At 44.4% G+C, this 71,094-nt stretch overlaps 5 protein-coding genes across 8 annotated transcripts; 2 read left to right on the top strand and 3 right to left on the bottom strand.

Annotated features, from left to right (window-relative positions):
• Positions 1-24,063: 24,063 nt before the first annotated feature.
• Positions 24,064-29,093, top strand: hpca (hippocalcin; the record flags this gene model as incomplete). Its single annotated transcript, XM_079175470.1, has 4 exons — positions 24,064-24,187; positions 25,226-25,507; positions 27,803-27,908; positions 28,996-29,093. The coding sequence occupies exons 1-4, from the start codon at positions 24,092-24,094 to the stop codon at positions 29,091-29,093; spliced, it is 582 nt and encodes a 193-aa protein (XP_079031596.1). The 5' UTR covers positions 24,064-24,091.
• Positions 29,094-32,265: 3,172 nt separating this feature from the next.
• On the bottom strand, positions 32,266-40,098 carry LOC306708178 (uncharacterized protein). The gene is made up of 6 exons (XM_079175915.1): positions 39,981-40,098; positions 38,363-38,559; positions 37,576-37,635; positions 35,615-35,806; positions 34,199-34,345; positions 32,266-34,090 (listed from the first exon to the last, which is right to left on the bottom strand). The coding sequence occupies exons 1-6, from the start codon at positions 39,991-39,993 to the stop codon at positions 33,527-33,529; spliced, it is 1,173 nt and encodes a 390-aa protein (XP_079032041.1). The 5' UTR covers positions 39,994-40,098; the 3' UTR covers positions 32,266-33,526.
• Positions 40,099-41,239: 1,141 nt separating this feature from the next.
• LOC306708687 (gap junction beta-3 protein-like) lies at positions 41,240-41,962 on the bottom strand (the record flags this gene model as incomplete). The annotated part of the gene is made up of 1 exon (XM_079176598.1): positions 41,240-41,962. The coding sequence occupies one exon, from the start codon at positions 41,960-41,962 to the stop codon at positions 41,240-41,242; it is 723 nt and encodes a 240-aa protein (XP_079032724.1).
• A 1,955-nt stretch (positions 41,963-43,917) lies between these two features.
• On the bottom strand, positions 43,918-45,035 carry LOC306708476 (gap junction beta-4 protein-like; the record flags this gene model as incomplete). Its single annotated transcript, XM_079176318.1, is given in 4 exon segments — positions 43,918-44,224; positions 44,327-44,871; positions 44,877-44,888; positions 44,892-45,035. Coding segments are annotated over 4 exon segments (1,008 nt in total).
• Positions 45,036-46,683: 1,648 nt separating this feature from the next.
• Positions 46,684-57,690, top strand: LOC306707882 (homeobox-containing protein 1). Of its 4 annotated transcripts, none has more exons than XM_079175526.1 (11): positions 46,684-46,859; positions 47,794-47,908; positions 49,009-49,444; positions 49,716-49,801; positions 50,776-50,886; positions 52,078-52,266; positions 52,805-52,961; positions 54,734-54,816; positions 55,342-55,437; positions 55,576-55,670; positions 55,840-57,690. In XM_079175526.1, exons 2-11 carry the CDS (start codon positions 47,824-47,826, stop codon positions 55,990-55,992), a joined length of 1,491 nt encoding a protein of 496 aa, XP_079031652.1. In that variant the 5' UTR covers positions 46,684-46,859; positions 47,794-47,823; the 3' UTR covers positions 55,993-57,690. The 4 variants fall into 4 exon arrangements, with proteins under 4 accessions (XP_079031652.1, XP_079031650.1, XP_079031651.1 ...); XM_079175524.1 differs by having other exon boundaries at positions 55,576-55,694; XM_079175525.1 differs by having other exon boundaries at positions 55,576-55,698; positions 55,844-57,690.
• Positions 57,691-71,094: the final 13,404 nt, after the last annotated feature.

Genomic DNA, 71,094 nt, shown 5'->3' with positions numbered 1-71,094 from the left:
TATTTCAGAGTGCATTGCTTGTTTGTGACCTTTGTGCAATCTTCATCTCCATCACAAAGAACAGAAATGTGGCGCAGAAGATTATATCAGTATACACTCAGCACGGTGCGCCATCAGTCTATGTTGTGACACGCACACATCTATCTGTTTTTAGCGGAAGAGAGAGAGAGAGAGAGAGAGAGAGAGAGAGAGAGAGAGAGAGAGAGAGAGAGAGAGAGAGAGAGAGAGAGAGAGAGAGAGAGAGAGAATGGAGGAAAGTAGGAGGGCTGTGCGCAACGTCGGTGCCAATAGGCGCAGCGCTGTCTAATTAAAACCCTACCACGTAATCCCGACGAAAGCTCCCCCCCTCCCTCCCGGTTTAAATCCACTCCAGCAGCGCTCACCACCTGAACACACCGTCCGCCGCTGCTATCCCGTCCCGACCCCTGGAGGAGAGGAAAACTACAGCAGCAGCAGCAGCAGCAGCTCCGCACCGCAGCACCACCACTGCTGCCTCTCGCCTGCACGGTAACATGGTTTGCAGGGCTCGGCTGCTGTAGCCAAGGGGCCACTTTGTCTGTCACTCAGTCCGCGTGGATGTGCGTGAGTGTGCGGTAACAAGCAGCAGAAGCAGCAGTAGTATAGCAGACGGAGTTCCCGCGCGGCTGTGCATCAGGAGCACCGGAGGAAAAGGCGTCCGGAGCCGAGCCGAGCATCCCTGCACCGCTGCCTGCCCGTCCTGCACACCGGCCCCGCTGAACCGGAGCAGGGACACCCTCCTCCCCGCAACAGACACAACCTCGGCTTTATCGGGTAAGGAAGAGGGGCGACTTTCGTATACACCGCAGATGTTTAGCCCTCTCTTAATAAAAGATGTAATGTTTTCTGTAACGCCATCGCTGGTGTCGTGAATTCGGCTCGTGGAAAAGCGACACAGGCGCTTTTGTTCGGTTATTTCGGCTGTGTGTGGCGACAAGAACCCGCCGAGTATAAAGCATAGCCGATGTGACCTGAACACATTCCCGTATACCCCCTGCAGCTTGTCTGCTTGCAATGAGACAGATGTTGTTGTTGCTTTCCCCCCTTTGTGCGTCCCACTCAGGTTGATCATCTTCTTCTATCGATTTAATCACACACAAAATACAATGAAAGGACTAAAATACCTACGTTGCACAAGCCAATAGGATGAGCGCGTTATCGGCCATGCGATTTTTTTATGAATGATCTGAACACGGGACACGAGGCAAGCATGGATGCGCATGGTGCTGCTCTGGATCCTCCAGCTCTCCTCTGTGTCACAGTCATGAGGCGCTTTCATCTCCCTGAGAGAGGCAGCCTGGAAGAAAACAGGGAAAAAGAAAGAGATGAATTGCACCCTCGTATTTGCTTCCTTATTCCACCCATAGTCATAGTTATAAACTACAATATTCCCTTTGAGACCGCAGAGTATGTGTAGTGAATTACACTCACTATGTCGCAGTAGTTTCATATAGCAACATTATAGAGCAATATTCCAAACAGGCTGCTGCAGTAAGTTTACAGACATTTCTATAAAATATCTTCTTATATTTCTCAGTAGCTGCTAATGCTATCTTTGCTGATTCCTTCTCTATAGAAGGATTACTATAATATGAGCTGAGTGAAAAGTTACGTTCTCTGTTGCTATAATGCAGCTTGTGCTCTGCTCCATTAGCCCACGTCCTCTTATAGCTGCAATCTCTGCATCTCATGCATCTTGTAAGACGTGATTTAGAATTGTATCTACACTGGAAATCACCTGTTATTGACAGTGTTGTGTAGTCAAAATCAATAAAATAAGAGGCAGCCGGGGTGTATATACCATGACATCTTCAATACACATCTGTCACCAGGTGTTTGGGACCTCTTCTCTCCTTTTTCCTGAGAGAACAAGCATGTTTATGGCCTGATTCAGGCCCTGCTTTGCTACACTGATGCATTCGCCTCTTTTATTTCCCTCTATGTCACCCGGCTGCTTCAGATTTAACTGGTTCCTGTCTTGTGCGGAGAGCGAGCTGACCCGACCCTTGCAGGAATATTCATAGGAGTCACATGAGTGTCAGTCTTAGGGTCGAGAAGGCACCACGGTCGCTCATTGGTTGTCATTTTAGGGGTGGCTAATGATGGAAAGAATGATGAGAGGTCCGGGCGATGTGGCCGTCATGAGGTGTGACCCCGGGGTTAATGGGAACGTGGGACGCGGGCGGCCGTGCGGCCTCGAACAAATTGAATCATATTTCGGGATCCTGGCCGAAGGAAGCCTGCTCGACTCAATTTGCTCCGGTTGCTGCTGATGTTTTGGTTGGGAGGAGGCCGCGTTTAGCCTCCATGTGCTAATGCTAGTTGTTACATAAGAAGATAAATGTGTGCTGGAGCACTACTCTCTCTCTCGCCTGCACACACACACACACACACACAATCATAACTTTTAGCCCTGAGGCGTTAAGCTCCGAGCAAAGGTGTGTTTCATTGAGATTGGTGGTTTTTATTTTCATCTCTTACTCTCTCCAGTGGCTCTGCTGACATGCACTTCTTTTCACAGGCGTTCACAGTATCAGTCTAGTGTTTCTCATATAGGTGACCTTGCTCTTATAGGACGCCGCCAGATTTTCTTGCCGAGATGCCCCCGACCACATGTCTGCATGGAATTCATAAGTACACGGCCTGAAAGTCACTTTGAATTACGGTTTCTGTCCTGCCACGTGAGCACAGGTCACCTGGTGGATCATGGGATAGAAGCACAAAGGCTCAGCCTCTTGGAGCTCGCTCTCCGTCTTCCAGAGAGACAAGTAAAACCTCTGAATGCTCCCGATGCTCGGAGACCTCGGTGGAGCCGGAGAGGCCTCCAGGCGTTGGGTCGGGGTTAATACCCCCCCAGCCTGCTGTTTGTACATCTTCTGGCAGCATGAGGAAGGCCAGTGGAATTCTTTCAGGACAACACTGAGGGCTTTATGGAAGAAAATAAATAGAGCATATTCATGAAGTGAATAACAAAGCGACGGACATAAACTGGCTCTGTGGTCTGGTAGACAGCAGTTTGAATATGAAGAACAACCTACATTTGCAATTTTCTGACATGCGACCTCTTCTAGTTGGGAAGTCCTCGACCACAGACACTCTTAGTCGACTGATCTGCTCTGTGGTTCCTCCACAAAGAATCACACAAAAGCACCACTTTCAATGTTGCATTTACCAGAGATCATAAGAGTCTATGAAATGAGTCACTGAGCATAAAAACAACTAAAGAAATATCTTAGATTAGCAAACTAATCGACTGTCATAATCAAAGAGGCAGCCCTAGTTGTGCCAAATATGACGGTGGTGGACGTAGCATGATGACAACAGAGACTGTGGTACGTGTCCCGTCTGACCGACATTCAACTTTGTGTTTGTTGTTTTTAAGCCAGAAGACATTCAAGTGTTACGTATTTAATACAAAAATACGTTTAATCTGAAAACATTCTGATTTATTTATTTGTATTTACATTTAAAAACTAATCTTTATACCTGGACTGTGTGGGTTTGGTTGGATACGATTTTCGGTTGTGACATCACCGTGTTCCTAATGAGCCCCACCGACTTCAAACTAGTGAGAAAGTATCAGAAGCCTCTGTTCACCCTCGAGCTTAGTTTCTGGAATAACCCAAAAAGAGAAAAATCCCCAAAAAGAGAGAAATCCCTTTTGCCTTTTTGTCGAGGGAACCAGCGCCAATCTTAACTTCCAGAGTTGTCCTACAAAAACACGTCATCCCTGCAGCACTCTATTTCTTCAGCCAGAGGCAAAATAGTCCTGATGACATCACTATGGCGTCATCGGGGTTGTTTCTCCGACTTATCAACGCTCCTCTAGGAGTCACAGAAAAAAACATCATACAGCTGTTTTCACTGGCTGAGGAGCACTCTTCATGCTGCTTTAATGGACTACAGCACCTATAATTAATGTGCCGTAGTGGCATATTACATCTTTCTCAAGGAACAAGAAAGAATCAGATACATTTTGAAAGGAAGAACCAAGCTTTTGTAAGCCCTCTCGCTATGCGGCTGTGCTTTCATATACGTAGGGGAAGTGGGGATGTGGGCCTGCGTGGGTCGACATGAGGTCTGTGTTGCCGGCCCCATAATCTGCCCCGATCCTGCAGAGGGAGAGGCGTCTCCTGTCCGTCACATCCAGTCTGATAAAGCCTGCGATAAGGCCGAGAGAGAGAGAGAGAGAGAGAGAGAGAGAGAGAGAGAGAGAGAGCAGCTGCTCTGCTGGAGGTGGACCTGAACTAAAGATGTTACAGATCAATCCCAATGAGACGCTCCATGTGGTTTAGAGCACAGCCGGTGGTGGGTTGGGTCCTTGTTAGAGCATCCTCACTGTATGAATCAACCTGCACGATGGCGGTTGCTGCTGCTCCCCCTTTTGTGAATGGACGGCAGTTGTTTGCTTTTATCTCCATATGTGGTTTGTGTGAACAAACCAGTTGTGGAGCTTCAGCAACATGATTGTTCAAATCCCCCATTGCATGGAGGTCTAGCTGCTCTGTCGCCAGTGAATCCGATCTCAAGACACTGGGCTGGAGTAATGTGAAGGAACTGGTATGTGATTCCTCCTTTTGTCTTCTGACAAAAGCATAAAAAAAAACAAATGCAACAGGAAAGAGCAGCGGGTTGAAACTATTTAGTAGCTAACAAGAAAATAAGTTTTGAGTGGAGATTTTGTCCAAACAACAGTAATTCTGCTACTTCACCTCCTGTTCGCTCCTCTCCTCTAGCCATTAGGAGGCTGAGAGGGCAGCCAATTACTCCCACGAGCTCGGCATGTGGTTTAGCTAATGAAGTCAGCGGGCAGAAAAAGTGTGTGAACCAGTGTGTGTGTGTGTGTGTGTGTGTCCTTTAGCATAAAAGGGTCAACGGCTCTCCGCTGATAAGGTGTGGTGTGAGAACACACTCCACCGATACCTCTGTCGAGATCATATCTCAAAGCAGCCTCTTCCTCTCTCTTTGCATCAGGCTACATCCACACTCATACATTTCTGTTTTAAAATGAAGACGATCTCCGTCCACACTTACACGACTGCAAACGAATATCACATGACTATTCACGTGCACTGGGCATGCGGGTGCTGGTTTACTTTAATAATAAAAAGATTGAGGTTGATACTTAAGATTCTTCTCTATGAGCTTCCTCTTTAGACTCACACAAGTTGTGTTTTCAAAGTTACTTACAATGTCTCTCTCATCACATTTACTTTAAAATAAACACAAATCAAAGTTTACTAGATTATGGGTCAATACATTTGGTCAACACACGTCTTTCACTTGTTTTCTCGTTTTCGTTGTCTGTTCTCACTCGTAGCTCTGCCGGTGGCTGAAGATTTGTGCTTTTGTTCCTTTACAGTTTCTTTGTTAACTTCACAATAGTTCGGCAGAACAAAAAGCATTAATAAGAAAAGGAAAGTCCTCCGTTTTGTGTCAATTGCCGCAAACCGTTACTGCAGACGTCCGCTCCGTAGGGCTGATAACGCCGCTGGACACGCCACTCGCTAATCGCTAACAGCTAACAGCTGCTTCCTCCACATGTCGGCAGTAGTAGAATTATGAAATGCAGAGTTTAACTGCACAACAGATGCTAGAATAGACAAGCAAGGCCGTTAAAGCCTGTAATCTGTTATCTGGGTTGAAAAGAATCAGTGGTAGAGCTGGCTGTGATGGGGGACGTGACGAATCAGGGAAGTAAACGCCGTGACTGCGAAGACCCAATCAAGTAGCGAACGTCTACGTCATCGTTTCAAAAGTTATGCGGCTCGTCCTGTCCACACTACGAGGTAACCCCGGAGTGTCCAAAGTTATCTGGCCTCCGGAGCATTTTTAAACCTCCAGATTAGTGTGGACGCTCAGTGTAGCACAGCAAAAGATGTGCGTTTTAAAAAGGAATCGTAGTCGGGTGGATGTAGCCTCTGTCTACCCTCCTCTTCTTCAACCGATCATTTCCTTCTTGACATTATATTTCTCACCCAATTAGATCTCATCCTGTCCCTCATCAATTTTCCTCTCATCTTCTTTCAGTACATTTGTTTTCTTCTCTGTCAAAAGGCTAAAGTCTAAAGGGAGTAAGAGTTGAATTAGTCCCTTTAGACTAAGAAGCTGTACAGAAGGCATAGCAAGAATGTTTTCTGTTCTCGTGGCTCTCACATGACTTTCCTCAGTGGTTTCTCTCGCTTACGCTTTTCAAAGAAGACTAAGTTGTAGTCCGGGGTGACCCGCAGCAGCAGTTCTCTTTGCTATCTCCACCAGGGGGATCATGTGATCGGTCGCTTCTGTGAGTCCACACGGCCAATCTCACATTCTGCTTCAGCAAACTGCATAATATGTCGGGTGGTCAGTAATGGCTGCATGCTCTGGTGGTTGTGGTGCCTCACACTTTCTCACTTTCTTGGCTGGTGTATGGTGATGTAGCTAACAGCTAATTCAGCTAAACTGAGAAATACTAACAGGTGCAGGCTGGTGAGCCATGACCTCCATGTTTGGAATGCAGAATAAAAAGAGGAGTATGGTGAGTTCTGATATGTCTGACACTGATTTGGCAAGAGGCGTTATGTAAGTTTTTATTTGAGGTTTGATGCACTGGTGAACTCCCAGCGAACCAAGAGCGCTGATTGATGAAGCTGCAGATTGATGAAGCTGCTGATTGATGAAGCTGAAGATTGATGAAGCTGCTGATTGATGAAGCTGCAGATTGATGAAGCTGCAGATTGATGAAGCTGCAGATTGATGAAGCTGCAGATTGATGAAGCTGCAGATTGATGAAGCTGCAGATTGATGAAGCTAACATGTCACATAAAAGCACTAATTACAAACTTAAAAACATACAAACTTTCACATAAAAGAAACAGATTTAAAACAAACAAATTGCTAATAAAATTAGTGTCGTTCAGTAACATGACAAGTACATTCAGTGTTTGAATAGTCCCTCGTCCAGAGTACAAAAACTTAAAAGCACTTTCACCAAAAACTGTGTGGGTTTGAAGAGAGACGTACATCATTTGTCCGCATGATCGCAGTCCTCTACATCAGTAGAGAACATAGATAACACAGGAATAGACTTAATACAAAGACCAATATGTTTCTACGTTTGCAGATTCAGAGTCATGTCCCAGGATCCGGTGGTGTGAACAGTCGTTCCTCCAACTCTGCATATCTCAGACCAAAGCTCGGGTCATCTCAGGACTCCCAGCAGCTTCTTAACACTTGAGTTTAATTTGCTTCCATCAGATTGGAGGTTTTACCTTCCAAGAGGCGACACAAACAGAGCCGAGGTATTTTCTTCCATCAGTTATTGGCTTTTTAAACTAAATGTGACGTGGCCTGTTACTGCAGTAGCTGTGGATGTGTATTGATCGGTACCTCGTGGTTTCTGGCTTTTTCTTCTTCTGCTGCTTTTCTCTGATGGTTTTTGTTGACAATGACGACAGCGACTTGTGTATGTATGTATTCCATTGATTGCTTGATTTGCCGTTCCTTTTGTTTCATTATTGACTGCTCTCTGTTAGCCAAATTGCCCCCGTGGGACATAAAAGCTCTGCTCTACTCTCTGAGCAAAATGTGAGGAATTTTATGGAAGAATAACCACCAGCTGAGTCTCCACCTCAGCCACATAAATATAAACAGAGTAGCTGCTGTTGTGCCTGTATTTTTTTTTTTATATGAGAGTAGAGCAGTATTGACACAGTGAGAGGAGCGAAAGAAAATGTTCCCGGTGAAAAATTACACCCTGTTTCATACCATGACAGCATCAATTAAGCTCAGCGTTTTCCCCCTCGCCAGCTTCTCGCTGGGCTCTCTGGGCAATAACACAGGGCCAATCAGAAATAGAAAAAATCGATGTGGCGCCGGCTGGCTTGGATGCATTTACAAGCAGCCGTAATGACTGCAGACTCCTTGCTCCAGCTGCTGGTGCAATCACATTGCAACCTTTATCTGTGGAGCTGCGAGCAGAAGAGCCGTGTTATTCCGTAGAGCAGGTTCAATTAAATGTGGCGTCCGCCTCTCAGGGCACCGAGTGATACTCTTATAATGTGAACCGCTAAAATGCTCATGTTTGTGTCTTTCCTCTCATACTACACTTACTTTTTTCACATTATGTTTTAATCAGGATATTTGCACCAAATTGGGGCTCTAGTGTTTGGTTATTGGCTGGACAGGTGGAACACGCCGGGTGTTATTAACCTTTGAGCAGCGTTCGTGTTGGTGATCAGTAGTGATGTCGTAGTCTCACAGGACCAGACGTGCCGATGTGACTTCCTAATGAGAATTAAGGGACTGGAAACAAGTAGTTAGCATCTGTGGTGGCAAATGGTAGTGTTGGAACAGGTAGTTCAATCTGTGACAATATAAAAATACTCAATAATGCATTGAAATGGTACATAAAGTTGTTAACAAACACACACACAGTTGTACTGTATGACATGTTTCTGACCCAAACACACATCCTTAAGTGTGGAAAACGTTTCCTTGAGGTTTGACATTTACTTTGAATAGTTTAGGTTCTGTCTTCATGCTTACACATTACCTAGAGAGAGGGGGGGGGGCAGAGGGAGAATAAGAGAGAGATGGAGATAAAAAGAGGTAGAAGGTGAGAGAGAGAGAGAGAGCTACAGCTGTATGGAAAATATAGTAACGTAAGGATTATTGATTGTTTATACAGAATAGTTCTTATGGCGTGTGTTGTTACAGCAATGTAGACATTTAGCTGGAAGTTCTATGTATATCATGAGTGTTCCCTTAATTAAATTTGCCACGTTTGCACCAAACAGCAGAAAGACCAAGTCAGAGATCAGCCGGTGACAATCCTGGAGCCGTTAGTGGCGAAAGAGACGGATATTTCCCTCAAGAGTCGTTCTTTAATTCACCAGGTGGCCGCGAGACACGACTCCCAACTGTTTGATGATGCTGCTCCGTAACTGCTGGATGTGTAAATAAGCAACTGTTTGTATTTGTGTTCAATTAAATTGCTTCAGTTTGTTATTTTCCTGCGGAGGAAGAGAAGCTGCAGCCCTGGTGATGGCTAATGGGGATCCATTTAAATGAATAATGAATAACACCTCATGATGCACAATAACACAGAAATAATGCTTTACCTGAGTGAAATATAATAACTTGTTTTATAGATTTATAAATCCATCACGGGAACATGTGTGCATCATGTTATACTCCTTTTGATAGAACTTCCCCCAGAATGTAATTGTGGAAACATTAATTTTTGCCGTTCTAAAATAAGGAGCAAAAGAAGTCACACAGGTGTAGTAAGTCACACCAGCAGCAGTTGTAATCTACGGCTCCGTGTTCAAACAACGAGAGGCTGGGAGCGAGGATGCACATGAGGAGTCTGCAAGCGAAGACGAGGAGCGGTCCGAACATGTGACCTTTCCGTCGGAGAGCCCGGAGCGAGCCCCGCACGCCGGAACTGTACGAGTGGCGGCACTGCATTGTGGGACATCTCCCATCACGCAGCTCGTGGGCCTCTATCGCTGCGACACGATCGCTCGTGAAGGGCGAATTCTCGCTGAGTCGGCCGTTTCCCTTCCTGCTGTTATTTTTAGACACTTTCTCTCTCTTTTTCTCATCACTCGCAAAGGAGATATGAAAGTGAGGCAGATACAATGTGGCCGGGCGTTGTGGCGCACTCGTCCAGTCACCCTCCTCTCGGCGAAGCATGAGATTTAGGTTGTTTCCGAAGCACATCACAGGCTGCGTACCTCTGCCTTTATTTGGGAATCGAGGGCGCCTTTTGGGTCACATAGTATGTTCAAGACATTGCGTTTCCTTTGAAACAAATCTTCCGGAAATAGAGAGAAGTCAGAGTTAGATTATGATTGTGAGAATGCAATCCTCTTTATGTAAGTATATTATAGAGCAATGTCCTTTTGCCTTTTATTAATGCGACGGCTCTTTGGCCAGAGCTCTTCCTGTTTCTCTAACCACTTCTACTATATACACGTCAGAGCCCCAATCGACATAATCGTAACACACCGAGGGGATTTGTCGATCTTCCCAGGACATGTTTGCATTATGCAAAGATAAAAGATAACAGGATTTCATATTCAGAGCAGCAAAAGGCATGCTATGAACAGTAAATATCTTTTATTTGTTGCCGGTGTGAGGATGAAGCAATATGGCAAAACACCCACAGTTCACTTTGCACAATCTCTAAACACGAGCACCGCCAAAAGTGGTTTATAGATTCATTCAGGAAGGGTTTTTGTATGAGTCACACGTTTCGAAGGAAGTGTTATAACCACGTGTTGGATGCGAGGTGGAACGTCAGCCAAGGAGCGAATGGTGGTGGTGGTGATGGTGTGGGGGGGGGGGGGATGCTGGTGTTTCCCACTGGGTGATTAGAAAAGGTCAGTACAGAGGATGTGTGCAGGGGAGGGGGGTGTGAAAAGGAGAAGAAGGGTGTTGAAAATGAAGTGTAAAGATAGAGAAGGGAGGACAAAAAAAAAACGTGAGCCAGAGGGGTCGCAATCTTGTCGTCAGTGTGTGTGTGTGCCAGCGAACAGCTGGAAGAGTCTGACGCTCCGGCCTCTCCCGTCTGCCTTTCACACCCCCGACTCTCCGGAGCGCCACGTGATCGGAACTTTCCCCTTGTCCCTTCCCTGCTACAATGATAACATTCACTGAGATATTGTCAAAATGCAGTTACACTGACCAAGTGTCAAGAGAAATGATTTGATCTGCGTGATGAAATATCTGACGTACATCACTGACGTGTTGCTCAGAGGGGACGCTCGTCCTGGACTCGGCTACATCGTAGCAAGTTTTGATTGTTCTTTCATGTCAGCTGATATTGGCAATGTTTGATGCTGTCCGGAGACTAAGACACGTGTTTCTGTGATTGAATACGACAATAGCATGGAACGGTTGATCAGTTATGTGAGTTCAATGTTCGCTACAACAGAATTATTCAGCAAAGCTGTTTCCATATCCCGTTTCGTGCATCGACTCAAGCCAGCCTAAAAGCTAATGTGATACCTAAATAAACAGAAACGCTGCTAGTGCAGCATCACAAGCTGTAGCAGAAACTCCCAAATATTATAGTTTCAGTTTTTGTGGATTTATATTTCAACTGTTGGTGTGACTTTGTTTCATTTTTATTTACATATGTAATTACATGAAGTTTTGAATGCTAAGCTAGTTATTTAGCCTGCCATTATTAGCCTAATGTTTGGTATGTTGAGGTATATTGTGTTCCATTTGTGAACTTTTCTTCGTTTGCTTTTTGAAGTGTCAATAACGCTCCACATTACTTTTTTTATTCCTCAATCCAAACGTCAACCCAACGTTAGTCGGGTGACTCAGTTAGACTGCAAAGACTCAGTAACCACCGATCTCTATGGAAGAAACACTTTGTGTGGCAAAACCAGATTTTATTTTGTGATTCATAAATCAGTTAACAGTGTCCGTAAGTTTGAACTCACAGACAGTCGGTATTTGCTGGTGAATTATTTAAAATCAAATCATAAAAAATGTACTTCAGCTCAGCCATGAGAAGCTCAAACACCAGCGATGCTGCTTGTCTATCTTTATTTCATTCCTCATCACAGAACCATCCTTGACCTGAATGAGCAAGATCATTGCCTCCAGCGACAAAGAAAGGAAGTTGATGCTGGGAGAGTAATTGCCATCTTCATCCTGGGAAGTGTGTGCTCCTGCAGTGTGTGTGTGTGTGTGTGTGTTTTTTATGACTGCAGGAGGGTGCGAGCGACTCCCGCACGTGGCCGTGAGTGCGTCTTTGGAGCTCTTGCTGCAACGTGCTGCTGCTGCAGGATGTGAGCAAAAATATCCTCCGGTGCCTCAAAAGCCCTTCACCATGGAGGCCTCTCTCAGTGAAGGATGTCCCCTTAGAGCCCTTGGAAAGCTTTAAAAAATGGGCGCAGTAACCCTTTAAACACTCACCTCTCAGGCAACGTGATACTGTTGGCAGGTTGAAAGGAGAGAGGTTTGATTCAGTGTCCTATTTAACTCGCCCCGTACACTATCATTTACACCCGGAACAACAACTAAACCTGACCGCAAGCTTTACAGACAAATCTGCTGAACGGACGTTCTCTCCAGATGCATGCAGGTTTGTACTCACATCCACTTTTTGAACGGCTTGCGTTGGAGTTCATGTGCATGCATGTTAGAACCTCATTAAACCGGAGCAGTAGAAGGATTAGAGGCTCTTATTCTCCATTGTGTCTACTGGGTTTTGACCAGAAAACTAAACCAGGACATCATGACGAACCCACTTTTGGGTAGTTTAGTGACAAGGATAACGGCCAGAGGGCCGGGGTTCTAGCGGGTCCTTGTTGCACAGTTTGCGCTGGCAGGAGCAGGACGGGAAGATCTAGAGCAGCGATACCAGGGGAGCTCAGGCAGCAGCAAGCTAGGCACAAAGCAGTTAGCAAAGATCAGGGGCTGTTAAGAAACGACAAACTGACATTGGCAACATTTTTGGAGGGGGAGAAGGAGGGAGAAAAATAAAAAGGAGAGGCTAGAAGAGAGGTATAGGGAAGACGAGTGTTGTATGTCAGCATATCGATTGCAGCTCAGGATAGAAGTATATCAGGATTCTCCTTCACCTCAGCGCCAGGAATAGAGCTTGTGACCCCTGAGGGGAATCCAGGGATGCAATGGATTTGTTTAGGGGTCAGTTTGGCAATGTCATCGATGGGAAACTTGATATTTCATTTTGGTCTGAGAATAGACTTAATGCTTATTTCTCATACCAACAAATGTCCCCGTTGACTTTCTTAGGAAAACAGAAAACCAATCTGATTTTCTTGTTAAAGCCCCTAAAAACTAGGATTTAAAGTGTTAGTAGCCTCAAAAAACAGTGGTATATATATATATATATATATATATATATATATATATATATATATATATAACTGAACTGAATGAACAAGGTGAAGTTGTTGAATGAATTTGCAAATAGTCGTTAATGATTCGTGAAGATTTGGCGGGAAAAAGACCGATCATTAAATTCAGTGGTGGTGAATACCGGTTTGGACTGAATGAACTTGTTCCAATCAGCACATTGATTCATAATGTCCACCTCTACGGCATGTACAGTATGTGCTTTTGAATGCCGTATCATTGGTAAGAACTGCTACACTAATCTGTTTATAATCCTGAGCTCATCCACAGGATTACGCTGATGGCTGTACGGATGCTTTGGTGATAATTATTGGACATGTTTCATCGCCATACCTTAAAAGAAGTCACTGTTTTGTTGAATGAAAGTCTTTTCGAGACCCCTCTTTCCTCAATGTGCACTTCTTGATCTAGTTGAAGGCCTTAGAATCAGCTCAGAAATCCGTGCACGTCTTACTCGAGTGCACAGATTCTTTTACATTAGTTGTACGAGAGCGTGAATATCTGTCATAGCTTCCTGACAAAGGGTTGGATTATCTTAAGAGGAGAGAACAGTACTGACGTCTTAAAGTGCGTCTAAAAATACCACGGTGCCCTGGAGGAACTGGAACCTGGCTTCAGCTGCTGAGGTCAAGTTGTCTCCAAGAGGAAGACGAGCCACCTTGTGGCCGCACCCCCCCCCCCCCCCCTCATGGGAGCGCGGCTACAGCTGATATAATAAGCTGTCTGGTGTGGAGGGCCACGACTCGCCCGTCAGCAGCCGAGCCTCCCGTCGTCGGTTGGAGGCTTTGGCAGACACTATGGATTTTCATATGTTATTATGCTTGGGCCACCGTGCTAGAATTACTCTCTAAAGGTCACAGCGCTGCACGGAGCGGTCTCGGATATGTTTTCTTTGATCCTTCTGTTTATCTGCTCTCTTTCTTCTTCGTCTCTCCGTCCATTTTCCGCCCATATGCTCTCTCTTAAGAGTCACATGTTGTCTCATCACCAACTGCTATAGCTTGACTCCCTTTGATGCGCCAATTGTGCAGAAACTCGGCTCGCCGTCTCCCTCTAACCCTGCCCTTCCCACACACACACACACACACGAGCATTGCGCGCTACAGTCGGGAAGCTAGCTCGAGCTCTCTCTCCCTGCTGCCGCTGTGAATGAAGGGACAGATGCCGCGCTGACCTGAGCCGTATGGTGCTGAAAACAAGCTATGAGCAACAGCTTTGAGTGCTCACAGCGGCCAGAATAAATGCCTGATTTACTGTTGTAACTTATAAAGCCGCGGTGTCTTTGCCATTTACCGAAATAAACAGAAAAACTAAGGCTGTAATCATGGCCGCCCACACTTTTCTCTCTGTGATTGTCGCCTCGCTCAATGACTTGCACACTTTTCTGCAGGGGGGAAATTACTGGCTTGTTTATGAAGTTTGGGCCGGTTTTTAAAAAAGATTGTTCCCAAACAAGCTGTCATTATCCTCCTTATGGCTTATCCTCTTTAATGATTGTAACAATGAATAAAGTCCCACCTTGCTTTGCAGGAACAATGTTGTTCATTTCATTGTCCTCTGTCTCCAGGTGATGAGGTGCTTCACTTTTACAATGTGATCTGAAGGATTTAACTTCTATATATTAGTTTTAACCTGTTTTCTCTGATGAATCAGTTTGACATCCTGCATACATCCTTCAAACACACATTATCGACCACTTCTGTCTGCTTCTCTCTTACATTGCTTTTCTGTTTTCCTAAAAACTAGATCATATTTCTTTGCGGGGGGTGCAGCTAGTGACCGCGTGGCTCCGTGGTCGCCGTGACAGCTTGACGGAGTAGCAGCAGGGGGCGGGGCTTAGCGAAGGGTCAATTGCTTTCGTCTGTCACTCAGCAGGACACATTTCATCCGTATGCGTTCACAATGTGCTATTATTACATACAAAATGTCCAGTATAATTTAGCTTTTATATGCAGTAGTGTGTCATGCATGTAGAAAGGGAATACTGAAGCAGCCACGTGGCAGAACTGGTCAGCGAATGCGTGCGCGGCTACACGGTGAATTGTGTGATCTCGACTGTGAAGATGAGCTTTCTATTGTAAATATTTCATGAGTACTGGCAGCAAGGAGGCTTGAAAAATATTATATAAATATTACAAAAATGAATATTTTCTCTTTCCTTGTTTGTATCAGCTGGCTTATGTCTCTACCCTGAAAGGAAACGGGAAAGAATATGTGTGCATACATTCCCGTACGCTGACACGTCTGTATGCTTTTATTTTCTTTCTGATTAAAAATTAAACAGCAAGAGAGGACTTTGTGGTCGACGTCCGGATATCAGTAGAAGAAGACACTCGGGGAAAATGGCTGTATGCTTTGAATGATTGGAAAGCTGTGAAATTCTTCCATATTCATTCCCTGTTGAACAACAAGGAGACTTCTTATTCAACAGGAACAGGAATGAATACATTTTTGTGATGAGACTGTCCAGTGACGCCTTTTTCTCCGTAGAGCTGTGGGAAGAGGTTTGCCTGCATGACTTAAGAGCCCGTAAATAGTCCCAGATTTCATAACAGAGTATTGATCTTTGCTTGCTTGGAGCCCAAGTAATGGATACGTGGAGGCACTCTAGCTTTGCTGGAAGTTTTCAGTCACGTAAACCAGTTTGTTACTTCTGGATGGAGGACACTATTTCGTGTCATTGTGACCCAGATGGAAATAGCGTTGCCCTCTGATGGACGTGTTGTAAATGAGGTCAGCCTCCTCCCAGATGGAGGTCTGAGTTCCTGAAAAGAAGTCTGCCGCTGTTGTTCTGCAGGGCCAGACAGAAGTGTGTGCTAAAGCTCAATCAGACAATCCGGCGGCATGTCGACGGCACCATCAACACACGACGTTGAGAAATGTAATTTTTATTAGTAATTCATACGACGTTTAAAAAGTTCCCTTCGCATTTGTTGGTGAAAACGCAATCAGCAGATGGCGTTAGTTGACTCCCGGTGTCACCTGTCGTGTAAGGGGACATTTCGGAAGCCTGATGTCTGGCCGGTGGGTGGAAGCGCCGACGACCTTCTGCCAACGGTGCTGAGTCCGCTTTTCTTGAGCGCTCGCTGCTGCTTGGGAGACGGATTTTGATCTACTTCCTTATTTTCACTCCATAAATCCTTCTTCCATAAAACCAACTCATGTGGGCACACGTTCTCATTCACAGCGCGTCAAAAGGCGCCTTTGTAGCGCCACTCGGCATACGATGCAGACACTCCGTGCTTTCAGCCGACTCCAATGTGAACCCATCTGCGTCCTTAGATGCTCGGAGAAAAGGCTGCGGGAGTGTATTCGTGTGGTATAAAGACTGAAAAAAACTCACCCGAGGCAGGAGGGAGGGTCGAACAAGCACAGGACTTTCCACCAGAGAGCGGTGTTTGAGACTCAGATTATACTCGGGATGTTTGGGAAGTTTTTCATTGTTTTTTTTCTTAGTTGAGGTATTTTAAGCAAAGTTAACTATGTATGTTCTTAGTGGAGCATCACCGTTTGACGTGTCGGGCTACCCGGTGCGTCCTGATCAAGCATCTCTGTGACGAGTTGGATTGAGAACGTTTGCTCATATGAATTACAAGACAAGTGCATATTTATGTATTTATTTTAGTTTTCTTATATAAAAAAATATCTTTTCTCATGTGCACTGAGTGGCATAGTTCCAATAGTTCCCAAAGCAAATCTACTAAATAGTAGCAGTGGAATAATGCAGTGATCTCCCTTATTCTTCACTTGTGGTCACTTATTTTAACACATATTTAAATGTGCATGTCTTAGAGCTGCAACAGTTGAATGAAAGTTAATCTGCAGCTATTTCACTAACCGAATATCAATATTTATTGGTTCTGGATTCTCAAATATGATAATTTGCTTCTTAATTTTATTTTGATTTTGATTAGTAAAGTGAATATTTTGGGGCTTTTGAACTGCTGGTGGGATGAAATAAGACATTTGATGACATCATTTTCTGCACTATGGTAGTGTGATGGGCATTTTTCACTGTTTTCAGATCTTTGTTTTATAGACGTGACAATTAATCATTTCATCCAGTGTGCTCTCAGAACAAGTGTGTCTGATAATGAGCATGTTCATGAGAGGAATCATTAGGCGAGCGAATCCTTTTGCAGTTCTCTAACTGTGGTTATGATAATCTCTGGAGTATGATTTTTTCCATTAGTAGTTATTCCCTTCAAAGAAAGACATCCCCGTCTGTCCCAACTGTCCTCTCTGTCCGTCTCTCATCCTCTCCCTCTGAACTCAACACCACATAAGCCTTTTAAGCCTTTCGCTTCTGCACTTTTGTGTCCTTAAATGTGGCTTCATCACATTCTCGTCTCCTCTCCTCGGTGTCAGTCCGTTGCCAAATCATCAGCGGCTATGTGTCATTTAAAATGAAACGAGGACGACGGCAGAGTACAATGAGGTTTGCGCATACTCCGTCTTTGAGAGTTATTATCAGGATTCTGACATGCTCTGAAAACTCTGAGTGCAGCAGGAGAGAGAGAGAGAGAGAGAGCTCCACACTGAGGACCAGCCCTCATTCTTATTTTTAACCACTCCCTAAATGTCTTCTCCTTCAATAACTCTCTGCATCTTCATCAATCCTTCCTCTCTTCTCCCTCTTCTTCGTCTTCTTCGTCTTCCTCTCCCTGTCTCTTAAGGTGGAAACACATGCATTTGAATGAATTCATTGATATCGATCAGCAGCTTTCTAGACTAGCGGTGGCACGAAAGGCACAATATGTAGCGAGTAGGGAACGGATGCACGGGGTTGATGGGAGAAGTAGTTTCATGCTGGAATCCATTATTTATATCTAGAAGCAGGGGGTTGGATTCGGACACGAATGGCCTGGCATTTTGGCGCCGACCACCACAATCGATCACACGCCACTCATCCTGGCGCTGTGTAGGCCTACGAACCGTGGCCCTCCCCGAAGGAGTGTCATCAGTCAGAGGGAATCAAGGAAGATTCAGAGAGAGGAAACTGGTACCGTACTCCACTGTGATGAACAGGGCAGCCAGTACATTTGGATACTTGCAGGTAATACTGTTTCAGTTCTAACAATGGCTTTGATAACATTATTATTTTCCTCAGATGTTCCTCACTTTATGATTGCAACCAATAGAACAAATATTTTTTGGGGGCGTATAGCTGCTGTCAACAACTGTCAACGGGGCGGTCGAGCAGCTATCTAATAGCACCGTAAATTACATTTATGTACATTAATAACACAAAATCCCATTTTTAGGGTGATAATGTTATAAAATATATCCTTTGAAAGCCTCAGTGGAAGCTTCGAGTGTTAGAGAAATGATATTTGATAAAGCCTTCAGTGTCCGTGCTGTGTCGGGAATTGAATTTGCACCCACAATGCTGTCAAAGCTTTCATTTATTATTTCCAACAGTCTTAATACTTATATTAATACTTAATACTTATTATAATAATATAATATAATATATAAACAGTTGGGAGAGGCGGATTAAGATCACAGAAGAACTCTGATACTAGCTCCGTGTGAACAGGGCTTAAGACGTTATGACCATAACACTTGTTGTCCTCTCCATCTAACGCCATGGGGACAGGAGGAGACCAAACAAGGAGCCCTAAATAAATGTGTTGTTCTTCTGACAACTCTTAAGTTATGTCAGAGCTTCCTGAAGCGCCAACAAATAACTTTTTGGAACTTCAACACCACATTCCTTTCACCTACACAGTATTCCTCTCACTGCATCTTCAGCGTGAGTCGTCATCATCATCAGCAAGTCGCAAAAGTCTTCAGCGAGAACAATCTGAGAGAGAGAAAAGGCCGACGATGCAGGGCCACAGGTCAACAGGATGGAAGTTACAGGAGGAGGAAATCAAATTGTTGGGCAGGAGTTATGGGGAATTGTGGGGGGGGGATACAAAGAGCTGGAGGGGGGAAAACAATGAAAGAAAAGAAATGTGGATGAAAGGTATCAGCTGCCCGGCGCCTCAGGTGGCCCTTCAGAAGCCGCGACGGGAGGCTGAAAACACTCAAGTGAAGAAAAAGAAATCAATGGAGCTTGTCATTTCTTTGATCTGTCTCTTTTTTCACGTGGCATCAGCTCTGTCTGCGTTATTGTAGCGCCTCGTACCACTTCAACCCCTCCCTTCGTCGTCTATCGTCGCCGCTCTCAGATTCCTCTCGTTTTCTTTCCTCTCCCCCTCTCTCTCTCCATCCCTCGTCCTCCCTAATGACTGAGCTGTTGGCAGGCGATATGAAGGCGTCTTATGAGCATAAAACAGCGGGGGGGGGGGAGACTGGCTCTCTAAAATGTTAAATTGGACTTTGGACTTATCTCTTCTCTAACTCTTTCTGACTTTCTCGTTTTTCGCATCCCTCCTGCCCATTTTCCAGCCTCCCTCTCTCCATCTCAGCCTGTTCTCCGCCGCTTTCTCTCTACTTCAATTTATTGCAACTTAAGTCGGGCTGACGCACCGAAACGGGCCTTTTATTAAAAACCTGATATTGGCCGGCCACTCTCACCAGAGCCATCTACCTCTGATGATGACGGTAACTCCCTGGCTGCAGATAGTCAATATGTTTTTTTTTATATTTTTTTTTATCTCACATGGCTGCCCAGAGAAATCACTCCGGCTCGGTGTGGGAGGATTTCACTCAACAGTCTGTAAAATCTGCAGTGAAACTGGCTTCAGTCGTCCTTAAGGGGCGGCTAACCCAACTCAAAGAATTCAATTACTTTTAGTGTCCACTGATGGGCTACAAGATGCTGAGGGGTTTCAGGGCAATAAAATGGCCTTATAAAAAAATCCAATTATAACGCTGGCACGAAATATCTGGCTACTGGCTTAAATGACAAATACATTTGGAATCAGCCCGCAATTATTTTAAAGTTGTAGATTCTTCCAGTTTGTGCCTAGATTTCAATCCTGTTCTATTTCTAAGATTACAACACTGCCTCGGGGCTATCACCTTGTTTTGAACCAGGGAAATTATTGCTACTTGGAAATTGGTTTTAATTCTTTTGTGTTGTCAAAACTCTGTGCAGTTAAGTGTTGTGAAGAGACTTTCTGGGTTATCCAAAGATGGTCAGCAGTGTGATGATGATACACGAGATACTCTCTCATCCTTAGATGTGAGTCACGCTCACCTTCGCCCCCCATTTTTCAATATGATCCTATCATCGATGGCCTGCATGTCTTTGTCTCTCTCCGTCCTGTGTCTTGCCCTCCTTTCTCCTCCTTTGCAGGGATCATCAGCCCAGAGGTCGGTGACCCGCTTAGTGGCATCTGGAACAGATGTTCAAGGGGCAGAGTCTGTGCATGTGTCGTGTCCAGCGTGTGTGCGTCAGCCGACTTACGGCAGGGGGCTGGACAACCGCGACTAACAAGCACTGGGCACTTTAGACTGGAGAGATGGATTAGTGATTCGTGCCTCATGATGGGGGGGGGGGGGGGGAACGATAGATGGATGGTACGAAGGGATTTTTGGGGCCACAGGGGAGGATTAAGACGCAGTGAGGACAGAATAATTTGTACGTTGTGTCACAGCTTGGTTAAATAAAGAAAAAAACCTCGGGGAGGAGGAGGGAGCGAGAGATTGCAGTGAAGAGGTCAGCGTGTTAGAATAGGATTTGTTGTGTACGTCAGGTTACACTTTATATGTGATTTGGCCTCCGGGGGGCCGTCAGATGAATCATCACTTCCTCTTGCAGCCATGTTGGAGGTAAAGGAAGCTAATTGTCTTTCTAATCAACACTGAACAGGCACGGCTCATTTCTGTCGCCATTTAAGAGCCTTTTTTTTTAACTGTTTAGTCTCGATCGTTTTGTATCTCGGAGCGCTTTTACAAGCCCCGCTTGTTTTGTTTCCAAGTGAACCCTCGTGTGGCTCGATTGCGGTGACGACATAATATCACCTGATTGCAGGAGGTGAACCAAAACGCAGGCATTTGTTGGGATGGGCAACTAAACGACATCTGGGCCGAAAAGAACATACAGAATATCGCCACTGGCGGACGGTAACCTGGTAATGTCTGAAAACTGTAAAAAAGTTGGTACCGTGTCTTTAAATGTGGTCAGATACTTACTGTGGCCCATATTACTATAAATACTGACACGATGTCAGTCGTAGCTCGAGGTTTGTCCCCGTCTGTGTCCCCCCCTCCCCCTGTGTTTGTGTGGGCATGCCGCTCCTCTCCTGGCTCCTCTCCTGGCTTCCAGTCGCCTCCGACTATCCACACCTGCCTACCATCAAGCTCATCACTCTGCAGTATATGAACCCCGGCTCCTCACCTGCTCCTCCCACAGATCGTTGCTGCAGCCACGGTGGTAGTTTGTAGTTCTTGGCAGTTCTGTTTTGTACAAAGAGATTTATTTCTAAGACTTAACGTTGTCTTGTGTGTCAAGATAACCCTGAGCCATCAAATGCACTTCCCAAGCTCAGCTCAACCTTTAACTTTATACTTTCTTTCTTTTTATTAACTTTTTGCGAAAAGCCAATTAGGGCGATGGTTTGCTGTGTATGTCTGTGTGTCATCAGGAAGCATTTGCTGCTTTAATTAGCCTATCTTTACCTCACCAATTAAATCTCATCCTCTCTCCCAAGCTTTTCTTACACACACACACACACACACACACACACACACACACACACAGAGGTTCAGACTGCCTCGTGACTGTGTTCTCCAAACATCAACTGGACAGCGTGGGCGGCTGTTATTAATCTCTACAGGTACTAAAAAGCGTTTGCGTCAATGCGTGTATGACGAGTGTGTGTGTGTGTGTTTTCCAAACACTCATCTGAGACACAGCGGTGCACTCGGTCTGTGCTCGACTGAAACACACAAATTACTGTTTTATAGCGAGACGTGCTCATTTCCCATACAGCTCTCAGCGTTGCAGACGCTGAGAGCTGTATGGGAAACTCAATTACTCCTTAAGGAGGAAATAATTTGTGTCTGCCTTTTGTTCTTAGATCGTGCACGGGGCTAAAGCCTGGCTGAGCTGTGCTGGGTGTAGACACTAGAGGAAAATAAAAGACATATCTGTCAAATAAGATCACAAACTAACCCAGGCAAATGAAATGAAATGAGATGTGTACTGTCAATTTAAGAAGACAGTGATATAATGATTGTTCTGCGTGTTTCAGGGGAAAAAAAACAGACATTTGAGCTTCAAACCTCGGCACAGTCTGGATACACGGCGCATTTGTATGCCACATGGTAAAAGCCCATTATATTGTTTCCTAATCCTCAGAGTGTGCAGCCAGTCCCCAAACAGAAAGGAGGAAATCATAATTGATGGCTTCAGTTATCCCTTCAGCAGCCTGGGAATTGGCTACAAGCATTACTGTCAGTGTACAAGCATTTAATGTAACACATTCAGGACGAGGGACTTAATACGAGTCTAATTTTATTAACTAGAGCAACGAGACGTTCGGTCGTGTGGGCTTTTGTTTCTGCGTATGTGAAGCTCTCGCCGGGCAGCGATAAAGGCCTCCGACACCCACAGCGTTCACCTCGTACGCCTCAACGCATCCTGTTTGACTTTGTCAAGTTCACGGAAATATAAACAGGCCTGCGCACACAAAGTTGTTGGTGTAATCGCCATAGCATGACTGAGGAGAGACTGTGGGTCAAAGAGGTCGGCCGAGTTTCATCAAAAGGTGTCCAAGCCCCACTGACACTGTGATTTAAATCACCAATCTCACACACACACACACACACACACACACACACACACACACATACACACACACGCACACACACACACACACACACAGACAGAAGCAACTGCTTTGATGGTGAAACACGGTTTAATTAGCCGTCTAGTACAGAGGAGCAAAGTTAACAAGTACAAGTTGTTTGTTGCTCTTTTTCTCTACATGCACTCTGATCCCTTGAAATGCCGTTTATTAGTCCGTAATTAAATCCTGAAAACACACCAAACACCTTCTTTGTTCACATGAAGTTCTGAAATGTTTTCAGCTGAAAACTAATGATGTTTTACAAGCTGTATTCAGGTTTTAACAGCTCCAATAAGGATTGTCTGCATGGCTGAAAATGAGACTATGTTACTTTAACAATAGATCTGGACCTAATCCTTCAATCTGTTATTGTGTCTATAATGCTGTTTGTACATTGTTGTCATTAGTATGTTCTCTTTGTGTTTCTCTACTTCACATTTGAATGCTCCTTTACACAGCTCATTGGGCATGAAGGTTTAAAAACACTTTAACATTTACATTTTATTAACCCCTTCATTTTTTTGCCTTAGAAAGACTTTCATTTTTTAATTCAGTATAAGGACATTAATATGTAAAAACCCTTGAAGACAGCTTTGGACAATTGTAGAGTCAAAGATGAAGATGATTGTATTCGTGATTTTCAATTGTGGGTGTTTGAACCACCTCGCGACCCCTAAATCCATGAAACGATGTCGCTGTACTGCATGTCTTAAAGGTAACAGGGTCATAGTGACGGTGCCGTAGCGTAGTTGCATCTCTGAAATCGTGTTTTGCCAAACAGGGAGCTCAGAGCTGAGATGAAGATTAGGAGATGTGGGCAAACACACACACACAAACACACACAAACACACACACACACACACACGCACACAAACACACACACATACACATGCACACAAAACAGCTGATTTGACACACAAACACCCAGCTGGCCAGATAAACCCGTAAATGTGATCATTGGTCTCGCTCTTGACGTCACAGGGGTGCGTTCAGGATTATTTAATGTTTTGCTGATGTGATGCAGCAGTTTAAAGACATGTGGCGTTGCGTAACGTTCCGTGTCGAGGGGATTGGGACACGATGTGACTCGGCTCGCTTTGATTTCATTAAAAGAAATTCTGAATTGTGTAAAAGTTGCCGAGCGTCTTCTTTCCTTCGTTCTTCACCTGTAGCTGACAGCGTCACTTGCTTGAACAATCCTCTCTCTTAATTCCTCATATTTTCTCACCTGCTGCAGAGTGACTCCAGTGACATCCTGCTATTTGCTGAGCAGCTTGTATTTCGCTTCCCCGTTTGACACACGGGAGGTCATCCATCGCTCTGGTTAATTGTCGCTGACCTCGTGTTTCTTTGTCTCTTGATTGACAGGTGGGGAAAGCGGCCTGGCTAGTGCTGTAGTCACCGTTCTTCGTCGAGGAAACCAAGAGTCCCGTCCCGTTGCAATGGGGAAACAGAACAGCAAGCTGCGGCCAGAGATGCTGCAGGACCTCCGGGAGAACACGGAGTTCTCCGACCACGAGCTGCAGGAGTGGTACAAGGTGCGTTGACACACATTGTACACAACGATGGACAGTATTTGTGGTACCAAGTCATTGTAAAGGTACTACTACCAATACTGCTGTTACAAAGTAACTTATAACATGTACTATACTAGAAATACTTGTACATTACTTCATATATCTTCACCACTACAATTCAGAGGGAGATATTACAAATATTAAAGCATATGATTGTTTCCTTGTTATAGATTTAAAGTATAACGTGTAGAAATTAGCTCCACTTTGAACCGATTTAACATCTTGCTGTGTAGGTGCATACACATTATAGCATCAATAATATGATCTAATAATACACTGACAGCGGTCATGATGGCGCCTCGCTCTCAGCAGATTTCCAGCTCCGCGATGCTGGAGGTGTCTCACAGACAGCGTAGTATATTCCACGGGTCGCCGAGGGGCCTGAGGTCACTGAGAAGGTATCCAGCTGGTCTTCTTCTGGCGAATGTATTGACGATAGATCCATGAAAAGTGTTGGCGTGCTCTCGGGAAAATGTCAAAGACGCCGGTAATGAAAAATAAGTTTTATTAAGAACAGAACTGTGTTGACTTTCCACCTTCGCTCATGAAAATATTTGATATGACGATCAAAGAGTAATTCCATCCTTAAAATCAGGACAATGACTTCGTCACCTCTCTGCCTTTATCTCAAAGGCCTTTGTAAGAAAAGGGGCTTCATGTCTGCTGAACAATGGCACAGACTGACGTGACTTCTTCTTCTCGGGCACAATGCTGCTTTACTAATGTGACTCCTTGAAAAGAAGATAGAAGTGCTTTCAACTATCAAAGACTAAGCTCCTGTTCAAAGAGCACTTCTTCAATCTATTCAGAAAGAAGCGTTACATGAATGAAACATGTACCGGCTGAAGTTTTGTGACATGAATTTGATTCCCAACTGGCTTTGAAATGGTTTTAGTTGGATCTGATGATATGAAACTTCTTCCATCATAGAGATGTGTTATATCGTCCTGGAGCAACTTATTTTCACCCTTGTATCGCCTCGTATCGTCTTCTCTCCAGGGTTTCTTGAAGGATTGCCCCAGTGGTACCCTGAATGTGGAGGAGTTCAAGAAAATCTACGCCAATTTCTTCCCCTACGGCGACGCCTCCAAGTTCGCAGAGCACGTCTTCCGAACGTTTGACACCAACGGCGACGGGACGATAGACTTCCGGGAGTTCATCATCGCCCTGAGCGTGACGTCACGGGGAAAGCTGGAGCAGAAGCTGAAATGGGCCTTCAGCATGTACGACCTGGACGGAAACGGGTACATCAGCCGCGACGAGATGCTGGAGATTGTACAGGTGAGCAAAGGACTCTGGGTAATGATGTTTGCTTCAGGAAGAACCCGTTTGGAACCCTTATTTCTAAGAGTGTAGGAGCTGTTCGTACTCTGGCCTAAGAGGAAAACTTGTCACATGTGTGACTTCTGAACAAGAGGGCAATATGGTCCCATTCATGTTTAGTTTCCAAGCTCAAGTACAAGAGGATCCAAAATAGTCACACGGGGAGTTATAACATGACGTGTGTGGTGACCCCAAATAATATATAAATATGTTATTTACCAAACTTGGCTTTGCTTTTGGTAACCAAAAACAATCCATGTTGCATTTACAGGAATAGACAGAGGGAGCACTTATACTATATGCTCACTTTAATTATGCAAGTTAATACATGCGTATGTGCAAAGAGGCTCAAGCACCGATGTGCAAAGACTTTAAAAGACATACTTAACGTAATGTGCTGACTGCAATACTGGCACGGGCAACAGTGCATGGAGGCTGTTAAGCACAGCACTACATTAGTGCTGTATGTAATCCCGTCACTCGTGAAGAGAAGAAATAAAGACGAGATATTTGCCCGAGGATCTCGCGTATCTCTGTGTCTGTGTGTTTGTGTTTGTGTGTGTGTGTGTTTGTGTTTGCAGTGTGTGTGTGTGTGTGTGTGTGTGTGTGTGTGCTTCTGGGTTCTCATAGATTAGCGGGTTAAATTTAACCCGAGTTCATCCCTGAGTGTGCAGAATACTGGGATTATCCTCGTTGAGGTTACGTTATGTTGGATGAGAGAGGAGGGGCCCTTTGCGACAGTGGATTGGTTTTTACATCACATTATGGGATAACGAGCCACATCCTCAAAAGACATGTCCGACAAAACACGGACACATTTTTCTTGTAAATTGTTAATGTTTTTTAAAATTGAATGAAAATGGTGTAGGGAGAAGGAAATGTATGCCAGAATTAAAATCAAATTCGTCTGCAAAATCACTCAAACTATCAGATAGCAATGTCAGTCCTCGGTTGGATACTTATACAATATTCAGAGAATCAATACAGCAGCTGCCCCTCGACCAACAGCGTCGTCACAGAAGCTCATGACCCTCCGGTTGCCCCTCGAGTTAATACTGTTAGCTTTGTCAGAACGTTTGCCATTGTTTGCACTGTTAGCTCTCTTAGCACTGTTAGCTGCGAGCTGTCGACTCAGCCGTCGCCGTGTTGAGAGCCGTGTGCAGGCAATAGATCATTTAAATCTGTGGGGAAAAGAAAAAAAATTCTCTAACTCAAGGCCTGCTTACTAGCTTTTTACAAAGTACTCAATTGCATCTATTGGGCTTCCTCTGCGAATGTGAGTTAGCCCAGTGTTCAAATAAACACTCCCACATTTTGGGAAATATGCTTATTTTTAGTCAGCTGAGTAGAGTCATGTTGCGTCTTTATCGCCCTGTTAGATATCAGTTATACTTTGAAACAAGTTCATTTCTTTGTGTCATAACTGAGAACTGTTGATCAAAGTCAAACCATGAAAAAGAATATACAACCCACAGTGTGGGAGGCAGCTTCATTGTCTTTTAGTTTAACGTTTCTATATGTTTCGATACACACACACAGCTATTCATCTTTTTTTTTCAGAGGAAGACATCAACTTGTTTTATAGCCCAAGAGATAAAGTTTTATAGCCGGTACCAAAAAAAGCACAGAGGGCTTATTTTGTGCAAGCTACCTTCCCTTCTGAGGATGCTGCCGTGACACCGATCTAGTGTCAGTTTAACACCCCGCGCTCTCGATGGAGAAGATCTGATTTAATGGGCACGTAAGCTGATTGTAGATCTGCGTCTGAGCCCGGCTGATACTCGGTGCTTCCCTCCGCTCACTTGCAGAGTTTAATTTAATGCTGTCAGGGGACGGGAGGCGCTCGGCTCGTAACGGTCAACAGATAAAGATGTATCAGATCAATACAGTAAGCTCTACTTGTAACCCCCCCCCCCCCCCCCTACACTGCTGGCATGTATCACTGTGGTACGATGGCGTGGTTTTATAGCCTCACAGACCCTGCGTGGGTATTTGTATACAAGCTGGCCAGGGAGCAGCTCTTGGCATCGGGAGGAAGAAATGTCATTGATTCATGTGGACTTTAGAAAGCGTGTTTATCAGCATCTTGAAAGCTGCAGTGGCTTTATTTTTTAGTTCAGTTGTGTTTCTCTCCTGCTGAGTCTCCTTTAATGGCTCCCTGCTGGCTGGAATTCACTTATCTTTCTGTTCTCTCTCCCACACCCACTCAACCCAAACCCCCGTCTCCCTCCTTTCACACGCTTCGTCTATCAGGCCATCTACAAGATGGTCTCATCTGTGATGAAGATGCCCGAGGATGAATCCACGCCGGAGAAGAGGACGGATAAGATCTTCAGACAAATGGACCTCAATAACGATGGTGAGAGGAGGAAATGGCAACATGGAGGGGTGAAGATGCTGAAGGGAGGAGGAGGGGAGGGAGGGAGGGAGGGAGGGAGGGAGGAAGGGAGGGAGGGATGTGACAGTTTATTGACAATAACCTTTGAAAGTTGCTCACTTTACTGCACTCTTAGAAATAAAGGTGCTAACTAGAACCACATCGGGTTCTACCGCTTGTCTTCATAGTAGAACCTTTTATACAGGTTCCACCTGAAACATATTCAAAGGGTTCTCCCTAAACCCACCATAAAGGGTTATACCTAGAACCATCTGTGAATGGTTCCTCCCAAAACCCCTCTGTGGAGATTCAAACCAGAACCTTTCAACCTTTTAAGGGTGCTAGCAAGAACCCACCGAGGGGGTTCTACCGAGAACCCTTTTATATTCTAATAGTTTCATCTGGAACCCAACCAATGGCTCTACCGACAACCCTGTTGTGTGTCATTGGTTTTATTTAGAAATCAACAAGGGGGTTCTACTGAGAACCCTGTTTGTATCCCAATGGTACCCGACCCTTAACAATCATGGGTCCTGATCACAGCTTTTGGGGGGGATGTGGGGACTTTCTTCCAAAAATGGTTCTTTGAGTCTGGAAACAAGATTTTTGAGAGAACCCAGGACTGCATGTATTCTTTTTTATATATAATACAATATAACACATCCTCCAATACCCATTGATCATCTCAGTCTGTGTGCATCGTCCATGCAAACAGAAAATCAATTTCTGTTTTGAATATATTACTAACAAAATATCCAGCACAAAGGACAGTAGAAAACGGGACAGAGCATGATACTCAGTAGTAAGTAGCAGTATTAGCAATATTAATGATTCGTCTCAAAGCTCTTGCAGCTGATTAAGCAGAAACGTTGTCATATGAGATTCATGTGTTCATCAATATAGAGTCCTAGATATTTATATGATTCAATGTTCAACTTATGTGATCCAACATTAAATTGGAAAGTGCTTCAGATTGTAGAATAATTTAGTCTTCATGTAACAAGGGTCGTATTCCTCCAAAATAAAAGCTTTTTTCCCCTCGTTTTCTCTTTCTCCGTCTACCCTGCAGGCAAACTGTCCCTGGAGGAGTTCATCAAAGGTGCCAAAAGCGACCCCTCCATTGTCCGGCTACTCCAGTGCGACCCCAGCTCGGCCTCCCAGTTCTGAACCCCTCGCCCTGCTGCGACCCTTCCCCCCCCCCCACCCTCTCTGTTGCTGTTGAAACAGTCACTCAAATCAATGCATGATGGTTCTCGTCTCTCATATCATCTCTTTTTTGTTCGTTGTTGTGTGCGAGGATGGAGGCGGGATTTTTAAGGAGGATAAGAAAAGCCATCACTATCATTTTGCTTTCATTTTTTATTTTATTTTTGGATATTTGGGAAAACCGAAGGGACATGCGTACAGTTAACGACCAGGCGTCAGTGGCGTCCGCTAATGTTCCCGAATATCTCTCTCTCTCTCTCTCTCTCTCTCTCTCTCTCTCTGGAAAAATGGATTTCCAAGGAGCTCGTGACAAAGTGTGGATTTTTTGCAGTGCAGGGTGGGGATTGCTCAAGTTTGTCCTCCAACACACATGTACATCATGTATATACTGTATGTCTATGTATATCACAAGATGAAGTTTGTCTTCATGTATGGTTCACACACTCTCTGGCATTGAAAGGGCAGTATTATGTAGCGCAGCTTCCTGGTCTGATCTGAATGGGGGGGGGCGGGTTATTGGGATTTTACTGCTATATGATCTTTCACTGAGAAAAAGAAGGCCTGAGATCCCATTAGCTTTTTATTGATATCTACTGGCATTGTGTTGATTTTTTTAAAAGAAATGTAATGTTTTTTTTTCTTCTTTCATTTGTACATATTGTTTACCTCCTTCATACTGTTTTATTTATTCATTTTTATTCGTATTATTGTGCTTTGAATTTGACCGTATTCCAGTTTACAGTGACAGAGAGAGAGAAAATGATAAGATTGATCTCTTTGGGAGTTGTGGATTTGTTAAAAGTGGAAGATTACGAGCCTCTCGTGGGCAGAAGGGGATTCCCATAATGCTTTCGATCAACGACACCAGTAGCACATATCGTTTGAGCCGCCACGTGTTTATAAAGTACGGCCGTGCATTCGGTGTGAATGCGCGTGTGTGCATGTGAATATATGCACTGTGTGCCCGCGGCTTAACTTCTACAGTATTATAATGTTGTGTTGTTTCTTAATTCGTAAGTATTTTTGAAGTTCTTTAACAACGAGCAGTAAACTTCTGGGATAGTCGTAACCTGTCACTATACTGCATGATCCTACGAACTGACAAAATCCACAGAAACAGTTAACGCACATCGGCATCTTTTTGTAGCTCTGCAGCCTCCTCAGCATCGTACCCGGCAGAAATGATCGAGTATTTGTCTTGCTTTGGGACACACCCCGCCCCCCCCCCCCCCCCCCCCCCTCCCCTCAACCTCTCCCCCTTCCTCTGACAGACAGAGAACTCACTAAGGGCTCGTTCATCACTCTCTAGCTGAATGCTTTTATTACCTCCTGGATTAGTCTGCTTGCAGAGAAGTAGGATGAAGGGACTTGTTTCATGAGATAGCAGATACGTATTCAAGTTTTCAGGGTTTCCAGAAACATACACAGTCAGATCAGTGGCCGTGTTTACATTACACTCATTTATTAGCCTAATATTTGGAGCACCAAGGAAGTGGAAGACGTCGAAACACGACACCCAATCAATCTCTCCAATGCAAAGGGGAAGACACGAATGCGACACGCTTCAGAATGAAATACCGTGCACATGTAAACACAGCCGCTGGTTGCAGGAATGGCAGCACCACTCCCGTGATCGAAGGCCCTCATTGTCAGGTCACTGTTGCCATCTTCTGTTTTTTGAGGTTAGACACAAAACTAATTGTGGAAGAAGAAGCGAAGCGTTGGGCAGACTGGGAAAGCTATACGCTCATACATCATTATTTTAGGAACTTGTATAGGCTGATGCAGTATAATGTATAAGTGTTATGGTGTTTAAAAGTGGTGGAATGTAATTAAATGCATTTACTTGATTATCGCAGCAATATTCTTTTATGCTGCTTCATATTCTGCTCTACTACATTCCCGGGGGAGATATTGTACATTTTACTGCAGTACATTGACCTGATAACTATAGTTACTAGTTACTTTTTAGATTAAAATGTTACACTCAATACATGTTCATAAAACATATTGCATTCTTATAGATTAAACTGACCCAAAGTATATAAAACAGTTCGTATTAGCTCCAACTTTAAGGTTCAATGTTTAATCCATAATTTAAAAGTCCTTCTGAAAAGGCTTCATTGGAATCATTTCAGGTGGTTCAGCAGCTCCACAAAAGGAGGTTTGGACCGACTTCACTCGACACGTTTGAGACGACGGGGGAATCAAACCCTGGCACTGAACGACGTCTCTGTCTGCCATGCGAAATAAAAACAACTCAGAGGGATACATCTCTTTTAGCTAGTTAGCGAAGAGCCCCTGTTATAGCGGACTTAACCGACAAATATGTGATTTATATCAGCCCAACATTTCACTACCTCACAAACTGAATTCCTGTGTGCAGTGTGGGCAAAGTGAACTCCCAACGAGAGCTGTGCTGGTGCAGCTGCAGCCACACGACATTCGGCCTGACCTTAGGCCGGCCCTTGGGGGTAACTTATTTCAAACATTTGCACAGGCGCTTTCCTAATCAGCCACACCTCTGCTTTGGGGATCTTATAGTGTCACTGCCTTCTGCTGGCAGGATAAGGAACACCAGTTGCTACCCTCTGATCCACTACAATTTAACCCCTTTTCTATTCTCACTGCCTCTGATGAACTGGTACCTTGTGTTGGATAAATCCGCCACCTTCTTTCTTCCTTCCTTCCTAACCTCTTTTTCCTTGCTTCCTATTTTTCTGTTGCATGAAAACCTCACGTGAGGATTGTCATGTTTGTTCCGTTGGACCTGAAAATCAAAATATACCTATGTGTTTCAAAGCTGCACGTGTGGACTGTTTTCTCATTTCTGGTTATGTAAAGGAGGCGGAGAGCGTTCCACCGCGGACAAGACCAATGTCCGGTCTGACAGCTGAATATTTCCGTCATGCATTTTGAGTGTCGCAGCCTGTAAAGATCCACCGTAGGTCCTTATTAACAAACCCCTCACAGGACGAGAGTGAATGTGTTTGCACCAACCTGTCAGGTGTCTACATGAGTGTAACCAGTCATTCCCGTCAGGTCACTCTCTGCTGCGGCTGCCAGAACCACATTCTTAAACTGAAATGTTTTCAGTGACAGTTCAGCTACTAAACACACAGGATAGATGCAAAACTTTGAATAAATACTTTATTTACGTGTCGACTTCACTTCGTTGAAATAAATAAAATAGAACTTGCAGTACTAGTTTCTCTTGGCCTGTAAAAGCAGAAACAAAAAGGCACATACACTCGTTTCTCATTTACTCAAAACAGGCAAACCAGAAGCTCCATCCTTAACCAAAACAGAGCTCTGTGCACTGCATGTCTTTACTTATTAGAACATTTTCCTATTTATACTGTACCAGCCTCCATTATGTGTGTACACCCCAACATTAAAAAAAGAATAGCTCCACATTGTGGGAAATACACATTTTTGCTCTTACCGAGAGTAAACCAAGAAGATCGAAATGTGTGTGTGCTAATTCTGAGGCTACGGTCAGGAGGATAAGGTTAACCTCGCACGGAGATAAAGCAGGGGAGGACAGCTAGTCCTACTTCAAATGTGCCATGTTCCCCGGGTTCCATGTTTGCAGGGTCCCATATTCCCAGGTCAATATTCTGTTAACACACATTAGGTTAACTTTGCAAAAGGTTTTATGTTTTCAGGGAGAAATCATGTTACGACAATAGCCTGTGTCATATTAAACAAATGGAGCTGCAGAACTCTTTTTAGATTATGTGCTAAATAGAGCCTGTTTTCTTCCAGATATTCAACAATGTAGTTATTTTAAATCTGGGGAACATAGGAGTGACCTCGTGGTTTTTATGGGAAGTTTTCTGCTGTAACCATAATCATGTACGGTAACTTCGTGGAGTCACCATAAGAAATCATTACGATTATTAATCAAATTGGAACCATATTGTTAATTAGTGAGCTTTAAAAGTGCATTTTTTGGGGGGCAGAGCCAGGCTAGTTGTCTCCCTGCTTCCAGTCTTTATGCTAAGCTAAGCAAGTCCTAACTCCAGCTACGTGCTTAACGCACAGACATCATGTGAGTGGCATCAATCTTCTCATCGAACTCTGCAAGAATGCGACAAAGTACATTTTCCCAAACTATTGTATCAACTCTAATCCTTGCACAGGGAACGATTTGTCTCATCCGTCTATCCTAATAGGAATAATTTGACCCTCATTACAGCAGAAATACAAGGACACACTCTCACATAACCGGTATCCTACACACTGTGCAAATAGCCTGAGCCGCTGCTCAACAGGTTCATCGTTTATAAGCACTGACTGGACAGTAGGGTTGTGAGTATGATGTTTCAATCCAAGTATTGTAGCTTGCACTACAGTCTACACACGCAGAACTTCAAGAAGCTCTGGCATGTCTAAATCCAGAAGCTGGACCTTTCCAGCGTCGCTCTCTCCAGCAGTTGGTGCTTCTCCGCTGCCCTTTGCTGGCTGCCAACACGCGTTTCTTGCCTTCCCCTGTCTGACCTTTCTCCGTTGGGCTGGCGGAGGGGCCGCCTCTCCGAGGGAGGGAGACTCCGGTGCTGATGGGGAGGATGCTGTGGAGGGGGAGGAGGTCTGCGCTGTTGTCTCGTAGGTTCAGTATTCCATCTCGGAGGCTCGCGGTGACTTTGTGAAGGCTCAGTGTAGCGCGTTGGAGGTTCAGTAAAGCTTCTTGGTGGTTCAGTGCAGCGTGTTGGAGGTTCAGAGTAGCGCGTTGGAGGTTCAGTAAAGCTTCTTGGTGGCTCAGTGTAGCTTCTTGGTGGTTCAGTGCAGCGCGTTGGAGGTTCACTGTGGCTTCTTGGAGGTTCACGGTAGCTTCTTGGCGGTCCACTGTGGCTTCTTGGAGGTTCACGGTGGCTTCTTGGAGGTTCAGTGCAGCTTGTTAGAGGTTCAGGGTAGCGAGAGGGAGCAGCTTCCTCCATTGGCCTCACCACATTGATCTACACAAACAAATTATTAACGTTTGATCTCATTTTTATTTTACATGTCTTTATTGAAAGCTGTCTTATGCACCATCCAAAGGTTTACATTTTGAGTGGAAATCTCACCGCTCTGCCAAAGTCCCTGGTTCTCTTACTGTTCGGGCAACAAGGTAGACCCAGGAATGAAACGCAGACAGTGAAGCACCGGGCAGAAAACACCGTCTGGATGACACAGGTCACGATCAGAGGCACCCAAAGGATCAGAGTGGTACTCTGGGGAGGGATGGAGGAGCGGAGTTAGCGGCAACCAGCAGCTGGACCAAAGAAAACACAATCTGAGGCAAGAAGCAGCAGGGACACTGTGCGGTTAATGATGTGATTCAGAACCTTATTTTTCCCTCAGACGGCTGTGGAGCAAAGAAACAGCAGCGAGTCAGCAATGTCAATAAAATATGTAGAGCAGAATGCATCAAAGTAGAAGAGCACGGAGGGAATTCAGAGAAGAAGAGCCGCTGTTTGTTAAGCATGCTGACTCACAGACTACAAAGAGAATGAATGGTAATAGTTGGGAGTTTTCTTTGGAATGCGTGATAAATTATGCAGGAAGCACAAAAGAAAAAAAGAAAAGAAATTGCATAACCATCATTACTGCCTCCAAGCAGCAGCTATGAACATCAGAACCAGAAGCCCCAAACACACTTTCAGGTGATGTAATGGGCCCTCCGGCAGCCATATTGGGAGGTCTTTTGCTAATAGTCAACTCTGAGAGGACAGCATGGTCTGCAGTCTCAGTAGACTAAAGCTAAGTTAGTTACTTCAGACTAAAAGATAAATCTGGTCATCATTTTTAAACTTTATTCAGAGGTAAAACCTAAAGTGAGCACACTCAACAGTGACAGCATTGATAGGAATGGTTGCCAAAACCACCCACACACACACACTCTGCGTCACATAGTAAATAAAACAACTGCTGTCCAGGTTGCACATCTCTCTAATGCTGTGTTTGAGCTATTAATGGCTGCAATCCGACACTGAACTCTGGCCTAAAAATCGACGCTGCATGTATTTACAGTGGGGACCAACATTAATGCCTGCGTCGGGTATAAATCCAGCTTAAGACAAAAGGTCACTTAAGTGACAAATTGTAGTCTACTCGCCGAGCTGAATTGCCAAAGTCGTGCTGATGTGCGGCTGCAGCTGTGTGAGGCTGAGCGGGCCTGACAGCCCATCTGTAGCACAATGGAAGAGGACAGAGCCTGAAGTGGACAGATGGGGTCGGGTCAGCATTCCTGCCACCCAGCCCACCGGCTGCACAACGTGACTGACTGAGTGATGGAAAAGACACCCGGCCTCACGCCCCACACCATCAGTGCACACACACACACACATATAGCCTCCGTGATGTGCAGCCACAGCGCTCCGTTGTGTTTGTGCCGCAGTGACGATGGTCAGCCTTTTGAAAGAGCCAGCTGCTGAAGAAACAAAGGTCACAGTATCACGCCTTGATCTCAGCGTCCAGTCGCTGAGCACGAATGCACTCACGTAGATGCGCGTGGGGTCAAAAGGACACTCGTTGGTGACGCTGGAGTAGCCGACGGCATCGGGGAAGCGGCAGTGAGTCAGGAGGCTCCGCCCGCCGTGAACGATGGCCATCACCACGGACACGGAGAGTCCGGTGGCCGAGGCCGCCGCCATGAGCGCCGCGGCCAGGCCCACCGTGAAAAGTGACCACATCTGTGGGAGGAAGAGAGAGAGAGGGGGGGAGGTGAGAAACACAGCGCTGCCTGTTGGGAAGATTAGGCAGAAGTATCTTATAGATGGGACAGCAAAGAATAAGCGATATTAATACAGACGGAGCAAATATGTCAAAGCTGCATTTAAACACGAGTTTGGAAGCAAAACATTTTTCTAAAAGTTTGCTAAAATTAAAGTAAAAAAAAAAGAAGGTATGAGCTTCTCAGAGGCTGCGATATTTTACATTTTTCTCGAGAACAACAATTTTCACGAAAAGATTAAAACTAACAATGAGTTGATTATTTTGCGAATTAGTTGATTAATGAAGATGAATGCTGTAAATACTCATTAACACACTAAATCTGCAGCTGGAAATAGGCACCACCACATTATTTTCACTGTCGTTTGAATAACGTTTCCTATAAGCTAGAGTCTAGCTGCTTATGCAGTCTCTTTAAAACATGTTTGTAACCACTCTTTAAAGATTTACATCTTCAGTAGGTAAAGAAAAGGCCACAGACAGAAGAGAGTGCTGCAGGAATGAGTCCTAAACAGGAAGTGAGTCAGCATTTTTGCACTTGGTTCCCTGGGCTCCAGTCAATTCATTTCTTTGACAGGTTTCTAGATAGAAGCCTGAAATAAGGTCTGCGGTTGACACAAGCTTTAGAGATTTGGATGTTTTGTTCTACGATATAAAAATACATCAGTAAATATTCCTCTCAGGAAATTTAAGCTTTTACTTTACTTTTACTAAAAGTGGATAAATGAGACTACTAGACGTCATCACGCCGCCTTCATGAGACATAGGTGGTTTGTTTACAGCCTAACGTTTGCTTTTTACTTCTGGTGATTGCATTCATGCTTCAGAAATCCTGAAAGTTGTTGATTATTTGTAAAGATGTTCTTGCTGAACAAACCATTAGTAAATATCAATGGAAACATCACATGTGCTTTTTGTTCGAGAGAGCCAGCGGGAAGCTAACCACCCGGGTTGGCCGACTAAAACCCTTCGTCCCTGCAGAGCTCTGTAAGGATGTCTAAAAGCATCGAGAGCCACCAATAACAAGCTGCAGCATTAGAAACCAAAGCCATCAGCTATGAGCAATAACACATGCTAAAGTGGGTAGAAACAGTGAACCTATCTACGTTTCCAGAAGACGAGACGTGTAGGCACAGGGAGAAATTAAAAATCACTCAGTGAGTCGTTGGGTCGAAACTCGATAAGAGCAACAAGACATGACGCTGTGTGAGAGATTAGAAGTTGTAGGAGCCGACATGAAGGACTGTGTTAATATGAAAAAAGGGGAGTGTTGCGATTACTTGTTATTCATGCTGTGTGATAGCTGGATGACTGCATAAGATAACAAGACTGATGAGGAGTTTGACCAGTTTACGGATGCTGTGGCTAACAAAGGAAACGGGGAGTGGTTGGTCCGCCCGGACTCAGCTCGTCTGCCCGTCGGAGCAACCCAACAGCTGGCTGAGTAAACAGAGGAGAAGCCGCTCTGCACAACCGCACGGAGGAAAGGGAAGAAAACACAGAAACTATTCCAGCTCTTAAGGTTCAGACTCAGACACCTGAGGCGACATGCAGGAGCTCAAAGGCGCTCTTCACTAGATAGACTGAGACAAAAGCTGAGAATAAAAAGCATGAAAACATCAAAAAGACAAAGCAAGTGTTTGTGCGGTGCAGATAGACAGATCAAAGTTAGCAGAGAGAGAGAGGGGAAAGGACTGACAGCAGCTCTGTTTACAGGAAGAATACTAACCAGGCCTCTACTCTTCTTGTTTTTAGACAGGACGATAGCCAGAATGCCGACGACAATTCCCTGCAGAGACGAGACGGATGAGATTCAAAGAATGTTCATGTTGCTCCAGTTGCAATCATAAAATGACCACAAAATAAAATTAACATTATTCTCAGTCTCAGACGCACTCAAGGTAGCAACACGAGGGGGAGTCCAGAGATGATTTCTCTCAACACAACTACACGCATTTCAGATACGTCTTCAAGTACCTCTGTGTGCTTTGAATGTTGTTTTTACAAAAGAAGAAGAAAAAACACACACAGAATCCTTTTCACTTTACATCTAACTCATTTTAGCAATGATTCAGATTGTCAGATAAATCTTTGACTGATTCAAACCACTTTCTGCATTCTTAAAAGCGGGATCTACATATTTCTAAATGAAATGTATTTCTATGTACATACAACAAGAGGTTTCTTCAAGGGCTGTTTGTTCAGGAAAGTGGTTTCACAAGAAGCCCAGAGAATCCTGCACTATTAATTTTCGTATCAAGAAAGTTTTCTGCAGACTTATGATCAATTCTAGCTACATTTTTAGATGCAATTGTGGTCTGCAGGGTGCAGCCTCAGCCCTGATGGAAAATCCCACGACTTACCGTCATAAAGTCTGACAAGAGAGCACTAATGCGAAAATGTGTGGTGTGTTTATTGCTCTGTTATATCTAGTTCGAAGTAATGTGTACATCGAGTTATCCTCCATAATGTTCCCCAGAGCTGCGACGGGTTCATGGTGGATCTCATGCACTCACTACGAGGCCGGAGGTGAGGGCGACCACGTTGGAGATGGCGTACTCCATGGCCCGGGCCTGCTTGTGGAGGTTGATGTGTCTGAGCACCACGCCGTGCATCAGCGCCCCTAACAGGAAGTTAACGTGGCCGATGAGGATCATGCTCAGACCCATCTTCATCAGGGTCTTGGGCTCCTCCAGGCTGGCACAACACAAACCTGAAGGAGGGGGGGGGGGGGTGAGACACACACAGGACCACGACAGAGGAGAGTGAATTCTCGTGACGTTACATCATCCACGTTGTATTGATCAGAGACAGAGCGAGGTCAAACGCACGGCGGAGATGACACTTGTATTAATGATTAGCTGCTGAACACATAACTACAGTAAAGGCTGTTCAGACTGGAACCGTCCAGAACAAGTCGCTCACACAGAAAAAGAAGAGTGACGCTGCATTTGAAATGAAATAGTAATATAGTAAATTAGCAATTTCTGCCTATATGGCATATGTCAATAAAGATGTATCATGATACAGCATGTTTTCTGGTAATTCAATAAATAAATAGTCTATGAAATAATCAAATGGCAAAGCCTATTTTTCTTTACTCCTGTGTGACAAATAGAGTATTTTCTCATTTAATTAAAAACGTTAGTGCAATATATATATATACGTGTGTGTGTGTGTGTGTGTGTGTGTGTGTGTGTGTGTGTGTGTGTGTGTGTGTGTGTGTGTCTGTCTACATGCATGCACACAAATGCAGAGTAATTAGATTAAGACAATGAAGAAGTATTACCACAAGCAGAATTCTTATGGCTTCAGATTTTGGGAAAAAGTTGAGTAAGTGTGTGCTTGTGATTATCGATTCAGACGACTTAATTGTGTCACGATATGATTCCATTAGAAAGACGATAAATGATCATGTTGAATTACTGCTGGCCCAACCTTTTTTATTTTCTGTAACTCAAACACACTGAGCTCTCCCATGACTCCCATAACCTTATAACACAGAAACCGAACGCATTCTGAGAAGTAACAAAATAACAAGATACATTTAGGACAAACGTGTCTCTGCATAATTCATAATCCAACCCCTGAAAACAATGAGATGGTACATCTGGTCTACATGATGATTAATATAAACACCTCTATGTGTGTGTGTGTGTGTGTGTGTGTGTGTGTGTGTGTGTGTGTGTGTGTGTGTGTGTGTGTGTGTGTGTGTGTGTGTGTGTGTGTGTAACATGGTCACTGCTCCCATCCTCACAGCTGAATATGTCTCACTCACACATTCCTGCATTCACTGAGACAAAAACACATGCAGACAATTTGCATTTGACATCAGCATTCCCACTATTGTTCAGCCTCAGATACTTTCACCATGGGGACCAAAAAAAGACTTTAATTTATTTAAATTAACGTGGAATATCAGGACTTTGATACGGGGCATGTTTTTGTTTTATCCTAGGAAACAACTACAACTTCTAAACTATTAGATTATTAATGCAATCAGAGCGTACGTCATAGATCATCTCCAGACAGGTGTGCCACACCCGAACAAACATTCCGAAAGTTTGAAACAAACAAACTGCTGCAGTCTAAATTCATTTAAAATACAGTTCCCAGACACATGGAGCCTTTTACCTGCACCGGCCATCTCTGCTAGGTCACCATTCGGTTACAGTGACAGCGCGTCTCGTGCGTGGAGCTTATCCGCGTGTCCTCTTAACTCTCCAAACGAGATAAGCGCCTCACCGCTCACTCAGCGGGACAGACAGAAAGTAAAGTGACAACTTCTCACATTTTTCAAAATAAAACATCATCATATGTTAGAATGTCTCAATGTATACATTTGATAAACACGATACTGTACTATTTTGAAGTGCTTTAAATGACCAGTTATTTAAATACCTCGACCAATGACGTGCAGTAGGCTCGATGACAGCCAGAGAAACTTCCAGAAACAGCACATAGTGCAATTGTTTCAACGAATAAAGAAAATAACCTAAATTCTGATTATGTTCGATTAATAATCTGCAGTAAATTAATATTTGTAATACTTTTTTTAATTCCCCAAAATGCTCTGTTCACTTAGTTGTTTTTCTCTGAGAAAACATGTAATGCTTTTATTTTGAAACCAACGTTGCTATTTGCCCGTTGTCTGTAGACACAGGTAAACGTGCACCTGTTAGCGCCTGGCTGCCTTCTGTGTTTGAAAAACAAATACAGTCATCTGCCTGTATTCATAAATGTTATGTTTATGTGTAGTTTTCACGTTAACCTCTTCTACTAGTTACAGTGTCAACACCTGAATCAAAGCCTGGGGAAAAAAAGCAAGAGACACCTTTTAAAGATGTGATTACCAGATAAAAGAGCAGCATATAATATATAAATTATAGGAATGTTGTAGGTATGTATAGTGGCCTCAGCAGTACACACATGATGCACCATCACACACACAACAGTTGAACTCTGGGAGGGATCAAGTTTTCTGGAGACTTTCACATCCGTCACATGTGTAGTGAGCCTGTAGTGCCACCAGGTGGAGAAATGGCGCCATTAAAGGAGGAAAAGGCAGATCTTATCCATGCTGTGGTTTTTATTAGTAGTTGAAACATATTTTCAGTGCTTTGACAATATATATATATATATATATATATTTTTTTTTAGGGAATACAAGAAACAAATAATGTCAGTTTTGGTTATTGTCATGGAGACATTTATGAGCAATCTTTAGATCAATGACTTCAAATCTGTTTTTTTTAAATATCATTACAGAGCATAGGACTGTTTCTTACAAAAAAAACATGATATTTATATAGAAATTATACAGAAAATTACTTTTTAAATGAAAATACCCTCAAAGGATTGTAAGTCAATTAACAACAAGCATCGATTGCCTATTATGACGCGAGAGAGGACTTGTAGTCCAGGTTCGGGTGGACCCTCCTCGATGAGGTCTGGACGCTGCCTCTCTGTCTGAGGGTCACCGCCCGGAAAGCAATCAGATAGAAGATCTCACAGATGTTGAGCACCACGCACACGACGGACGCCCCCACCATGAAGTAGGTGAACACGGTCTTCTCGGTGGGCCGGGATATGTAGCAGTCCACCAGGTTGGGACAGGGCTTGACGTCGCACTGCACCTTCCTGGGCAGCCTGAAGCTGTGGTAGACGTAGTGCAGCAAGTAGAGGAAAGTGATCTCGAAGGTGGTCTTGATGAAGAGGCTCGACAGGTAAGTCCACCACAGACCGCCGTGCTTTTGGCCCGGGTTCTCGTACAGCCGGGTGCCCTCGCCGTGCTTGGCCCGGTACTTGCGCTCCCGCTCCTCCCGGTAGGCCACGTGCAGCACCACCATGAAGGACGGGCACGTGACGAAGATGAGCTGCAGAGCCCAGAGGCGAATGTGGGAGATGGGGAAGAAGTAGTCGTAGCAGGTGTTGGTGCACCCTGGCTGGAGGGTGTTGCAGTCGAAGTGTCCCTGGTCGTCGCTCCAGACCCGCTCGGCGGCCACCACGTAGATCAACACCCGGAAGACGAAGACCACCGATAGCCAGATGCGTCCGAAGGCAGTGGAGTACTTGTTGACTCCGCTGAGAAGACCCTGGAGGAATTTCCAATCCATGAGTTCAGCTTTGATCGGCTTCTTTTGAGACTCTTTAGAAAGATTTTAAAAACTGGAGAGCTAGAACACAGTGAAGACAGATTTAGACAGAGTTAGGCAGTTACTCAGAGAAACACATGGTTTTAAATGGGAAATTTACCCCAAAATCCAAAATACATGTTGAGTGTTAGAGATATCGGCCGTTTAGTTAAATATTCTGTACTCCCTTCCAAATAATTCACTGCGTACTTAACGCAGTACTTCTCTTTTCCTATCAAACCAGTTCTTTGGCAGCTATACAACCTCAATCCCCCTAAATAACACAAATAAAAGCAATTTCACTTACTTACTAGAAAAGTTTTGTACTTTGAAGAAAGATGCGTTTAATAATTGATGAAACACTTGTTCAACACATTAAAACCTTCAACACTTGGCTTCAGCCTCGGAAACTTTTCGGAAAGTTTAAGATGAAGCTCGAGGTAAGAGTTCGTCAAACGTTCTCTCGCCCCGCGTCTGAATGTAGTAGTACATTTAGTACAGTAGTACAGTTCTGCCCTTTAATGAAATGTTCTTAGCTTTTCAGGGAGTCTTTATCCAAGCTTAATATGACTCTTTTGCTCTTGCTCAGCTTACCTTAAGAAAACCACTCAGTCCATCGTGTTCAGATGAGGAATTCGCTGAACAGGCAACCTCTCTTCGACAGCGGGTTTCGGGTATTAACTGTCCACAAGAAACCACTGTTGGACATTATAAGGAGGTGTGGCCACTTTTTTGGCATCCACCCAAAATGTACCATTAAACCTCCAGCTACTTCCTGTCAGCATTCATATATCTCACACTTGTTAAAGTCACCTTTACTGTGGTGGCAGTTGAGTGCCGTTGAGTGCCGATACTTTGAATGGAATCCAGAAGAAACTGTCCAATAAAACAACAAAACACACACCAGGGGTTCCACCAAACGAGGAACTTGGTTGCAAATTAACAAAGGTGGAATATCAGGTCTTACTGGAGACACAATTATGTGTGGCTGTCTGCTCACAGGTGACTCGGTATCAGCTCCATTAGGCGGCCGCGATGTGGAGATATGCCCCTTTGTATCCTTTGATAAATCTGAATTAAACAAGGCCACCACCTAGCATTTCTTAGTGCAAGCACTGCGGAACCATTTGCACTCAAATACACCCGAGATACGGAGCCCCACTATCGCAAAATCAGATAAAACGAGCGTTTTGCTCGTTCATTTTCTCAGGTGACATTGGTACACTCAGTCTTAATCTCGGCCTGCTGGTCTGAAGGAATGCAGAATTTGGTCGATTGTCAATAGTGTTACTCCCGTCATTAACCGAGCGTTGATCGCTTTGTGCCCATTTTGAGACGTCACGATGTGTGTTTTCTTCTGATTATTTTTGAACATGTTGTACTCCACCATCTACATCTCTATTGGTTCATCTAACTCGGCACTGCTGCACCCATTTGTATCTGCCCTGCATGCTGTAGGTCCTTTAAAGAGACGAACACCCTGTGTATACAAAGCTCTCGCTCTAAAGAATGACCTCAACAATATTCAGCTAATCAGTCTAAAGATATACGTGCAGGAATAAAAGAGGAACATGTGGCAAAGCTAAATTTCACAAGATGTTTGTTTATTTTGTAAAATATCATCTTTATTTTCTGGTTGAAGTGAGTCCGTTTGTGTTAAAGTACACACACTGCAGCTCTCACGTCTCAGAACAAGTAAAGCAGTTTTACAGATAACAAAATAATCTCAAGTAACAAATATATTCTTATAAATAGTCAAATTACAGTAAGTCCCCTTTAATTTATCAGTTATTTTAGATCAGAAGCCTTTACAAAGCCAACCGTATTATGGGACAAAAACATTACAGAAAAAAAGGAACAGAAAATAGGACATGACCTTTGTAAAAACAGTACAAAAGCTACCGAACATAGTTCTATATTCCCACAAGTCAAACTCATCAACAGGTCTCTCGGGAGACTGCTATGCTGTACGCTGGGGCTGAACTCTCTTTGCCAGCTCCTCCGCTGCCGTTGTCCACCGTCTTGTCCTTCTCCGGGAGCGGCTCCTTGAACACAGAGTTCTCCTTCCCGGTCAGAGGAGTTCTGACCATCATGAAGGAGTTCTCCCTCACCGAGCCACGTCCTCCTCGGCAGCACTCCCAGCACCTCTTCCCGCACAGGTAGAAGATCTCGATAAGCGTGAGGAGGATGCACACGAAGCTGGTCACCACCATGAAGATGGTGAATATTTTCTTCTCCGTGGGCCTAGAGGAACACAATGGTCACATAGTGTAAGATTAACATTTCCAGTTCAGCCATTGAGACTCCAGGATCTGTAACTATTATGAACCTCGGAGGTAAACTTACCGGGCGATGTAGCAGTCCACCGTATTGGGACACGGCTCCTCGTTGCATTTCACCAGCGGCGGGAAGAACGTGGCCTCGTAGATGTAGAACAGCAGGAAGACGAACACGCTGTCCACCAATATCTTAAACAGCAGGCTGAGGAAGTAGGTCCACCACAGGCCCCCTCGCTTCTTCCCCGTGTCGGGATACAGAGGGGTGCAGTCCTCCCCGTGCTTCAGCCGGTGCTTGCGCTCGAGCTCCTCTCGGTAGGACACGTGGAGCGTCACAAGGAGGGACGGGCAGGTGACAAAGATCAGCTGCAGGGCCCAGAGGCGCGTGTAGGCGACGGGGTAGTAGTGGTCGTAGCAGACGTTGTGACAACCGGGCTGCCGGGTGTTGCAGTTGAAGTCCTTCTGCTCGTCGCCCCAGACCTTCTCGCAGGCCACCAGGAAGACCATGAGCCGGAAGATGAAGACGATGGCGAGCCAGATGCGGCCGAACGCCGTGGAATATTTGTTCACCCCGCTGAGGAGGCCCTCGAGGGAGGACCAGTTCATGGTGTTGTTTCAGATGTTCTTTTGGACTACCTTGAGGAAGAAACAAGAGGCACCAGAATGCGGCAGAAGGCTCGCACACAAACTGAACTCAGCCTCGCACGAAGGCTCTTTAATAGAGCACCTATTACTGCTGCCTTCTTGGCGGAGGGAGGAATATCGAGGAGAGCAAACATAGACTCATTCTTCTGCTGGAGTCACTGGTGGAGCTGGCTGATAGCAAACACCTTGATTAACAGAGAGAGAGAGAGAGAGAGAGAGAGAGAGAGAGAGAGAGAGAGAGGCAGGGAGGTTGTTGGATATTTTAATTCACACACATGAGGTTGCTGTTCAGGGTGCTGCAAGTTAAATATAAGACAATTAAAGAGATAGTTTGACATTTTGGGAAATACCCTTATTCGCTTTTGTTGTTGAGATTTTGATTAAAAGATCAAAACCTCGCTTATATCTTAATAATAAGCTACAGCCAGTAGCTGGCCAGACTCTGTACAAGGTTGGAAAAAATGAATATAACAGATAATTGATGAATTCAATTGATTTATTTTTTCAATTCAATCATGAACATTTAAAAAGAGCAACGATGTCAAAGCATCATAATAGAAAATAACACAATAATATGAATATTAACACATCATTAACATGACATTACAAATGTTATATAATATACAGTATGACAATTACATCATAGAATCATATGTTAATCGTCAGTGGTCTATGAAAGCACAATTGTGCGGCTGTTGGAATCTTAAAGGCAGATGTTTGTCATGTTGGGGGCACGCAGATGAACTTTAGAGGTACGAACGAGAGGACAAGCTCCTCTACTCTAAAAGATACAAAGCTAGCGTCTAGTTCTGCGAGTGCATCCACTTGGTCCCTTCAGCTTCAGCACACGTAGAGTTATTCAGCTGGTGTTGCACTACATTAGCAAATGCACATATTTAAACTAAGAAGGGGATCGATAGACGATGGAATTAAACAGGATCTACACTGTAAAGAGAAATCATCATCGTGTTGGAGATTTTTGTAACTTTCAGTAGTACAAACAACACTTTAACATTGTAAGGAGTCTATAATTAAAATGGCTTATGATAAGAATTGCTGTTTTAGACTGTACATTTGACTTCAACATGCCAATGTTATGAACAAAAGTGATCAAATCTATAACAAAACACATCCACTGCGTTTTAGTGTAAATCAGGTGAAAAACCGGTGAAAAACCCTCAGCAGTGGGTTTAAAAGTATGCTATTGATTTAAAAAGATGCTATTATCATTATTATTTTAATCAGCATTATTGCCGATATCGATTTTCATATAACTTCTTCAATAAATGCTTGCAAATGAGCTTATATCTGCAGAAACACGCACTTATGTGCTGGGTGTTGCTGCGTCAAGGCAGACAGATTCAAATATATACGTTTTAACACCTGAACATGTAAAAGAATAAACTACTTAAATAATGAAAATAGAGTGCTGCTAATGCTTAATGAACTAGACATGGGATATTATGAGCATTGTTAATTTTTTATTAAATTTTTTTTCTTGGCACATTGTTATAGAAGCCCATTTCCGCCAGCAAAAATACTATTATTATTTTTTTTAGTTTACAAAAAATATTAAAATATTTTTTTATATAAAAAAAATATTTTTTTTATTATTAATTCATTTTGGGTTGCGGAGATGGCCTTCCATACATTGTTGTGATGTAATGTAGCTATGGCATTTTTAGTAAGTACAGTATAACCGGAAGTCATAATTGTAATTCTTGCTAGCTTGACAGTGGTCATAAACTGAGACAGACTCCTCACATTTGCATAGCCCAAAGACAAAATGACCCCGCACCGGTCACCCTCTGCGCGTTAATTCACTGTCACCCCCGGACCGTGGACTTATATTTCTTTGGAGAGGGTTTAGGGTGAAACACGCCACTTTCCCTTCAGTTTGCATCATCTCCGCTCTCCGTCCAGCCCCGGCTGCTGCTGTCTCTCCACAGCAACGGGAGGTAAGAGAGAGCTGCTCCGCTGCGGTGGGACGATCCGCAGCTAGCTGTCGGCTAACTTAGCTTAGCTAAGCGAGCTAAGCGAGCTAAGTCAGTTAGCATCTGGCTGCGTCCCAGCCAGTCGACCCTAACGCACCAGATGTTTGCTTGCCAGCCGCATTTAACTGTAATTGTTTCGCACATTGCCGCCCATCTTATGTACTGTCGATATAACTTCAAAAGTGGAAGTTTTAGATAAGTTGTTAGCCAAGATAAAACAGACTAAAGTGTCAATTTAACCAAAATCCGTAATAATGTTTTATATGTCCTTCAAAATAAAAGCGCAACTGTACACTGATTTTTCATAAAAACAAAGCTACACAAGCGAAGCTATTTAGTAGCATCCTGTCATGGAGTTACTGTAGAAGTGTTGTGTTTCTCCACATATTTCACGTACAACTCTTGCCAAGCGTTAGCGAGCTTTAATAATTGTTTATAATGTAAAGTATATAATTATAAAGTTTAACTTTCAACCAAATTTACTCTTATCATCTAGATAACCTACTGCAGGGTGGTGGCTTTTTCTACTGGCTCACTTATTGTAAATAGAATATGTATTTTGTTTAAGTCAGGTACTTGTTATTAAAGAGACGTTGGAACTATCAAAAACGGCACCGTCACTCTTATTCTGAAGGTTACATTGCATTACTTCCGCTGTCTAGACGTCACGCACTTGCTAACTTGACACAACAAGGTAGCGAGCAGCTATCGATGTGAGCGGCTGATGCTCAGGGGGGGAACCAACCGGAGTTTGACGGCGTTAGCTTAGCCAGCTATAGCCTGCTAGCGGAGTCATCTGCCTGTTGTTTGGTTTTTGCCAACATGCTAACAATGCTAACAGGGGTCGCTTAACAACCGCAACACACTGCAGCAAGTCTCCTCTGTCCCGACTCTGCAGAGGTCCAGCCGAGCTGAGCTCCGCGGAGCCATGCGACAGTGGTGCGTCCCCGCCGCGACCCCTCGCACCGAACCACTCCCGGGGCTCCTGTCTGTGTCACCTCCTCCACCAGGAGGTAAGATAACCGGTTTAACTTTAACTTTTTTTTTTTTTAAAGCGAGAGCCAGCTCGCAGCTTTAGTTCTGCATCTTTGTTGGTTTTGCACATAAATAACCCATAATAATACCAGTGTGTGTGCAGACATACTGTAGCTCTGATAGGTGCTGGTCTGTAAACACTCCACATTTCAAACCTAATTCTCTGTATCTGGCAAGTTAACTTTGTCCTGGTTATCATCAAAACCTCTTTCTGGTATATTCGGCATACATCCCATTTAAGAAGAGCAACTTAAAGGTAGTTCTGTTTGTTTGATCTTAACACCGTGTGTTTAGGTGTAAAGGTCACTAAATCACACCTATGCAGAGTGAGTTCATCAGATGGGTATAAAAGTGATGTTGTCCCAGATGTCTGAATGAGTTCACTGTGATGTTCACGCAGCAGCAGCAGTCTTTATAATTGATGGAGAAGGGCTTCAGACCCTGCACATGACAGGCATGTACAGGACATGAAGGGATGGATGGATGTGACGGGGGGACCTGATGTTAGGTTATGTATGCCAGGGTGATCCTACTTTAATTCCACCCTGGACAAATGGAGCAAGGTTAGCCCCAAGTGTCTGTGCCAAGTGTTTGAAAGGGTGCCAACATTTCCAATGACCCACGAGGATCCTCAGAGGAGAATGCAGTCTTCACTTTTACTCAAAGTTCTTTTGGTGTTAGCCTAACTAAAATCATTTAATGCGATTAGCATTTAAAGCGTTGTAGTCTAAATAAATACACTCCCAACAAAGGAAGCGTGGTGTTTGGATTCAGCTTTAAATGTCTTGTTTGGGTTTTTCATCTATTAATAATCCTTTTCATCTTTTATCAGTATGTCTGCAGATTCTGAAATCGTTTGCGACATTTTATCTAAATTTAAGGCCTATCAAAGGTGGAGATAAATATAGCGGTATATGTCTTGGTAACACTTTGTGCTGTTTATCTGGTGAGAAATCAGCCTACGCGACAGACCCTTGGGGTATTAATAGGGCTTAAGTTGGTTCATTTTCACCTACAAAATTGGTCTTGTTTCCTTCAAAATGCCAGTCTCAAATTATTATTCTTGTGATATCTGCAGATGCCAGGATGGAGTGCTGCGAGGCGGAGCCGCGCTACACCATCGAGCAGATCGACCTCCTGCAGCGCCTGCGTCTGTCCGGCATGACCAAACCTCAGATCATCCACGCTTTGGAGTCCCTGGAGAGGCTGGACCCGGACCACCGCCCGTCCCACTGTGACTCTCAACCTGCCCCGTCCAACAACAACAACAACACCCCCGCCGCGGCCGCCCCGGCCCCGTCCTCCTCCTCGTCCTCGTCCTCCTCGCTCTCCCTGGCCTCCGCCACCACGCAGACCTCCGGCCTGGACGGCGCCGCGCTGTCCCCCAGCAACAGCTACGAGGCCTCGCCTCCGCCCCTCTACCCTCCCAGCGTGGCGGTTCAGCGCTCGTTCAGCTACGACATGATGGGAGAGGAGGAGTGGGACCTGGAGGAGAAGGTGGAGGATTACATGAGGTGAGGAATCGGTTGGTGGAGCTCACTGTTATCAGAGAGCTGGGCGGAGAGACAAAGAGAGACTATTATAACACCAGATAATGACAGCTACCCTCCCCTGAGGCGCAGGCTTAGTCTCCAGAATTTTAGTGGAGTTAATTCAGGTCAGGTCTTTAGGGACGTCTGGGAAAAGAGAAGCATCAGTGAATAAGGTTAGTCAGAGCAGAGGCTGGTGTTTTTAACCACCGCGTAGTCGTTCTAATGCCGCCACGGCTTGTTGTTGCTTTTGCAGGAGAGACAGCAACCTGGTGAAAGAAGAGATCAAAACGTTCCTCAACAACCGCAGGATCTCTCAGGCAATCGTGGGCCAAGTTACAGGTACTGTGTCTGTAAAGCTAGTGGACGGGTATCATCTCTCGTGATGGAGTTGAGTGTGATGTCCCGACTAGGATTGATTCTTGATTAAATAAGTAGAAAAACACTTTATCAGGCTTTTTCCTGTGTATTTAATCCACTAAATGTCTGCTATGCTAACTGGCTAAGATGAAGGTCACCGTCTGACCAAACATCAACAAAGAGAGAAGTGTGTGTGGGACCGACTGTGTCTGGATTCTAGAAGTTGTGAGGGTGAGAGACGTGTCGTCTGTGCTCTCACTGGTATTAAACGGGAGATGATAAACTCTCTGCAGCTGAAACCCAGAAAACAGAAGATTAATCGTCGGCCATTTTGATAACTTATTTATAGTTTAAGTCGTCTTTAAACAAAAATGTCTCGCTATCCAGCTTCTCAAATGTCTTTCTCTGTTTTATATTGTTTAAATGAAAAAAAAAGTCATATTGGGATCCAGGAAACTGATGAGCATTTTTCACAATTTTGCGGAAATTTGATGTCTTAAAAGAATAAATGAATTAATCAAAATGTAACTGACAGATAAAACCAATCAGCCAAAGTCAACATCCCTTTGTTCTTTGGTTTGTTCCAAAGATAAAAATGTACTTGACATGTCTTTCAGGCCCTTTTTAAAATGGCTTATTGACTATTAGAATAATAATAATAAAGGAATAACGATGCAATAGCTTAGAGCAGGTCGGTAGAAACGAGCTTGTGGCGCCCGCAGCAAGGCTCCACCTCGAGGCAGTAAATTGTGAACTACAAGTAGCAGCATGTTCTCAAAGTACTGCACCAAATCACGTGTCCTTAATTAAGGTATTGATATTGGGGAGGCTTTATTAGCTCAACAGAAGCTGGCTCGCAGCCGATCCCCGACGGTCCAGATGCTGCCGGTGCCCCCGTGAAATGAATCGATGTCTTTAATGTGTGAAGATGACATGCCTCGCCTCCCCGCACGCAGGCATCAGCCAGAGCTACATCTCCCAGTGGCTGCTGCAGCAAGGCCTGGAGATGAGCGACTCCAAGCGCCGCGCCTTCTACCGCTGGTACCTGCTGGAGAGGAACAACCCCGGTGAGTCTCCGGTAGCAGGTCGGGGGGGGGGGGGGGGGTCGGGCAGGACCGTGTTTCAGACACAGTGTGGAGTTTGACTTCTACAGAGCAGGGGAGTGGGATTCTAGATCATTAGGATGATGGATGCTCGGTACAGGAGGACTGATGATGAGAAGAAGTGCAGATCGGCGCCTCAAGGTCGAATGTCGGGTTAATGATGATAGATTAGATAATGAAGGAAGGCTTGAAAAGAAGGATCAGAACTTTTTTTTTTGTGAACGTGACCCCCCCCCCCCCCCCCCCCCCCCCCCCCCCGCATGGTAAACTCACACACCTCTAATTCCTCACGCTAACTCCATCCCGGCCCTCGAGGTGCTACGAGGTCGAGGAAGGACACGAGACTCTACATTTCAGAGGAAAGACGAGGGATAAAGGTAGTTCTGTCACAGGAGAGGCTGATCGATAGGATTAGGCCTTCTGGTTTGGAAGTGAAACCGTAGCGGGGGGAACGCGGTTTGTGTGTCCGGGGTAGAGTAACAGCTCGGGTAGGTGTCGACCTCTCCATGTCCTAGGAAGCATGGATCCTTATATGAAACACACGGGTCTGGTTTTAAACAGATACTACACTGAAGATGCTCGGTGCTTTTATTGGTCTGCGTCAGGCAGCAGAAATCATGTCGGGACATTTTCATGTTTACATTATGAGTTCTGTGAAACAAACGAAGCCGCCGATGGACCTTCTGCCGACCCTGCTGTCTCCCCTCATCCTAATCCTTTATACCCCCCCCCCCAACCCTCCCAAGCTTTGCCGTAGCTCCTCTGTAGTTCTCAGCCCTGATGCTGGAGGTACTCTGGTGCTGGTTTTCATTCCTACATGGCTAACTAACCGGTTATTAACAGCGATACTAACAATAACTAATTTCCTCGGTGGCCACAATGCTTTGCATCCGATTTCGGCTCCTATTGACCTGCCCACCGTGAATCTAAAAACACAAAGCTGTGAGTCAAATTGACTTCTTATCGGCAAATACAATGTAAAACATTATAAAGCAGCCATTTGTTGTTTAAATTTATTGCGGCTTGGAAGCTGCCAGGCAGGTCCACAGGAGTGTGTCACGTTACCCAAATAACTCTTAATTTCCAATTAGCTTAAACTGGTGTCCATGACCTAATCCGTGGCCCGCCTGACCGTTGGTTTTGTCCCGACTGAAGGGCTGAGGTGGAGTGAAAGCCAGCACAGCGTGAGTCCCATGCCCAGGACGGTGGCGGGGGCGAGCGGCTGCCTCCCCAACCCCAACACCAACCTCAACCCCAACCCCGTGTGGAGCAGGCAGAGAGAGCTGCTGATGCACTTGCTGCCGTGGTACACTGCCGCCGCCGCCGCCGCCCAGGCCCAGCCAGGTAAACCCCCCCCCCCCCACCTGCCCCCTCCCCCACCCCCACCCCCACCTCCCCGCCTCAGCAGCTCGCCGCAGGGAGACGCATGCATGCCATTCGCCCTGTAGCTTGGGATGCCTTTCAACAGACTCAAAAACGGCAGAGATAAACTCCGAGGATTGAACTCCGGATGCTAGAAATGAAGCGTCTCCATACTATTGAAGTCCTCTTTGCTATGCCATAGTAGCAGGCTGTCGCACCAGCTGTGTGTAAGGTCAAACGTAGCTTAGTGTGAACGTAGTGTAAGCATTCAGGCTTTAGGAGATAAAATATATTCCTTCTCTTGCTCGCTATAGGCGGTGATGTTAAAAAGTAACTGCACATGTAACGGGAAATGTCCCTCACTCAACAATGTTCTGAGTGAAACTTAACTAGTCACAATGTAGCAGTTCATGTCGCCTTAACGGCTCTATTTGTTCAGCTGGTGCGACAGGAAGCTGGAGTCTATAAACGCCATAAACGCTCGACGGTGACATCGTTGCGCTGCGCTCTCTTCTTTCAGGGGCCACCCTGTCGATGCGGTCCCTGGTGAAGGAGGAGCCCGATTGGAGGACGGGGATCATGGCCAGCGACAGAGCCGGGATGGTGGGCGGGCCCCTGAGGCTGCGCAGAGGAAGCAGGTTCACCTGGAGGAAGGAGTGCCAATCAATCATGGAGAGGTGAGCACTTTGATTACATACGGCAGCTGCCTTTACGAAGTACGTGCTGCTGCGTGCAGTGTGCATACAATACAGACGTCCTGCTTTGTCATAACTTTGACCCTCTTCTTCATATGTCCGATACACGTGATATCTGTCTATGAGTCATCAGTCGATGTGATGCATCTTCCTCTGTGCAAAGGATTGTGGGTCAGAACAGCCAGACCAGCATACTGCAACATGCAGCAGGACATCCTGGTATCTGTGGCATGCTGCATCAACACACTGTTTGTTGGGACATACTTGATGTTTTTCCGGCATACTAAATAGAAGATGCTTCATTTAAAAAAAAAAAAAAAAGAAAAGACAGATGAGATAAATACTGACAGAGATTGAGATGTGATGTCATGACTTCAGCTCTCTTTTGGACTTATTATATAAAAGGAGGCTATTACTTAATGAAAAGTGTGACGAAGAAAGGCAGCGAGTCCTCCAAACACAAGTCAAACTAGTGACTGTTTGGTATTTTTGCTTCAGTTTCTGTTGCTCAAACTTAGCGTTTCAGCTCTAAAATGAACAGATTCTTCATTTTCAATAATAAAAAGCTGATGAAGAACACCCGAGGTCTGCAAAAACCTGCTGTCTTCAGACGAGCATGAACACGTCGGCTCTGGTTCAACCCTCCAGTCATAGTCGTACTCGCATGTGAGAGGAATGCAGCATTGCTTGAGGTAATATCAGCCTCGCTGTTGTGGCGTTTATTAGGTGTGTTTTGTCTCTTCTCCTCGTATTATATTTGCCCCAGACTCCTCAGTGAGTAAGAAGGATGCAGAGAGAAAGAGGAGTCGGCCGTCCTACCCGCTGCGTGCGATTGATTTTTCTCTGTTCCGTGCTTGCTGTAAGTATAGGGCGCAGTGTGGGCACTCTCAGTAATCAGACCACACCGGCCCTCACGCTGCACTCACCAGCAGGGCCCCCAGGATTACGCAATCCCACTGCAGTGCTGATCCCCGTGAGCTAGTTTACACCCAAGGACGGTACAGCCGAGGTGAAGGGGTGTGTGTGTGTGTGTGTGTGTGTGTGTGTGTGTGTGTGTGTGTGTGTGTGTGTGTGTGTGTGTGTGTGTGTGTGTGTGTGTGTGTGTGTGTGTGTGTGTGTGTGTGTGTGTGTGTGTGTGTGTGTGTGTGTGTGTCACAGACAGAGTGGACAGGATAGGGCACCTCAGATGGTGAGAGGAAGAAGAAATTGATCTGTGTGTTTTTGTAATGCAAGCTCGTGATTCTTTTTCAGGTTATAAAGAAACATGAAAAACAAAAATGATTTATTTATTTATTCATTTGTGTTTTCTACCAGAGGAAGAGATGTGAGCTACAGGGAGGACTCTCCTGAAGCTCTTCCTCTGTGTTAATGTTGTTCTTGCCTTCCTGTGGCTCAATACAAAGACCAAAAGGAATCATTATCGTTAGTTTAAAATCACTCAAGTGACTTTTAGCTTAAATAAAACGTCACACGGGTGTGCAGGGTGTTTGTGTGTGTATTCATGTTATCAAAGATCTTTGATAAGACGTGTGTGCTACACGACACGTGTCGTTATTTTCATATATTCTAACTTTTTCAGGGTATTTCTTTTTCTCTCTCCTAAAATGACGTTTCATCCTCCTCGATCCTGTTCTTCTTCTTTTTTTCTTTTCAGCCCCCGGGACGACGGGACAGTCCTACCATCTGGAGCCCCTGCTGTGATGCAATCTGATTTTTAACCGTTTCAAATACCGTGACTGTTTGTGCCTCCACAGCTTCTTCATGGAGAACCAGTACCCAGACGAAGCCAAGCGAGAGGAGATCGCCAACGCCTGCAACTCCGTCATTCAGAAGCCGGGTGAGTGTAACGAGCTTCCTGTCGGGAGCTGATAGTCTCTTCATAAGCGTTCTGCATCCTCCATTTAAAAAGATTATTTTATTCATCATTTAGTCAATTGACAGATAATTCATTTTTTTTGTTATTTCATTACAAAATAGACCCCTATTCAGTGTGAAGCCCGTTAAAACTAAATAGTCTATACATTTAAATGTGTCTTTTGTTTAACAGATATAAAGTGTGAATTCATTCACTCGTAGAGAAAACACAAAATGTACTGCTGTCAGTTTTTGTGAGTTTTTATATTTTTATTTACTGGAAATGTCCCAACTGATGTATTTATACCAACAAAATTTACTTTTATTTTATATAAGGCACATCGGGTTCATGTCATTAAGATGTTTGTCCTCACCGGCAGTTTAATTCTTGAGGGAAACTTTCTTTGTGATCCAAGTGTCTCATTCATCCGTTCATCCGGTCATCTGGTTATTTTGTGGGTGACGTGTTCCTTTTCAAGCGAGTGTTGTTGTGTTTTTCATCACCCAGGCTGTAAGCTGTCTGAGTTTGAGCGCGTGACGGCGTTGAAGGTGTACAACTGGTTTGCCAACCGTCGGAAGGAGATGAAGAGAAGAGCGAATATCGGTGAGGACCCGAGGACTTGTGTGTACCTCCAAAAGAAAAGCCTTGTTTTCAGCGTCATGACCTGTAAAATGAAGAGTCACGGGAGGAGCCATGTTTCCATCCCTTACTCCTTACTACTTCCCTGTCTAACACAACCAGAAGCTGCCATTTTGGAAAGCCATGGAATCGAGGTGCCAAGTCCGAGCTGCCACTCCAACGGTGAAGAGGGAGAGATGCACGAGTTCGCTGACCAGGTGAATCACCGCTTCTCAGAGCAGGCAAGTGGACTAGGCGTCGGGTCTGGGACCCTTTGTGTTTGTAGTTCATGAAAGTTAGTTTTCTTTACCTGGTGTATCTAATCAAGTGATGAGTGATGAATCCAGATGTTTCTCTCATGCATACACACCCCCTGCTCCTCCACAGGAAGACGCCTCTTCCCACAGGATCATTGACCAACAACAAGACTCCTCCTCGTTGGCCACCGCGGAGGCCGCGGCCCTGCCGAGCCCCACCACCCCTCAGGTCCTGGATCGGAAGGAGGAGGATTCAAAAAGGGAGACTGTGGACGAAGAGTGACCAAAGCTGGTGGAGTTTGGATCATATTTGAATTTTAATGAGATTAAATAGGAAAAAGCGTCTCCTCCTCCTCCTCCTCCTCCCATGTAGAGCCTTTTGGGGGCTATCGCACCCAAGAGTCAACAGGAGAAGGGTGCTGAAGCTCGCTGAGGTGCCTCTATAGTAAGGAGGCCACTGTATTTATCAACAGTTATCCTGCTTATATTAACGGCAATATACAGTATATATATATATATCAATATATAGTGCATTCCAAGATGGTATTAAAAAGCCTAAATTCCTTAGAGGGAGGATTATGTAATGGATACCTCGCCCGTTTTAAGCTAAGCCTTTTCTTCGTTTCTTCGCTACATGCCTTCTGTTAGCCTTTTTAAAAAGAGTGCGCGAGTGTGCTGAGCCTGCAGGTCAGGTGTGGTGTTGGTGGAGGAGGATCTAGTTTTCGGGTGATGTGAACACCTTCGTGAGACTCTTAACCTCAAATCGGTCGATCCGATCCAATCGGTCGGTCAATCAATCAACGAGTGCTGTTGCTACGGAATCCGTATTAAAAAAAAAAAGAAAAAGCGCCCTGAGGGACAACTGGAATCTCAGGTAATCCCAAAACCGGTGGATAAGGACGGCGGTGAATTGTCTCAACACGTGCTTTACTTTCTTCCATCTTCCTTTTTCTTTCATCTTTAACTGTGTTTTAACCAAAGCAGGACGTGTTATTTATACCTTTTTATATTAGCAATATATCACAGTATCTCGTCTTCTTTGTTATACTGAATGCTGCTGTTTGGTCCTTTTTGTAGCGTAAATCCTCATTTCAAACGTTCACGTCTCAAACCTCAACTCAGCCAGTGAAGCTAGACGAGATACACAAGTCTACTCGGTTTCTTTTTTCTTTTTTTTTTACGTTTGAAAGAACGCTAAAAACAAAATGTGATCGAAAAACAATGCGTCAGCCTACGCGCTACAAGCACCTTCTTCTCCTATTGGAATAAGCTAAAGCTTAAGCTCCTGTACGTTTGTATGACTGCAAAGCTGCACTTGGAAGTGGATCTCACTATAATCAGACTGGGCCTAGACCTGTACATAACCCAGAGGATACACACGTCTGTGGGTGCTTTTCCTTTTTAGACGACCTGATGTAGAAACTGTTCTTTGTCAAACTTGAATAGCTGACTTTAACTCTGCGTACCTTTTTGCTCCCCTTGTATTTAGCGGCCCAAGGCCTCGGGAGCTACTTCTCTCAACGTTCATGAAATGGACTCCGGACGCCTTTCGGGGGCGCCGCCACCACGTTACCTCGTAATGCCAAAGCTATGCCAAGGTAGAGATGAGCGAGCGGGAAGTGACGCAGTCGCTGACCCACACTACGTAGAAGTTTATTTTGCTCAGTACAACACTAGCCAACTCTAGCTTACCTCAGAATATCTCCGTGACTGTCATTAACGTGTCAGCAGCCGCTGTTGTGACTGTTTTAAAAGATGTGGACAGTGTTATGTAGCATTTATGACGTGGGGGGGGGGGGTCCACCCTGTGTTTATGATGTAAACTCAACCTCAGACAGTTCGTTCTCTCGTCCGGCTTTGGACGGGAACCCCAAAGCTGCACGCCGTTTCTGATTATTCCGCTTTCTCTCTATCTGCTTTTATCTGACAACCAGGAGAAAAAAAAAAAAAGACGATAACGATAATAAAATTGTAAACGATGTCTGTGATATGTCTTGATTTATTGTTGAAGAGGTTGGTATTGGGAGCGTTCAGCATGGTGTCGAGGTGATGAAACCGGATTGAAGCATCTTCCTACTACTTGTACTTGTTTTGATATATGCCCCCCCCCCCCCCCCCCCCCCCCCCCCTTCATTTATTCTCTCTAATAATTAAACTACAAGCTCAAAGTTCCACTTCATTGCTCTTGTGGTAAGTGACCACATGTTGCCGTTCCCACTGTATTCCCAGTGCTGAAATTTAGACAAATTGCAACTAAATCTCTCCAACACAAGAGAGCAGCTCTGTGACTCAACTAATCGGAGACGTGACGTCATCACAGAAGCGAGAGACGTCAGCTGGTCTGAGTCCTGAGCAAACGTGTGAACACGTGTGGCTGTGATGCTGAATGTTAACATGATGCTGAGCTGAAGGTGGCAGTAAAAGTCCACAATAACAAGCAGACGCAGGAAAAACAATGTGCAACGTTATAAGAATGATTCATTATATCAAAACCTTTCACAACCTTTCATCTCCTGGATCTGAACAAATCCTTCAGGAGCTTCAGCGTTAACACCTAATGTGAGTTCTGGAAGAATAAAAGAGACTTCTGTTAGTCTCGAAGCGTTTAACGGAGAAAAGTCCCTCATATTTACGCGTTAGTTGACTTGGCAGCATGCAAAGAGGTGAAATGAACTTGTCTCAGGAAATGGCGTTTAGAAAAGCATTAGTGCTCCGCTGCCCGCGGACACAGTGACTGATGTAACGTAATTACATCAACAGGAGAGAATTTCCCCCCAAATCCCTCAGAAAGCTGTTGTGTGCAGAACGTTTTGGCCTCGAGGCTGAAGTCTGGAGATACTCCAAATGTTTCAATCCATTAATTAAATGTGTGTGTTTGTGTGTGTGTGTGTGTATGTAAGCAGGCTTAATCACGGCCTTTTACTAGTTGTATGGTAATGAGATGTAAAACATGAGCGATCCGTTTCTTCTGTACCTGTTCCTCTGTTCAGCCACTGGAGGGAGACATTGTCCTCTGTTGATGTGTGAGCGCTGGAGTCGGATGCAGCTGTTGCCGTTTGTGTGTAAATCCGCGTTGGACTGGTGATGCTCATTTTGCACTCAAAACTTTGGGGGCAAAAAAAATCAGATCTAAAAAAAAAAAAGTAGGGTGGAAAGTTTTCTTCCACATCTTGTTTACACCTTCTCAACCTCGTTTACAGCATCAAACAATACGTCGAGTCTGCACGTGTCGCCAATCACACTGATGTATATCTGCAAGTCAAATTAGCACTCCTCTCTCTCTCTCTCTGTGTGTGTTTTCTTGTCTGACACTGTGAGCAGTCGTGTTGCACTTAAACCATCTGGTGTGTTTTAAAGGCCTGAAGATAACTGCATCCTACAGATCAACTACATCTCAACGCCCTTTGTTGATTTCCGCGACGCAAAAAAAGGTGATTCGAGCTGTAACCGTTTAGTCTTAGTCCTTATGAAGATATCATTGAAACTGAATCAGATAAAGGTCTGTACATGAAGGGAGATTGGTCCTCGTGTCCCCGGTGGGGTTTTATTTGTAGCGTGGTCCTGCTGCAGCTCCAAGCTTTAATTACAGGGTCACCTCCAGGCCACAAACTCTAAATAGACCTGAACAACGTAGCAGGACAGGTGCTTAAAAATGATTAGTTCATTCATTAATTAGAGCTTCAGAAAATGAATCAACAAGAATTTTAATAGCTCTTTAATAATTTGAGGCGTTTATCAAGCAAACGTGAATCTTTGTCTGGTTCCGACTTCACCATGTGTTTGTGATGTCGTCTTTAATGTCTTTGGGTTTTTGGACTGTTGGTTGGACAAAACAAGAAGAACTTGTGATGGCCATCTTTTCACACTTTTCTGACAGTTTGTAGAATGGTGTTGTTTACTTATGAAGGCCATCGGTATTAAACTGAGACGGTTTCATAACCCGTTAAAAGTTCCTCACTGTTCCCTTTGTGACACTGACATGTTGTGTTCAGCAAGAAAATCTTCACAAACTTCACTTTTAGGATTTTTGAAGCGTAAATCCAGTCGCTATAAGCTAAAAGCTAACATTAGGCTATAAATGAACTACACCAAAGTCAAGTGACTTCTACTGTTCGGCGTGTTGCCGTTAAGCGGTCTTATTAGCAACCGTCTCTTTAAAGACGCTTAAAAAGCCAACACACAATAACCACAAAACCTGAATGCAAACCTTTCCAGGAACACAAACATACACATTGGAAAGGTTTTGCACAATAGCTCTGTGCACACACACACACACACACACGGTTTGTTTTCACCGCGTCAGGCTTTAAGACCAACATGGCTCTTCTATCATTCATCTCCTCAGAAGTATTTTTCATCCTCTTCTTTTTTTTCCTTCCCAGAGGAAAACAGAATTCATGACCCGTCACCTTTTTTTGCTGACTGCACAGGCCGTCCGCCGCCTTGCTAAACGATTTCCCGGCTATTTTAGTTGCCTCGCAAAACACTTGACGACACAAGTGGCATGAAAAGTAGGCAATTCCATTTGTCAGTGGGTATTACTTTGTAGCGGACAGTTACAGTTATGTTTTGATTACGGGTGTTTTCCGTCGAGTCGGCTGTCCCTCCCTCACACTCCCTTCACAAAGTGAAACGTGTTGGTTCCTTCCCTTTGGCGATCTGCTGAATGTCTTCTCTCTTGTCTGATCAAATTTCATCTCATTGCAGGCTCACCGGTTTAAGCGAGGGTGTCCTTTTGTGCGGCGAGAGAAAAGCAGGGGAGAAGGTGGTACACAGACCAAGATAAAGGGAGGAAGGGAAAGGTTACCTTCACACCGAAGAATCGGTGTGAATAGGAGAGAGCATTCCATCGACTCCAGCGCTCTGATTTCTCTTACTGTGTAGGTGTGTGTGTGTGTGTGTGTGTGTGTAGGTGTGTGTGTAGGTGTGCGTGTGTTTTAAATAAGGCCTCAGTAACAGCCAAATAGGTCATCTGCCCTTGAAAGAGTGACACGAGAATGGGTGAGTAGGAATCTTTTTTTTTTACCATGTCCTATTTCACAGGACAAATAAAAAGGAAACGCACACTTACGAACACACACACACACACACACTGTGCCCTGAATCTGTCAGGGTCTCGGTCCCCCTTCTTCCAGTCAGATACGAATTTCCACAAAGGACTTGTCGCAATCTCACCATGCTTATTTAATTTTTATTCCTCTTTCCAACTTGTTCTTCCCATAATTCAGAGCATCCCTCAGCGGCACCTGAGCAACTTCTCAAGTGAGCACGGGCGGGTTCCAATAGCACGAGCACAACTCGTCTCTCCTTGGAGGCTTCTCCTCTTTCTTTCTTTTTTTCATTCTCTCTCTCTCTCTCTCCCCCATTCTCTTTCTCTGTGGCCCCCGTAACTTCTATTCTCTTTACTTTGCTCTTTCCTCCATCGTTCCCCTCAGTAGGGTATGTTGAAAGAAACCCAACCTCTGGTTACTGAAACACCAAAACCGTCAGCCGTCAAGTGTTCAAATGAGACGCAAACGACAGCTACACATGTATTTTTAACCCTCTTCATGTCATCCGGGAAAGGGGTTTTTGGTGAGCGCGTGTGCTGTGTGCAATCGATATTCAGCTTCGTTCTCACACAGTTATTTATTTGTTTGCTATAGGGACAGAGCACGTTTAATGAACATCAGTATAAAAGATGTAAACACGCAAAAGTTAGCAAGAATGCTAATTTACATCCGTAGTCCCTAGGCAGGTAAAAACAGAAACACGTGACAATGTAAAAAAAATAAAATGTCAAGTTGAAAGTTGCTCATTATTCACAGTGTTCTGCTGCTGGCTGCTTGAAAAAGCCCCAGTGGGGTTTACCTTGCTCAAGGTCAGACTGCCTGATGGAGAGTTTTTCATTTCAGTTCTGAGACTCGAGCCAAAACAAGACTTCACAACAACAGAGAGTGTGGCGACCAATGTTTACGCCCGCCTTTGTTTTTCTCATTCTGACATTCAAACGTTCAGATTTCTTCAAACCTGCATTAACAGATTTATTTTATTTATTTTTTGGCCACATGGAGGCAGCAGGAACAATCTGTGAATACAAGATTCAGAGATCATCACCCTAATAAAGTTGACATGGCAAACTTGTTAGTCAACAGTTGCTTATTCAAACATCAAGCAGACGAAGAGCAACATTAGCGTTTGTCCATAAAAGGACACTCGAGTTGAAACCAGGACGAACCGGGACGTCCGGTCAACGTACGCTAACTTCTGTGTCCGTCTTTATCCTCAAGCTTTCTGGCTGAAAACGGCTGCGACTGGAAACAATGCTGATGAGAGCAGAAACAAAATAGTAAAGTTGTGGTTGTAAAACCAAAACATTGAGCTGAAAGAAGCTAAAACGCTCCAGAGCTGTTGGGTCTCTGCATGTGAGACTTTTCGCATTACAAGTGTTCATTTGATCCATTGTTGATCTGAAAATCCTGACTTGCGCAGACATATTCAAGCTTAAAAAAACGCAATATACTACATTCAATGCATTAACATAGCAGCTAACAACCTGCTGCTAGTCTCCTAAAGGGGGGCGGGGACACAGATACAGGAAACTGACTCTGAACTGTCCCGGTAGTCCATGATATGTCGCCTTTAACCATAACCGTAGTGGCGGTAGATAAAAAAATAAATACAAATACTTTCAACGTATTATGTTTGAGGACTTGTTGGACCAAAAACCACGACAAAAGCTCTCTGCCTAATCTCTAGACATCTCAACGTTTAGACCGGTCTGCATCACGTCGGCGCGTCGCTCTTAGATTCCCGGCCTACCAGACGGCACCTCATCTCATGACTTCATCTTCCCGGCGCCCCGCTGTTTCGTAAGGGTTTAAAGCTCTCTGGCAGAGGACACAGGAGATGAAGCACCTGAGCGCGCTGAGCTTCAGACAGCGCTGCGCTGCCCCGTGACAGATAAGACTCCGTCTCCGCCAGCCTCTCTCTCTCCACACTCTCTCATCCCTCAGTGAAAAAGATTGAAAGGGGAGATTTCCTGGGAAAAAAAATGTCAAAGCAGCAAACAGGATCAACAGCTTAGACGGCTTTTCACTGCTCAGCAACTTCTTCCTGCCTAATATTTATGCTTTTTAAAATGTGTTTATTTGTGTGTGTGTGTGTGTGTGTGTGTGTGTGTGTGTGTGTGTGTGTGTGTGTGTGGTGGAAAGGATGGACTTGTGAGGGAATTTATTCTCCTGTGTATTGGAGTGTAGAAGATGCCAGAATGCTCTTTTACTTCACTGATGATGTGCAGCAGCCTCATGAAGCAGGGAAATAAACCTCACACACACACACACACACACAGGCACTGTAACTCTTGCCCTTTTACCATCACACACTTGGCGACATTCATATAAATATACCCACTCAGTACATTATTACTTAAAAAAAAAAGGCCATTACGTTAAGCTCCCACCTATGTCACTTTTACGGCCGCTGCTCCGTCGCATGAATGCAAATGAGACGGAGCGTGTCCAGACGCACAAAAACCAACAACCTGGAGATAAAAGCTTGTAGCCTGATGCCGCCGAAGCTGGCGTGCATGAGCGACTCTTCTCCCAGCCTCTAATTCCTCAGTCACATTTACTGTTTGCTCCGTGAAGTTGAAAAACAACAGCAGTTCTGGGCCGGCCGTAATGGATTCAGTTGGCCTCCGAGATGTTTGCACAGAATGTTTTTTTTTTCTGCAAGCGGCAAATTCCACGTCGCCGCCAGAGGCCGTAAACAGATCGATGGAGGGAGAAAGCAGGAGGAAGCTGCTTTTCTGGCTGTTGACAGAGGACCGGGGTTAAACAGCTAAAACAAAAGGGGCTCGGCATCAAACATCCCAGCATGTCCAAGTCCAAATAAACTGGTGGAGCCAGGACTGGAATGGGGAAGTGATTTTCCTTGCAGGGCCAAAGAACACAGAGACCCAGCTGTGCACTGTTTGACAGTTTTCTTAGCAGGAAAATCTGCACATTGGTGGTTCTGACTAGTTTTGGGTGATATCTGTATTTTCAGTAGTTGGAACCATCATGAGCCAATTCACATTAAGTCTTATCTATGAACAAACAAATGTGCAGATCATCTTTACTGCCATTTCTGAAAAGGTAAACCAGAAAAAAAGCGAGATCAGAGCAGAAACGGAGATTTACTTTGTTTTTCACACACTCTTCTTCCTTCACAAACCTGCCGCTTACATTACCCATAATGCAAGTCGACCGTCTTTAATTGTGTCGGAGATTCGGGTGCGTTATGCTAGCAGTGGCTAATGTAGCCTCAAGCCGTTAGCTTCCAGCAGAGATGAGGAGGGGGCTACAGGGGGTCTGGAAAGATCACTTCACATCTCCACACACACACAGATTGTTTTCATATTCAAACTTGTAGCTTTTAGACCCAACTGTGCAGCAGGACCCGTAAACAGACTTCGATGTGGAGCATTGATCGGTGGTTCCCTTTAATTGATCAACAAACTTGATTTAGATCATGCCAACTGACCAAGTGACTAAACGACAAAACCTAAAGTGAATCTACCGTCTTTAAGTTCATTTTGAACACAAAGGGTTAAACACAACGAAACGCGACTGTTGCAGCTTGTGATAGTTGAACTTCCAGCTCCGCTAAGCATTCAGAGGAGAAAGCCTGCAGCTGGGAAATAGAAATCCTCCTGTTTGTTCTGCTTGTTATTTGGACTGTGAGCGTCTCCTGCGTGCTGGCCTGCGCTGACCTCCTGCTGTATGCGCTCTACGCGCTGATCCGATGCTCTTCTCTCCACCGACTTGTGCTTTTTGGCTTCCTCCACAGGAGCACGCTGCGAGAAGCCACCTACACGCCCTGGCATGCCCGGTAGCGCCCGGAGAGATACGAGTTGAAATTTGGAGAAGATATCACATTGTTGCTCGGTGTGTGTGGGTGAGAGCGGCAGACGTGCAGTCACGTCAAGTGGTTCTGTGAAGGTTTTTGTTCAGGGATGGCCAGACAGGTTGAAGACTTTGTCGTGTGTGTGTGTGTGTGTGTGTGTGTGTGTGTGTGGAGGCCAATTATGTCTCTGCTCCTCCCTGTAACAGAGAGATAATTGGAAACTTAAGTATCGAGCCGTAATCACATCCACTCTCCATGAGAATTACAACCGTCTCCTTCTCTTCCCACGTCCCTCTGTTCGATTCCTCTGTCGTCCGTCTTGACCTTGTTTCATTCTAATTATTCTAATTACTGAGGGACTTTAGAGACTTCCCAAAGCAGGGGAACTGCGCTAACAGCAGAGCCTCGGCTGACCTTGGAGACAGTCGGACGATGATGGCTCATTTGAACACAACGGTGACGGTCCGTGGGAGGAAGGTGGGGGTTGTGGGTTCGCTCTGGGAGCTGGTTTGTCTCCTACACAGGTAATTAATACGTGTATTAACTCCTCGGCTCGTATCATAATCAAAATCACGAGGAGATGGTGTGGGTGGAATATCTTAATGGTATTCACGCTGCCCTTAAGTCGCAGGGTCGAGTCTGATGCATGCGGGGGGAAGTTTAAGGGTTAATTGGGTACGGTCTAAGTGTGGGCAGTTTCCATATCTTGGCATATATTAATAATAATAGATTGTGTAGTTTACATGAGAGTGAAGAGACTGCAGAAAATGTTGTCATATTTCATGCTCAGGTATGGGGCAGGTTACACGTTGAAAACTGTAAACACAGGGTACAATGGTATTTATTTGCATGTGAAATGTAGTTGAAGCATTTTAAGGGGTTGAAGCGTCAGCAGAAGTTGCTGCTGGTTTTTGAATGAACCATCTATCAATCAAAAAAAAGAGACTGCACACCTTTACATTGAGAGAAAGCCTTCAGTGTCGTTCTTTGCTCTTGTTTCAATGAATAAATACTTTCCAGTTCTGATGTAACTGAAGATATTGTTGCATGCAAACCTCTCAAGGAGCCGCCATTGGCGTTTGGAGTGAACATCCGCCTCTGCTTATTACATGCATTTAGTGTCTTTGCCAAAATTACTTATAGTTTTAAGATTTACTTACACAACAAACGTACTTGGTTAGTGAGAGATCGGGGTTTAATTTCAAATAACGACGCTTGTCACATAAAATAACTGTAGGTTGTAGAACAAGAGTCCATTTGGGTTCAAACACTTCAACTGCTTTCATTTCAGCTAATTTAAGTGTTTGGCAAGGTGTACAGGGGCAGTTAGAGTCTAAAACAGCGGACATGGTTGTTATAAAGTTTTTAAAATGTATTTCGAGTTTGAACATTAAAAGCCTATGGAAGCAATGAAAGAAGTTGAAAGGTTATGTGTCAGATCTAGGGATTCTCAACCAAAGAAATTCTTCGTCAACTAACACTAAGCAGTTATTGGATTTTAGCTTTGATCGGCAGATCGGTGAAACTGAGTTTCTCCACAAGGAATCACACGAAAGCACATCTTTGAATCTTGTGTTTATCAGATGTGTCTTGGAAATAAATCATTCAGCATGAAAGAGCATCAAATAAATGACCGTAGACAACAAAGACCAAAAAGATCAGTTAGTCGACTAACCCTCTACTAAGCCCTAGTCGAATCATTTATTATATTAACCAAGTAAAACTATTGCCAGTCAATTGTTTTTGTTCAAATTTGTGAGGGAAGTATAGTTTTGGTTTGAGAGTATCTGAGGGTGTTTTCCCATAAAGTGAAGGAAAACAGCGAGGTGATTTAATGCACACAGCTCCAAGAAACATTGCAAGAGCAGTGCAAGAAAAAACAACAAAAAGTCTTTAAAATTCATCGAAGGTTCAGCCTTGACCAAGGTTGGATGGTCCGCCTGACCTCAGTACTGTAGGAAGCACTGCAGGGTAGCTGAGCGAATGCAGAGTTTCAGACGTCCGAGGCCACATCAGACCTCATCAGGGCAGCTGTGTTGATCCAGGTGTTGTCTTAGTGGAGGGGCCTGAGCCTCTGCTTCACCCACGGCTTGTGTGCGAGTGTATTTTTATCCAGGCATGTGGTGCATTGTTTGTTTTGTGTGCGTGTGTGCGCATGCATGCTTTCACTAAAGGCCAAAATGGATAAATCTGACTCGACACTCAAGAAGGACCTCGTAACCTCGGCGTGAGGAGGGAGTCAAGCCCGCCAAACAGTCGGATTACCCAAAACGACAGCAAAGAGGTGGGTTTCCTGATACGTGAAAAGACCAAAAACTCCCCAGGGGCTTTGTCGGATGGCCTCTTTGCCTGCGTAACCCAATGTTGCCTCAACCCCAAAGAATTCATAAGGTGTACGCTTTTGTTTGTGCATGCATGGTGAGCCGAGCAGCGAGGTGAGAAACATAACATTGTGTTTTAAATTACCAAGTGTGACATGATTTTTCCGCTGTGGGGTTGGTCGGTCGTTGGGCTGAATCCCAAAACAGCACATACATATTAGTCATGCTGTTAACATACACAGCTTTAGCCGTGCCATGAATTTGTGCAAAGATGAACAGGCAATGAGGCCGCGGAACAGGGACAACAAATGTCGGATGTGCTTCTTAACTGTAGACGACTGCAGGAAGCGGGATCGGAACATGAATATTGTTCTTGGGAAAATGTGCCCCTCACCTAATTACGAATTCCCATGAATCATTTTTTAGCGAGATGTGGAGCGAAGAGGTGATGAATTGCATTTCTCTGCATTCGTTGCGTGCATGAAACGTTCAAAGCAGCGGGTAATGATGCAGGGGAAGTTGGGTGACTGCGTGGGGGTGGCGGCACTTTTATAGTTTCTTGTACTTCTATCTGGGGCGTCTTGCCATTAGCTGGGAAGAGCCTCACATTTCGACACACGTGCATGCACATACACACTCCCAAATACCTGAGAGGGGTTGCACTTGATCACACGTCTTTGGCTTTTGGGAACATGGTGGTTTTGTTGTCATGAACACATAAGCACAGACACACACTCACATATATATATATATATATATATATATAAGCATCTGCGCCTACACAGCCAAGCACACACATAGACTCGATCAAAGGGAACCCTGAAAAGAAGCTCAAAGGCAGGATTTCTGTCCTTTACGCTTCTATTTTACCTTAAAAGAATAGTGGCTTTGAAGAGGCACTGTGTAGAGAGGTATATCATTTACAGTCATTAAAAAACTGAATGTGGGATGAGTTACGGCTTTATTTATACAAATGCCCCGAAAGCTGAAAGAAGGTTGAAGAGAGGGGAATCTCGACACCCCCTGACATTTCTTTACAGAGCTTTAACGGCTAAGAAAGGCCTCTGGTCTCCACCTGCAGTCAGCCTTTGAAAGCCTAAACGCATTTCTAATTGCCGAGCCTAAAACCAAGCGCTAAATCCTCTTGGTTTCAGAGATTATTGAGAGTATGTGTGCTCTCGAGACACTATTCAGCAGAAAGAGGCTGGAGAGACCATGGTTTGATGTACCCAATGGGCTGTGAGCCCTGTTTGTCTGGGTTTTTGGCAATGACAGTCCACCTGTTTTGGGAAAGGAGAGGCTGAACTAAAAGCCAGATGATGTCAAAAATAAAAGGGAGAATGATGTCTACACTGAAAACATTTACTTCACTACTGAAATCTCAAAAAGAACAAGTCTGGGAGATTTTCACACACTTGCAAAGCGTACAGTACCAGTTATCTCTAAATCCATTCCCGATCAAAAATATTTCTGCTGGCACAGGTAGTGTAATAACATCTATGGTGCCAGGGTACTGCTTTAACAAGACTGTCCTCCCATGACAAGTTACAGCCATAATTAGGTTTACCTTCAGGTGACGGCGCCCTCTAATGGCCAAAGTAATTATGATGGGAGCAAAGGAGGAAGTACGGTGATGTGATCACAGAGAGAGAAAACATCCAACTTTAATTCAGGAGAAGCCATAACCATGTGTTCATGTAACCGTGCAAGTTCCCCTAACTTTAATGAAATAGTCATAACCCGCACCAGAAAACTTTCCTTAGACCTTAGATCCATCCATCATCTATATATCTATATATCCATCTCTCCATCCATCCATCTCTCCATCCATCCATCTCTATATATCCATCCATCTCTCCATCCATCCATCTCTATATATCCATCCATCTCTCCATCCATCCATCTCTATATATCCATCCATCTCTCCATCATCCATCTCTATATATCCATCCATCCATCTCTATATATCCATCTATCCCTATATCCATCCATCCTTCTCTATATATCCATCCATCTCTCCATCATCCATCTCTATATATCCATCCATCCTTCTCTATATATCCATCCATCTCTCCATCATCCATCTCTATATATCCATCCATCCATCTCTATATATCCATCCATCTCTCCATCCATCCATCTCTATATATCCATCTATCCCTATATCCATCCATCCTTCTCTATATATCCATCCATCTCTCCATCATCCATCTCTATATATCCATCTATCCATCTCTATATATCCATCCATCCTTCTCTATATACATCCATCCATTTCTATCCATCCATCCATCTCTATCCAGCCATCCTTCTCTATATATCCATCCATCATCTATATATCCATCCATCCATCTCTATATATCCATCCATCCATCTCTATATATCCATCCATCCATCCATCTCTATCATCCATCCTTCTCTATATATCCATCCATCTCTCCATCCATCCATCTCTATATATCATCCATCCATCTCTATGTATCCATTTATCCGCCCATCTCCATCCATCCACCCATCCATCCATCTTTATATCTATCCATCCATCTCTATATATCCATCATCCATCCATCCATCCATCTCTATACATCCATTTATCCGTCCATCTCCATCTATCCATCCATCATCTCTATATATCCATCCATATATATATATATATTTGTCTCTTTGTCTGTCTGACTGTCCGTCCAACCAACCACCGAACCAACACTGAGAATCAATCAGCTGAAAACCTCCCATGCTAAACCAATTTCCATTCAGAATAATCTTGTTGTTTTTACGACAGAAAACATACACCATCAGAATAACTAGTGCGCTATAATATATTTTACACGCAGTAAGTACTACAATGACTCACTCCATTATTAGTAGAAGGAAGCTATTCACACAAGGAGATATAGCCCAGTATATTCCATCACACTGCCCGTTAAAATGTGTCTACGACATAATGAAATCTTCACTCCATCTATGTGGCCCAACAGCCCAGCCTGAGAGCGTAACCATCTCCCACAGCCACTTTACTGTTTGCTTACTGATGACACAGAACCAGGGTTGAATGCAAACTGCCACCTGGGCAATCTCCCAGAGGTAACACTGGATATAAAAACTTAACGAGCCACAGGGCATTATGTGAAGATATACATGTGTCTATAAACACCTATTGGCTTTTCATTTGGATGAATGCGACCGGGCACCATAAATCAATTCTGTAGGTATGTCTTTAGCAGGAGAGTGTAAAGCGTGAAGGAGAGAGGGAGAGCCCCTGAGTGTAAAGTATGTTCGATATAAATCACACACTTGTGCACACAGTGAAGACACACAGACAAAACAATAAAAACAGCACTCAGAGAACAAACAGAACATTGATGAAAATAACGAATGAAAGCCTTGAATGTGAGTAATCACATCCAGCCCTTCCTCAGCCCCCCTGGGCTCCGGAGTGGCCTACTTTCTTTCAGCACAAATCACACCACTCAAACATTCATATCAAACGATATCATTCTCTTAAAGTGTAAATCAATGTTTGGGGATACTGGCCAGGTAGTCAGCTTTATGATGTAACACACAGTTGTGTGCAGAGATGTGCCCCTCGCTGATTATTGGGTCTGGTGCCAAAGAAGCATACACTATGTTGTATAATAGTAGGTGATACAAAAATGTATTGAGCTAAAACTGTGCAGCATGTGAACACGATGCTGAACTGAAGTAGTTCTTGACCTACTGATATATTTTTAGACTATTATTCTATAGACAATGTAATAAACATTTTATAGCGTGTTTTGGTGTCTTAGAAAAGAGGGCGCTAACTAGAGCAATATAGGGTTCTTAGGCTTTTCCTCATGGGAGAACCCATTTTGGTTTCTGGTAGAACCTTTTGTCAAGGTTTCACCTGGAACCCTTTCAGAGGGTTCTACCGAGAATCCAACATAAAGGACTATACCATGAACCATCTGTTAAAGGTTCCACCAAGAGAGTGACCTGAGAGTTTCAGCAGAGAACCTTTCTTTGGAGTAATAGTTCCACCCAGAACCCTTTCTAGAGGTTCTGTCCAGAACCTTTCCACCTACTATGGGTGCTAACAAGAATCCACCTAGGTGGTTCTACCAAGAACCCATTTTATTCCGAGGGTATTCATTTGACTCAGGGTCAAAGGAAACCTTGGTTTCTCACCTTCCTTGCCATACAGATACTTATGATTG

Source organism: Pholis gunnellus (assembly GCF_910591455.1).
Source record: "Pholis gunnellus genome assembly, chromosome: 16".
In the NCBI taxonomy this organism is placed as follows: Eukaryota; Metazoa; Chordata; class Actinopteri; order Perciformes; family Pholidae; genus Pholis; species Pholis gunnellus.
Note: the sequence above shows the minus strand (reverse complement) of the source record. Positions and strands in the feature narration are given on the sequence as shown.

What these genes read in the sequence shown, in the direction of transcription:
- LOC306708178 (XM_079175915.1), bottom strand. An exon ending in CCCTCACCTCCGGCCTCGTA is followed by an intron (nt 37,636 to 38,362) that starts GTGAGTGCATGA and finishes TCGTCTCTGCAG; the next exon opens with GGAATTGTCGTCGGCATTCT. An exon ending in CCAGGGACTTTGGCAGAGCG is followed by an intron (nt 34,091 to 34,198) that starts GTGAGATTTCCA and finishes TTGTTTGTGTAG; the next exon opens with ATCAATGTGGTGAGGCCAAT.
- LOC306707882 (XM_079175524.1), top strand. Translation starts at nt 47,824, where the DNA reads ATGCGACAGTGGTGCGTCCCCGCCGCGACCCCTCGCACCGAACCACTC. An exon ending in GTCACCTCCTCCACCAGGAG is followed by an intron (nt 47,909 to 49,008) that starts GTAAGATAACCG and finishes TGATATCTGCAG; the next exon opens with ATGCCAGGATGGAGTGCTGC. An exon ending in AAGGTGGAGGATTACATGAG is followed by an intron (nt 49,445 to 49,715) that starts GTGAGGAATCGG and finishes TTGCTTTTGCAG; the next exon opens with GAGAGACAGCAACCTGGTGA.